General features: G+C 35.9%; 2 protein-coding genes, 1 non-coding gene and 2 pseudogenes across 13 annotated transcripts; 3 read left to right on the forward strand and 2 right to left on the reverse strand.

Moving 5' to 3' along the window:
- Window positions 1-22838: 22838 nt before the first annotated feature.
- Window positions 22839-26251, forward strand: LOC136201427 (uncharacterized; annotated as a pseudogene).
- Window positions 23198-23259, forward strand: LOC136201810 (small nucleolar RNA snoR101). Its single transcript, XR_010674148.1, has one exon. It is a non-coding gene; the product is annotated as a small nucleolar RNA snoR101 (small nucleolar RNA).
- Window positions 26252-34615: 8364 nt separating the features above from the next.
- On the forward strand, window positions 34616-41963 carry LOC136201220 (pentatricopeptide repeat-containing protein At2g01860-like). 7 transcript variants are annotated; one of them, XM_065991837.1, is made up of 5 exons: window positions 34616-36265; window positions 37472-37873; window positions 38916-39036; window positions 40410-41557; window positions 41628-41963. In XM_065991837.1, the coding sequence occupies exon 1, from the start codon at window positions 34726-34728 to the stop codon at window positions 36217-36219; it is 1494 nt and encodes a 497-aa protein (XP_065847909.1). In that variant the 5' UTR covers window positions 34616-34725; the 3' UTR covers window positions 36220-36265; window positions 37472-37873; window positions 38916-39036; window positions 40410-41557; window positions 41628-41963. The 7 variants fall into 7 exon arrangements, with proteins under 7 accessions (XP_065847909.1, XP_065847910.1, XP_065847911.1 ...); XM_065991838.1 differs by having other exon boundaries at window positions 40410-40869; window positions 41028-41963; XM_065991839.1 differs by having other exon boundaries at window positions 40410-40869; window positions 41048-41963.
- Window positions 36929-39019, reverse strand: LOC136201221 (uncharacterized; annotated as a pseudogene).
- Window positions 41964-43235: 1272 nt separating the features above from the next.
- Window positions 43236-47505, reverse strand: LOC136235413 (uncharacterized). Of its 5 annotated transcripts, none has more exons than XM_066025075.1 (6): window positions 47216-47505; window positions 46203-46306; window positions 45686-45869; window positions 43937-44143; window positions 43709-43864; window positions 43236-43582 (listed from the first exon to the last, which is right to left on the reverse strand). In XM_066025075.1, the coding sequence occupies exons 1-6, from the start codon at window positions 47216-47218 to the stop codon at window positions 43451-43453; spliced, it is 786 nt and encodes a 261-aa protein (XP_065881147.1). In that variant the 5' UTR covers window positions 47219-47505; the 3' UTR covers window positions 43236-43450. The 5 variants fall into 5 exon arrangements, with proteins under 5 accessions (XP_065881147.1, XP_065881145.1, XP_065881146.1 ...); XM_066025073.1 differs by having other exon boundaries at window positions 43673-43864; window positions 47216-47504; XM_066025074.1 differs by having other exon boundaries at window positions 43673-43864; window positions 47176-47504.
- Between the last annotated feature and the right edge of the window lie 17191 nt (window positions 47506-64696).

Below are 64696 nucleotides of genomic sequence, written 5' to 3' on the forward strand. Positions count from 1 at the left end.
AACTCAAGATTCATGTTAGGCATGAAATTGACTAAGTTTTAACACGATATTTATAAAAGAATAGGGGTGTTTTCTGTTATACTACGAGAATGAAGGGCTGATTAATGTTTTTTTACAGATAAGTAAAGATGAAGCCAAACAATCTGGAAACAGCTTGTTTTGCAACTGCCAAAGAGGAGTTGGAGCCTTTCTCTGATCCAGCGGTCAAACGCCGGAATCTGATGACGGACAGCGACAGGTCAAAAGTGGGCATGGCAGAGGCAGCAGGTGGAAAGATGTATCAGAGCGTACCTAAGTAGCAAGATGACAAGAAGTTTCGACCCTTGAGTGTTCAAGGGTCAAAAGGATCCATTATCATTTCTAGTTTGTTTAGATTTTTGGACAATTGACTTATTTCTGTAATATTTTGTAAAGGTACTTTCGGGTACCGATTTTGGCCCCAGTCTTTCCTTTAAATAGATATAGCAAAGGGAAGATTGGGAGAGGGCATATTTTTAGAACAGAAAGTCGCTGTCTAGGCGAAAGAAGAGAGCTCCACCAATGGAGTTTCTGAATGTTGAAAGAATTTCTGATTGCTCACTACTTAATATGAGTGAGTAATCCATTTTGAATGGGCACGGCCAGTCTGGGCCGGTAATGTAAGTCTCATAACTTTGCGGTGAATATATAGTGTTTTACCAATGATGTGTTGATGAGGGTTTATATTTCTACGCTTAGGCATTTATGCATGTGATAGAGGAATGATAGGACACTGCTTGCATCTTCACTGATATCTCTATCAATCTCGCAACCTCGAAGCAGACATGTTAGATGGTTGTGTCAAAGGTTTTCTTAACAGAAATGCGGCTTTGATCTTAATGCAAGAAAGAATGTTCCTTTAGGATGCTATTGGTACTAGTAAATCTTAGAAACTTAAGAACACACGAGAGTTGACTTAAGTGAGCATTAAAGCTGATACTTTGACTTCATTGGTATTGTCACTGATTCGTTGGGCTGTTTTAGGAGCTTGCACTACCTGTTCGGCTGTGCTTAGCCTGTTCTATCTTTTAACTGTCATCTATTTGTTATATCTTTAATAGAAGTAGCACTCTTTTGTCTTAACTGACCAACCTCAACAATCAACTTTGCTAAGAAGATACCTTTACACACACACTGTTCAGCAACGATTTTCTTATATTATTTTGGATCTCAATCCCTGTGGAGACGATACTTGACTTATCACTTTATTACTTGTATCTAGTACACTTGCTAGAGTCTCATTTTAGGACAACAATTCACAAATATCATAAATAAGCTCAAGAGGCTCGGGAAGAATTTCACCGAAGAGGAACAAGTGAAGAAAATCTTGAGAAGTCTACCCAAGAGCTGGCAAGCTAAGAAAACGGTTGTGGAGGAAGCCCAAGACTTGACCACGTATAAGTATGACGAGCTGATCGGATCTCTGCTGACTCATGAGATCTCTATGAAAAACTTCGAAGCAAAAGAAAAGTCAAAGGACAAGAAACAAAAATCACTTGTCATGAAAGCTGACTCAACCGAAGCTGACTCATCAGACGATGAGGAAATGACCATGTTTACAAGAAAAATGAAGAAGCTGTTTAGAAAGAACGATAAGAACAACAAGAGGTCATACAAAAGAAGCGACAGGTACAAAGTTGAGTCCAGTGACAGCAGATATAAAAAGGACAGCTCCAAGCCTGTCACATGCTTCGAGTGCCATCAAACTGGGCACATTAAGTCAAGCTGTCCCAACTTAAAGAAAGAAAAGAAGGGAAGCAAAAAGGCAATGGTGGCCACATGGAGTGACAACAATAAGTCAACATCATCTAAAGCTGATGCCACCAAGTCAGCAAATATATGCTTCATGGCCGATGATGCTGCTGACCACACTCAATCTGAGCAAGCTGACCTCTCAGAAGAATCTGAACAGGAGGAACACTCCAATGAGGTAACATCTTTACTCTTGCTTAGAAATGAAATGGTCAACGCCCTGAGTGATCTATATACACTAACTAAAAAGTGTAACAAGAAAATAAAAGCACTCAGCAGGCGGTGTGACGAGATTGAAGAGGTCAAACTGAGTGACCTCCGATATCTTCTCCAAGATAACTCAACTTTGCATGACAACATGAAAATCATGCACAAGTTTGTCTCGGAAGTTCAATCAGATTCAAAGAAACTGAGAAAGGATGTCACAACCCTATCGAACCAAACAAAATGTTCAGCTAAAAATAAATCCCACACTGAGTACTCAGGTATAGCTCAACGCAGACAGTTCACTCAGTGTGACTGTTGTGGGAAAAAAGGACACACAATAGATGTGTGTTGGTATAATAAGCGGATTGTCCAATGTGACTTTTGCGGAAAGAAAGGTCATACCACCAAGGTATACTGGCATGCTCAGCACAGCGGTGCTGACCAAAAACAAAGTCACCCTAAAAGGGTAACTCATTGTGACTTCTGTGGTAAACAAGGCCACACAATAAATATATGTCGTCACAAACTAAAACATGATATTGCACCTGTTTATGCTAACCAACGAGGACCCAAAAAGAATTGGGTACCTAAAGATGAATAGTTTAAAATGCAGGTGAGCCTGAGATGCATGGAGAAATCAAAACTGTGGTATATTGACAACGCATGCTCGAGGCACATGACTGGTGATGAAACTCAGTTCATCACACTTGAGCTTAAACTAGGTGGAAATGTAAGCTTTGGAGACAATAAAAAGGGTAAGATAGTAGGTTCAGGTACTATCGGAGGTAACCCCACTATTGAGTCAGCCTCCTTAGTTAAAAGTCTCAAATATAACCTATTGAGCGTAGCTCAGCTGTGTGACATCGATAGATGATAGGGGTCAAAAACCCCTATCTTTGGGTACGGTTTTAGGACGGGTTTTAGCGTTATTTTGTTAATAAGCGAGCAATTCTCTCATTTAAATGCTTTTGTGTGAGTTAGTTAGAAATTGGAAACGTTTTATTTAGTTTTCGTTGTTTAGGCTCGTTTTATGATCAATTTAGGCAAATACGGCCAAAATGGCATGCATATTATAATTCTGTTATCTTTTGAAGCTAATTGATCCGTCAAAAGTCGCACCAAACGAAGCGTTTGCTCAAATAAGCGATTGGCGGGTCAATTTAGCCATTGGACTAATGTCGTTTGGAGTTTATGTGCGTGTGCAGGTTAAAACATGATCAATTTCAGGCAAAAACCGTGTCTGGGGGACCCCCGGCAGTCGCTCGGCGAATTGAGCATCGGCGCGCAGCCCGGGCGCTGCTCGGCGAGCAGCCCAGGCACTGCCCAGGCACCGCCCATGCACTGCCCAGGCACCGCCCAGGCACTGCCCCGGCACTGTGCCTGCTCGCCGAGCAGGTTGTGCCTGCTCGTCGAGCAGGCCGCCAGGCACCTGCTCGGTGAGCAGGGGGCTGCTCGTCGCGAGTAGCCCTGCTCGCCGAGCAGCTCGCCCTGCTCGACGAGCAGACCTGCGGGAATTGGTCAAAAAGACCAATTTCGCCCCCACGATGCCACGATGGACCCCACGACTTCCTACATCAATAAGGACACGAATTAGGTCAAGAAAAGGGCCCGAGCCGCGTCTATAAATAGGATTTTTCCATTGTAATTTAGATATCTTTCGTTTTTGTAAATTATTTTAGCTCTCCCCTTGTAATTCCTCTCCATCTTCTCCATATCTTCTTCAACCTCCATTGAAGCTCCTTCAAAGCTCTTCCTTGAGGAATTATCAAGGTTCGTCCTTAAGATTAAGTCGCCGGCTGCAGAGTAAACAGGTTCCCTGAAAGGGATTTTTGTAACTCCTTTTATCTTTCCTTATTTGTACTCTTTGATACAGTTGCCGAACTTGACTTATTGTATCTTGTGACAATTAATCTCTGTCTTACGCTTTATTCAATTGGTTTAACTCATTCAAAAGCCCCAAAATCTAGTAGGCACATATTACGAGCTGAATCTGACCTAGTCAGAGCCTAGGAGATTGACGACCTCTTAGTTGATTAAGCGCCAATTTACTGAGCCTTAGACCTAGTTTCGGCCTTAGGGAATCACGCGCTAGGAACCTCAGGATGGTAAGTAGGGTTAATCGCCTTGAATACAAGTGACTCAGATTAGGTTTTTATTCAATAGACTTGATAACCTATCTTCATTATTATCGTTCATACCATATTCCTTCGGATAATTTCATTAATGAAAGATCAATTAGGAGTAGAGTAATTTAGTTAGGCGTAGAATAACTTAGTTAGAATTAGATAACTTAGTTAGAATTAGATAACTTAGCTAGGATTAGTACAAATCAACCTAGGAGTAGATTAATTAAAACAAACTAACTCAAAACCCCCTAAGCCTAGATAACATCCGAGATCGAGTAGCTCGGTACTTGTAGAAATAAATCCTGTGGACGATAACCTAGACTTAAACCAGAAATTTATTACTTGATAACGACGGGGTACACTTATCCCTTAGTGAGTTCTCATCTCGAGTTAGGTGAGGGCGCATCAGTAGACATGTTATATTTGATGCTACTCAATGTCGGATACTCGAGGGAAAAACAAATAACTTGATTTTAACTGCCCCTCGTGTTGACAATGTATATATGTTGAGTTTAGAAAAACAGTTTTCCAAAAACATATGCTTAGTATCTAAAGAGGATAACTCCTGGCTATGGCATAGGAGACTTGGTCATGTAAGCATGGACCTCCTTGCCAAATTAGCTAGAAAGCAACTAGTTGAAGGATTGCCCAAATTGAAATTTGAAAAAGATCAATTATGTAATGCTTGTCAGCAAGGTAAACAAACGAAAAAGTCTTTTCAAAGTAAAAACATTGTCTCAACCAAGAGACCATTGGAATTACTACATTTGGACCTTTTCGGACCTGTCCAGCCACTCAGCTTGGGCGGTAAGAAATTTTCCTTAGTCATTGTAGATGATTTCTCTCGGTATACTTGGATCATCTTGCTGAGTAGCAAGGATGAAACATTTGAGATGTTCACAACATTGATTAAAAAGCTTGAAAATGACAAAGACCTAAGAGTGGCTCATATTAGAAATGATAATGGCGGAGAATTCAAAAACCAATAGTTTGATGAATTCTGTGAAGTCAGTGGCATTGACCATAACTTCTCTGCTCCTAGGACGCCTCAACAAAATGGGGTTGTTGAAATGAAGAACAGAACAATAGTTGAAATTGCTAGGACAATGCTGAGTGAAAATAGGCTTCCAAAGTACTTCTGGGGTGAAGCTGTCCACATAGCATGTTATATATTGAATAAGGCTTTAGTTAGACCTATACTCAAGAAAACCCCTTATGAACTTTGGAAAGGACGGAAGCCCAACATTGGCTACTTTCGTGCCTTTGGGTGTAAATGTTTTATACTCAACACAAAAGATAACCTTGCTAAATTTGATGCTAAAGCTGACGAAGCGATCTTTTTAGGGTACTCAACTAACAGTAAAGCATATAGGGTGTATAATAAACGAACTCAAGTTGTAGAAGAGTCTGTCCACATCGAGTTCGATGAAACTGACCCTGCAGGAAAGACAACTCAGTTTGCTGAAGATGAACCAAGCACAGCTTCCGCTGATCAAAATGGTGTCTCTGAGTCATCAGTACAAGGGCTGACCAAAGGTAAGCACGAAACCGAAATTACCTTTACTGACCAAACTACTCCTGCAGATATTGTAGAAACACTTATTCCAGACAACTCAACATTACCCAAAGAAATCAAAATTTCAAGAGGACATTCAGAGAAGTCCATTCTTGATGCTGCTGACAAACAAGCTGATGACGAGAGATCAGCTTAGAAAGTATCTCAGCAATGTTGCATTCGTCTCAGTTCATGAGCCAAAGAGTTTCGCTGATGCCGAGCACGACGAACACTGGATCAATGCTATGCAATAAGAGCTTGATCAGTTCAAAAGAAATGAGGTATGGGATTTAGTACCAAAACCTAGGAACCAAAAGACCATATGAACTAAGTGGGTCTTTAGGAATAAACTAGATGAGCAAGGCAACGTAGTCAGAAATAAAGCCCGACTTGTAGCCTAGGCTATAGTCAGCAAGAGGGCATTGTCTACGGTGAAACCTTTGCACCCGTAGCTAGGTTAGAGGCTATACGTATTTTATGTGCTTATGCTAGTTACATGAATTTTAAACTATATCAAATGGATGTCAAGCGTGCATTTCTTAATGGCTTTATAAACGAAGAGGTATATGTTAGTCAGCCTCCAGGGTTTGAAGATCCAAAACTTCCAAACCACGTTTATAAACTCAAGAAGGCCCTATATGGCCTAAAGCAAGCTCCAAGAGCTTGGTATGAGAGGTTGACCAATTTCCTGCTGACCAGGAACTATGTTAGAGGCAAAGCTGACACAACCTTGTTCATTAAGAAAAAGGGTAAAAATACCATCCTCGCACAAATTTACGTAGATGATATAATCTTTGGTGCTACTGATGAATCTATGTGCAAAGAATTTAGTAAACAAATGCAAACTGAGTTCGAGATGTCTATGATGGGCGAACTCAACTTCTTCCTTGGACTTCAAATCAAGCAAGGGGAAAATGGCATCTTTATTAGTCAGTCTAAGTACGCCAAAGAAATGTTAAAGAAGTTCGATATGGAAGAATGTAAGCCCATATCAACCCTAATGGGTACTGATACTGTCCTTTGTGCTGACGAGAAAGGTAAGTCAGTAGACAACAAGTTATATCGAGGTATGATTGGCTCTCTACTCTATCTTACTGCTAGTAGACCTGATATTCAGTACTCAGTATGCTATTGCACTAGATATCAAGCTGACCCCAGAGAATCACACCTTATAGCTGTAAAAAGAATTTTTAGATATTTGCAGAGCTCAGTTAATGCAGGTTTGTGGTATCCAAACTCAAATGACTTCACACTTATTGGATACACTGATGCTGACTATGGATGGGACAAGCTAGAGCGTAAGAGCACTTCTGGAGGATGTCACTTCCTTGGAAGCTATCTAGTGTCTTGGTTCAGCAAGAAGCAGTCATCAGTTGCCCTGTCTATAACTGAAGCTGAGTACATTGCTGCTGGAAGCTGTGTGGCCCAAGTCCTATGGATTAAGCAACAACTTGAGGATTACGGAGTTAAAACAAAAACAATTGAAGTCAAATGTGATAACAAGAGCACTATTGACCTATATAAGAATCCAATCCAACACAGCAGGATGAAGCATGTCAGCATAAGGCATCACTTCATCAGAGATCATGTACTCAAAGGTGAGATCAAGCTGACCTACGTACCAACAGATGAACAGCTTGCGGATATCTTCACTAAGCCTTTGGCTCGTGAGCAATTCAGCATACTCAGGGAAGCTATTGGTATGTGTAATCCCATTCAATAAATTCTTGATCAATATTGACTGATTATACTATATGCCGAGTAGCTATTGCATGCTAAGTAACTTACTCAAACTGAGCTAATATGAATATCATAAAATCACTTTCTGCTGACTAGACATACATGTTAAGTGATTACTGCAGGCTGAGTTACTTTTGTATGAAAATTTCTTCTACGTAAAACTGAGCACTTAATATCTCAAACGTTTGGAATTCTAAATGCCGAGAAACATTCACTTGGACATTAAATAGCACACACGCATTAAATAGCCACCTAGGATGACGTAAGAGCAATAATTAGAAAACAACTGCGCCGAATGTGTCATAAATGCCAGATTATTATCGTTTGATCATCTCGAGGTAAAACGGCTACTCCAACATTCCAGATCAACTCGACCCTCTATAAATAGTGGACGAATTCCCACTCACATCTTTTTACACTTTGAAATCTCTGGCAAATTGATTTCTATCAAAGAATCCCTAATCTTCAAATACTCTCAAAGAATCCCTAAAAATCATGTCAGATTCCCAAAACATCTCCGGAGCTGGTTATGACGGCAATCACTCCGATGAAAACCCTCTATCTCCTGCTCAGCAGGAATACGTCGAGACTCCCACCAAGTCTCAAGGACAAGGTCAGCATGACCAAACTCCGAGCAGGAGCCCCCAAGCTGACCTCGCAACCTCTTCGAAGAAGAAGAAGAAGAAGAAGAAAGACAAGCAACCTAAGGAAAAGGAATTTTGTATGGTGTACGACAGTGTCAAGAACTATGAAGTACTTCGTTGCCGGTGGTTCTCCCCGAGTTTTATCACCGCTGAAAAGTCGTTCTGTGAATGGATCTTAAAACGGGTGGTCGGAATTATTCTCTCTCCGGTAAAGCTTACCCACGATTAGTAAGGGAATTCTATTCGAATCTGAAGGTGGATAGGGACAACGCTGGCCATCTAGTCACAAAGGTCACGGGTAAGGACATCACGGTAACTCCATCGTACCTTGCAACTTTACTAAAACTGCCCAACAAGGGTAAAGAATTTAGAACCTCAAACGTCAAACTTGACTACCGAGTTGAGTTCTGTAAACCAAAGGACCACAAGGGAGAAATATCCAGCATGTGCATGGGTCAAAATCAAAAGATGGCTCAATACATCTTGACCAACTTTATCTTTCCTAAAGTAAACGTAGCCTCATCTGCCTCCAACTTCGAGCAGAATTTTATCTGGCACATGCTGACCTACCAACCACTCAATATGCCTGTCTTTCTTGTCGGTGCATTCCAACGAAGTACTGGGAAACTCAGGTTGGGCTCCCTCATCACAAGAATTCTTGAAGACCATCAGGTGAGCACAGTCGGTGAAATTGAGTCATGGGGAACTGAGATTACAGCGGCACTGCTGTTCGGGTTAGCATACAACCAACCTCTCAAGTCTAAGAAAGGAAAAGGGGCTGTTGAAGAAAATGAGGAAGAAGTTGATGCTGAGGAAGGCGCACAAGCTATGCCGACCAAGATGGGAAAGAAAGCGGTGGTGAAACCCCATACTGACCGAACTCAGCAAGATAAAAAGCGGAAAGCTGACCAAGCCACGAAGGATGTCAACACGGTTCCAAAGAAAATTCGTTTTGTGTCAAGCGAACAGAAAGCTGCTACTGAGCAAGCTAAGTGATGCGCCCTCACCTAAGGTTAGATGAGAACTCACTAAGGGATAAGTGTACCCCGTCATTATCAAGTAATAAATTTCTGGTTTAAGTCCAGGTTATCGTCCACAGGATTTATTTCTGCAAGTACCGAGCTACTCGATCTCGGATGTTATCTAGGCTTAGGGCGTTTTGAGTTGGTTTGTTTAAACTAATCTACTCCTAGGTTGAATTATACTAATCCTAGCTAAGTTATCTAATTCTAACTAAGTTATCCTACGCCTAACTAAGTTACTCTACCCCTAATTGATCTTTCATTAATGAAATTATCCGAAGGAACATGGTATGAACGATAATAATGAAGATAGATTATCAAGTCTATTGAATAAAAACCTAATCTGAGTCACTTGTATTCAAGGCGATTAACCCTACTTACCCTCATGAGGTTCCTAGCGCGTGATTCCCTAAGGCCGAAACTAGGTCTAAGGCTCAGTAAATTGGCGCTTAATCAGCTAAGAGGTTGTCAATCTCCTAGGCTCTGACTAGGTCAGATTCAGCTCGCAATATGTGCCTACTAGATTTTGGGGCTTTTGAATGAGTTAAACCAATTGAATAAAGCATAAGACAAAGATTAAACAAATAATCATAGAACAAAACAAGAGCTAAATTATTATTAAAGGCGAAGATAATTGTCACAAGATACAATAAGTCAAGTTCGGCAACTGTATCAAAGAGTACAAACAAGGAAAGATAAAAGGAGATACAAAAATCCCTTTCAGGGAACCTGTTTACTCTGCAGCCGGCGACTTAATCTTAAGGACGGGCCTTGATAATTCCTCGAGGAAAAGCTTTGAAGGAGCTTCAATGGAGGTTGAAGAAGATATGGAGAAGATGGAGAGGAATTACAAGGGGAAAGCTAAAATAATCTACAAAAACGAAAGATATCTAATTTACATTGGAAAAACTCTATTTATAGACGCGGCTCGGGTCCTTTTCTTGACCTAATTCATGTCTTTATTGATGTAGGAAGTCGTGGGGTCCATCGTGGCATCGTGGGGGCAAAATTGGTCTTTTTGACCAATTCTCGCAGGTCTGCTCGTCGAGCAGGGCGAGCTGCTCGGCGAGCAGGGCTACTCGCGACGAGCAACCCCCTGCTCGCCAAGCAGGCCTCTGGTGGCCTGCTCGGCGAGCAGGCACAGTGCCTGGGCAGTGCCTGGGCTGCTCGCCGAGCAGCTCCCGGGCTGCGCGCCGATGCTCAATTCGCCGAGCGACTGCCGGGGGTCCCCGAGACACGATTTTTGCCTAAAATTGATCATGTTTTAACCTGCACACGCACATAAACTCCAAACAACATTAGTCCAATGGCTAAATTGACCCGCCAATCGCTTATTTGAGCAAACGCTTCGTTTGGTGCGACTTTTGACGGATCAATTAGCTTCAAAAGATAACGGAATTATAATATGCATGCCATTTTGGCCGTATTTGCCTAAATTGATCATAAAACTAGCCTAAACAACAAAAAGTAAATAAAACGTTTCCAATTTCTAACTAACTCACACAAAAGCATTTAAATGCGAGAATTGCTCGCTTATTAACAAAATAACGCTAAAACCCGTCCTAAAACCGTACCCAAAGATAGGGGTTTTTGACCCCTATCAAACCTCCTCGCACTTAAAACTTTACTTGTCCCCAAGTAAACTAAAAAAACTAAACCCGCAATCACAAGCAAGCTAGAAAACCTCCCGGTTTGACTAGGTGCTTGACACAATTTCGAGCATCTGTAATTACATGCATTCGGAAATACAAAGTAGAGACACGATATCAAAAAGCCGCATTTCAATTATCATAGGTCATAGTTTTAAGCAAAATGACACATGTTCAATTAAACGAGCTTGAGGGGATCGCTAAGTAAAACACCTCACCATAGGTAGTTCACTCATTTCACACAATTTTGGTGGCTAAAGTGTTTACTCTCGGCTTATGTTCTTACTTAGGATTACGTTGATTTTGCACGTTCATCTGCGTTCCTCTACTATGCTATATGATTCCGATGATATCAAAAACAGCCTCTAATCGGGGTTGTAATGTGGTTAGAGGGTTAAAGGTACAACAAGGGTTAATAGTTCTAGCGCTACAAAAACTAAGTTTAAATGGCTTTAGCAAATATGAAGTGACTGAGCTTTTTATTCATCCCTTATTATTTTCTTTTTGGGATGTTTTCTTGAGACGTTATGATTTTAAGAACTGAGGAATGAAGTTCTCCTTTTTGTTCGTCTCTTTTCTTTTCTTTTTTTTTCTCTTTTTTTTTTCTTTTTTTCTTTTTGGATAGTGATGCTCAATCACTTCTTAGCCTTTTGGCTTGCTACTATGATGCCATAAACAAACACAAAGCGCTAGAGGAAAACAAAAGCTCGATGTGAGCTTTGCAAAAACTTAGGGTTAAGTAACAAACCAATTGATGGCTTGCAAAAATTGGGTTAGAACGAAAGAAAAATCTATAAACTACAAAAATACAGGCTCAAAGGGGCTTCCTAGAGTGGATGAAAAAGAGAAAATAAGGTAAAGAAAAGGGTTAATTCTAGTGAGGCTGATTCATCGTTTATCATCTCAAATCATTGCATGTAGGTTCAACACATTATTAGGTGCAAAATCTGTAATCTTTCCACAAGTCAAAGCATTCACACAAAAATGTCAAGAAAAAGAGCTTTTTGATGTTCGCTCTTAGGCTCAAATTCAACTCACAATTCTTTGGGTTTCAATTTTGTGTTTACTAGTTTTCCCCAAACTCAAGTTCAACATCACATGCCTTCAATTCTTAAGTTATCTACCTAAGTAATGATTTTAGCATTTCTTCAAAAGTAGGGTCTAAATGCAAACTTTAGCTCATGCTTTTATAGATACAAGGATTGTGTCCTACACCTAAACTAGTTGTCATGCAATCTTAGATTCGGTTCTCAGCCCTCAAGGACAAATAACGAAGTTTAGATTCGAAGGAGGTTCACGGTTTTAGGTCCAGAACATGCAAAACATAAACAAAACCCAAAAACGCTAAACTAAACTAGACACGACGCAACAAAAATAAAAAATTTATACAATTTTTGTAAGTTTGTCTACCCCTCCTCCTCACACTAAAAATATGCAATAAGTTCCAACATTGCATCACAAACCATAAATTACAAGTGCAAAAAGTTAGGGTGGAGAAGAAAACTTACGGATTTTATCGCAATCGCCAAAAAATTGATGATTTGCGGTGCCATTTTTTTTTGTTTTTTTTTATTTTTTTATTTATTATTATTATTATTATTATTATTTTTCAGCTCCGTTCGGGATTTTAAAAAAAAATCCCGAACAGTTTGCTTATAGGAGCCGAGCAGCGGGCTGGGCGCAGTGCCCAGCTCGGCGAGCTGGGCCTCCTGGGCCAAAAAAATTTATTTTTTTTTAATTTTTATTTTAAACCTGAAAACTTAAAAATAAAAAAATAAAATAAAATAAAATAAAATAAAAGAAAACTAAACAACTAAAAAAATATTTATTTATATTTATTTTTTTTATTTATTTATTATTATTTTTTTAAAACGAACACTTTAAAAAAACGTAAAAGAAAACTAAAAAGGATAAACTAAAAGATCAATGTATAATCTAAATAAAATAAACCTGAAAAGTTTTATTAAAACTTGGGTTGCCTCCCAAGAAGCGCTACGTTATAGTCGGTGAGCTCGACATAGAATTTCCGCCTAGGTGTATGCTGACATTCGTGTTAGGAATTCAAATTCCTGAATAAATAATCCGTACCTGCAAAACGGATTATCAGTTTCAAGGAATTTTAATAAAAACAAAGGATCAAATTTAAATAAATTATGAAAAAGTTTAGTTTGCTCCCTTTTTGATTCTCTAGGTAGATCGAAGAGAATGAAATCTTCTAGACATGGAGCAAAACCGAACTCTTCTATTTTTGGATTCTTCTCTAGAGGCTCAATTTCAACTGATTCCTCAATTAATATTGAAACTTTTGGTTTCTCATAATTAGGGATCAGTTCTTCATTGTTAATGGAAAAAGATATTACCTTATCAACCTGACCTACCAAATTGGGTTCTTTAATTGATTCGTCCGCGGTTGAATCAACTAGGACCCCTTTTTGTATGCATAAATTTTTAATTGAGGCATACAAATCGTCAGTTTGATCTTCGTGAGTAGATAGAAAGTTAAACAAATGCGTAATAGACTCCTTATTTCCATTGTTTCTAGCCATTTTCTCAAAAAAGAAGAATCATTAGAAATAACAATAAAAATTAAAAACAAATATTCACAAAAAGAAAAGTATAAAGGATTATATATAAACAAGTATAAATGATTATAAACAAAGGATAATAACAAGGAATGCCTAAACTAACAAATCGACCTTTGGTTCGATATTGCAGAAGAAATAAATCCCCGGCAACGGCGCCAAAAACTTGATGCGCCCTCACCTAAGGTTAGATGAGAACTCACTAAGGGATAAGTGTACCCCGTCGTTATCAAGTAATAAATTTCTGGTTTAAGTCTAGGTTATCGTCCACAGGATTTATTTCTGCAAGTACCGATCTACTCGATCTCGGATGTTATCTAGGCTTAGGGGGTTTTGAGTTGGTTTGTTTAAACTAATCTACTCCTAGGTTGAATTATACTAATCCTAGCTAAGTTATCTAATTCTAACTAAGTTATCCTACGCCTAACTAAGTTACTCTACCCCTAATTGATCTTTCATTAATGAAATTATCCGAAGGAACATGGTATGAACGATAATAATGAAGATAGATTATCAAGTCTATTGAATAAAAACCTAATCTGAGTCACTTGTATTCAAGGCGATTAACCCTACTTACCCTCCTGAGGTTCCTAGCGCGTGATTCCCTAAGGCCGAAACTAGGTCTAAGGCTCAGTAAATTGGCGCTTAATCAGCTAAGAGGTTGTCAATCTCCTAGGCTCTGACTAGGTCAGATTCAGCTCGCAATATGTGCCTACTAGATTTTGGGGCTTTTGAATGAGTTAAACCAATTGAATAAAGCGTAAGACAAAGATTAAACAAATAATCATAGAACAAAACAAGAGCTAAATTATTATTAAAGGCGAAGATAATTGTCACAAGATACAATAAGTCAAGTTCGGCAACTGTATCAAAGAGTACAAACAAGGAAAGATAAAAGGAGATACAAAAATCCCTTTCAGGGAACCTGTTTACTCTGCAGCCGGCGACTTAATCTTAAGGACGGGCCTTGATAATTCCTCGAGGAAAAGCTTTGAAGGAGCTTCAATGGAGGTTGAAGAAGATATGGAGAAGATGGAGAGGAATTACAAGGGGAAAGCTAAAATAATCTACAAAAACGAAAGATATCTAATTTACATTGGAAAAACTCTATTTATAGACGCGGCTCGGGCCCTTTTCTTGACCTAATTCGTGTCCTTATTGATGTAGGAAGTCGTGGGGTCTATCGTGGCATCGTGGGGGCGAAATTGGTCTTTTTGACCAATTCCCGCAGGTTTGCTCGTCGAGCAGGGCGAGCTGCTCGGCGAGCAGGGCTACTCGCGACGAGCAGCCCCCTGCTCGGCGAGCAGGCGCCTGGCGGCCTGCTCGGCGAGCAGGCACAGTGCCTGGGCAGTGCCTGGGCTGCTCGCCGAGCAGCGCCCGGGCTGCGCGCCGATGCTCAATTCGTCGAGCGACTGCCGGGGGTCCCCGAGACACGATTTTTGCCTGAAATTGATCATGTTTTAACCGGCACACGCACATAAACTCCAAACAACATTAGTCCAATGGCTAAATTGACCCGCCAATCGCTTATTTGAGCAAACGCTTCGTTTGGTGCGACTTTTGACGGATCAATTAGCTTCAAAAGATAACGGAATTATAATATGCATGCCATTTTGGCCGTATTTGCCTAAATTGATCATAAAACGAGCCTAAACAACGAAAAGTAAATAAAACGTTTCCAATTTCTAACTAACTCACACAAAAGCATTTAAATGCGAGAATTGCTCGCTTATTAACAAAATAACGCTAAAACCCGTCCGAAAACCGTACCCAAAGATAGGGGTTTTTGACCCCTATCACTAAGTCAGCTGGAAAAAGGCCCGTTATGGCTGAAGAAGAAGAAACTGAGGAAACTCCTGAGACACCTCTAAGGAAGAAGAGAAGAACATCTGGTTTGAGTCCCATTGATGCTGCCCCTCTTGATGTCGTCATCTCCGATGATTCCCACTTCGTGAGAAGTCAAGAGGTTGACCTTGAGAAAACCCATGTTGACCAGGAAGATGACTTGGGAAATTTCGAAAGTCAGCTTGGTGCTGAGAAAACAGTGCGTGTTGATGATGTGCAAGCTAAGGATGTTGCTGCTGGGCAGACCAAGTCAGTTGATGCTGAGCCAATTGAACCACAAGCTGACCCAACTGTAAGAGTTCAAACTGTGAGAAGCCTTAATGATTCCCTAGAACTCAATTCTTCATCTGAGTCTCTTGACTCAATTGTTGCTGACCAATCACCTCCAATCAACAAGGTCAGTTCTGAAAAGCGTTTCAAACGCAAAGCTTACAAGTTCAACTCCTTAGACCTATTGGCTGATTCTCCACTTAGAGAACCAATTACTGATCTAACTGGACTTCAGTACGAATTCTTCTCCTCCGTCATCGAGCCAACTCTAGATCAATTCAGACACAAGCAAGCCTCTGTTACTCATACTGAGGAACACGCCAAGACTCCTGAAATCCAATCTCTGTCGAGCAAGAGCTCGAAGTTCAAGCTGCTCAAAAGGGTGAGCGAGCAAAGGAAAATCCTGTAAGTTCTGAAGTACCTCCTCCTACACCAACTCAATTTTAAACCAATGTTGAACAGTCAGTTCCTGGTGCTGACTTGAACAAAAGTATAGTTATTGATCATGCTGGCCCATCTGGTACCGGAAAGCATCCTACTCAAATACCGGCCGCTGAGCGAACTCCTGAGGCAACTTATGCCTACCTAAATGCTACCTAAGATTTGACTCCCTCTCATGCCGATGCTGCTGGGTTCGTTAATGTTGAGTCAACACAACTTTCTTCTGTCACTCAGCTCCTGAATGAGATCAAGGGTCTCAAAGATCTTATGAGTGTCATGACAACTGCTCAATCTCAACAACCCAAGCAAGAATCCATAGTAAAGCTGGCTGAATTGCAGTTAATGATGGTGAATCACATGGATTCCCTCCAAGGCCAAATAAATGCTCTGTCTGTAGTAAACACGAGATATGCTACTTCTGCTGAGGTTGACCACCACTTCACCAAGCTACACTCTGAGCCGACCGATACTCGTGCGCTAATTTCCTCCTCTTCCCAGTGTTCGATCGAGCAAATTAGCGAAGCTATCCGTCTACTCAACTTGAGTAAGGAAGAGATGGATACTGACTTAGTGAAAACAAATGAAATCCTGCAATACTCCCAAGCCACCTTCAAACATGTGCGCCATACGAATGCTTAACGTCAGTTCTACGATTCGGCCTTGCTCAAAATGTATCATCAAGCTTATACTAGGCTGACTGACACGCTGACCTGGATTGGGAAATCACAAGAATATATTCTCAGTATGCTTAGTGCATCTATTCGAGTCCCCGGATCCATTATAGACGATGGTGTTCCTGTGTTCGACGATCTCAAGGAAAGCACGAAACAGCTTAAGGCGTACTCAGTGAGATTAACTCGTGCTGCTCTCAACGACACTTTCATTCCTCCTCCGCCCGATGCTGGTAAAACGGGGGAGAAAGAACAAGCTGATGGAACTCAGCACAAATTAGGAGAAGCAGGAGAAGCATCTGGTAGTCAGCAGCAACAAAGAAACACCAATGGAAAAGGCAAAGTTAATCCTGCCCACCAAGCCCAAGTCAACAGGAAGAAATAGATTAGTTAATCTTAGAATTTGACTTGTAGTACTTGTCTGGCGTATTCTATCTGTTTGTTTGCTGACCAAACTATCTATTTTAAAAGCATCTTTTATTTCAAACTGACTTATCTACTCGTGATGCTTAATTGTTGTGCTATATGCTGAACTATCTTAAAAGAACAAACACACTAAAATTAAAAGGGAAAATGCTGAGAAAAATGCTCAACACACACTTACTTTGATACATGAATACATTTGCTCTAATACATGAATTCATATATATAATCTCTCTGATGCCTAAGCTGACCGCGTATCAAACGGAGTAGATACATGTTCCAAGTATTGACCTCTTCTGAAAGCTGACCTAGGCTCATCTGAATTAGATCTTGGAAGGTCTAGAATTGAACTTAGTCAGTACAAGCATGTTTAGATTTTTCTCAATTAAATCTTGGAAGGTTTAGAGTTAAATTGAATCAAATAGATGCAACCCTTACGGGGGAGTAATCTCAGAAGAACGAAAGACAATTCAATCATGGGGAATTTCAAAACTGAGTTCCATAACTAAATATTTTGCCAACATCAAAATAGGGGAGTTTGTTGAAACACCTTTCCAACATGATTTTGATTTGACAAAATTATTTAAGTTAATCCATGATTAAGACAATTAAATTTAAGTGCTTTGATTTAATTGTACTAATGCGTTTGTTCAATGTTAAGTATAAAAATATTTAAGAACAGGAATCAAATTAAGACAGAACGTAGTCAGCATGATAACATAGCACGGGCTGAGTAAAGAAGGACTCAGTACGAAAGAAGGAAAGTCTTCTTCAGGACCGAAGCTTACAGAACGAAGCTGACCATAGAAGCTGAGTGAAAAGCAACTCAGCATAAAAGAAGAAAAGTCTTCTTTGGAACTATATCTTGCAGAACGAAGCTGACCGTGGAAGCTAAGTGAAAGACAACTCAGTATCGGAATTGGCAACAATCAAAGACAACAGCTATCAAAGTCATGCTGAATGATCTTAAGGACAACACCAATGATCCGTTGCTATAAGACAAGATCCGACGGTGATCTGCACCAATTCAGAAGCTTTGGAATTATGCATGGATACAGTTTCGAGACGCATGGGTCAACTGTTTGTTAGCTAAAAGACGAAACCTGTACAAAAAGACAAACCTGTGAGAAGAAGACAAGCCTGGCGCCTGCCGGATTCAGACGACAGGATTGGCCTGCAAATCTGAAGCTGACCAGAACACGTCGCAAGAAAAAGCCGTTTGAATCCAACGGAAATTTCCGGATTCAAATCATTGTATCTTCAGATTTCAACTATAAAAGGACAAGTACACTTCTTGGATCCTTTACCGAAATACAAAAGAAAAAGAGCATACATACAAAGCACATCAAAACAAAAAAAAGATCTTACACCAAATTTCTATCTCTGTGTAAAAGCTAGTTTGATTTTGTAATCATCTAAAGTGTTCTTTGTCTGAAAAAGAACAAGTTTGTATCAATTGTAAAATTGAGAGAGTTGTGCTGAGTACTCGGTTTTAAGTACTCAGCGGTAGAGAAATCTAGGTGTTCGGTTATAGCACTTAGTAGGAGTTGAGTAGATGAATAGAGGAAGATACTCTTGCATATTCAACTGCCTTGTAAACGGTTTGTGCTCTACCTTTAAAGAGCTCAGTATTGGATTGAAAAAGCCCGGAGGGATTCTGGGGACTGGACGTAGGCGGAGAGGCCGAATCAGGATAAGTCGTGCTGAGTAATTTCTAACTCTCTCTCAATATATATTTGTATGTGTTGCTTGCTATATTTACTCAGTATATAAATTGTTTTAACTGACACTGAGTAAATCAAAGTGCTGAGTTGGAAGCTGACCACAAAAGTGCCATTTCCCAACTCGCTAGTAAAACAGCTCTAGTCAGTATCTGACTAAAGCCATCTTACGCCTCACTCGGCCGTGCTGACCAAAACTGAGTTGTGAAACTCAAAGAATTATATTAAGTCAGCATAATTAAAACGAAAAAATTATATTAGTTTCTAACCCCCCCTTGGAACTAATCACACGGGACCAATAATTTGTTCCAAATAAGCAAGTTGGGAGGGTTACTTGTTAAAAGTGTAAGTACGGGGGGTCAGTTGCAGTATTGGGCCAACTTGAGGGGGCTGAGAGGGTATTAAGCCTTTTGTTTATGTTTAATAACTTTGTATTTTATTTAGGTTTACTCTGTTTACGTGGACAAAATAAAAACCAAATATGTTTAATTTCAATAGTAATTGAACAACAAATCAGTTACCAAAACTAAAAAACGGGTAGACATTATATGTAGAAACATTCAATTCAAGATTAATACTGCAATTGATGAATAGCAATACAATGAGTTCGATGAGTATTAGCATTAACAACTATATTATTACTCCTCTTGTGATGCAATGAGTCATGTGAAAATAAAACGAATTTATACTCTTTTTTAAAGAATAGTGATACAACGGTCTTGTGAAAATAAAATGAGCAATAGCAACTATATTCTTACTCCTTTTGTGAGCAATATCAGTTATATTGTTACTCCTAAAGCAACTATAACGGTATTCATCTAGATGCAGTCAATATTCTTACTCCTTTTGTGAGCATTAACAACCAAATTTAAAGGTTTATTCTAAATATGTGAATACTAGTTAGACATACCAAATATTGGAAAAACTCCTTTAAAGTATACACACCTGTTTTTAGGACTTATAATCGCGGAATTGAATTAACTAAATCAAACTGAATGTTAATTAACAAAACCAAAATATAGAATCTGATATAGATGGAGCTAATCCAAATAACATTCCCAAATTATAATTTAAAAAGTTACAATCAAGCTAAATAACAACTAAAATTTTAAGATTTCAACTAAACTAAATTACTATATACTACTTCAATACCACAAAAATCCCAATAAAAATCAACACCAGACAACATATAATTAACAAAAAAAATTGACCATCTTCACATTACACATGCCATAAAGAGTTTCGAATTTGTTTTTTAGGACATTGTTCTCCTTCATTAAGCTTAACATATCATTCTTTGGCTCCATTAAATTTTCCTTTATTTCCACCATCTCCATTGTGCTTCTAGTTCCTCGGTTCCTCATCTCCAACATGCTATGACTTACAATTTCACTTGTGGCACTAGAAATTGTAGTAACACACACATTATCCCTACAACAGTAATATAACCTATTTGAAACTTTCAAACTCTTGGATATCTTGACTTCATAACATTTTCTACATGCACAATCATTGTTAACAAACTTCATAACATCCCTTGTGCTTATAGACATTTTGATTTTCAATCTTTAAGCCTCAATAAATCCAATATCACATAAACCCTAATTTGGAATAATTGTAAATTTTGAACCTTTAAACTGAAAAAGCACCAAATGGACATAGAAGTATAGAAGGATGTGGTCAAATAAGAGAGAGAAAGTCAAATTTACCAATAAAATTGGTGAATAGGAATTCAAATTTTTCTTCCATCCGTTTCAAGTCTGTATGGAGATGAAGAAGAGGGAGTCATACAAAGAAGAAGACGTGGGAGCCATGTGAAGAAGGAAGAAGAAAAATAGAAGAATAAATTCATAAAGGAACCATTGAGAATCTGATGGAAAGAAAAGAAGAAAGTGAAAGAATGAATAGAAGACTATAAATAAAAAGAAAAGAAGAAAGTGAAAGGAAGGAAGGAAGGAGAAGAATAGTATGATTGTATAATGTAAGGGTCGGCTACATGTACTTTAGGAAATTCTTATGAGTTTAAGTAAACTTTGATTAGATTTATGTTTAACTGATCGAGCTTCTCTAAAATTTTAATGAAAGGGATGTAATAGTTGAAGTTGAAAAACAGTAGGGATCTCATAATGTATTTTTTACCAATACAAGGACTAAATAGTGTGTTACATCATAATATAAGGACCAATAAATTATTTACCCTAAAAAATAATGAGAGGAAAGATGACGAGATTAACTATTAAAAGAGGAGCCTAAAGTCATAATATCTGGTCAAAGACCACAGTGATTTTTATGTTAAAAGTATGAAGTTCAAATGACTTTTATATTACGCTTTGAAGTTTATCAGCAATACCATCAAAATGAGTAAAATTCAATAGCCATGGATGTAATTTATCCAAAAGAACATTGAGAAGGAAATGATATCCTTATAATATAATATAACGACAATTTTTGTAAAATTTTAGAAAGTAAATTAAGTGGGATCCGTTTCAAGATAAAGTAAAACAAAAGAGAATGTTGCTTATTGTTGGACGCTTTCACGTCCAACTTCAACTGGGGTCGCCGACCCTATATGAGGTCGACGACCTCAATTCTATTTTACCCAAAATATTTAGAGCTCGAAAACTTGAGCCCTGGAATTACTTCCCCATGCGCATTTTGCTTCCCTATGATCCTTTAATGCACGTTAAACACATCGTATCCTATCGAGTCCTCTAAAAAGTCTCTAATATTCACTTGGTCTTCTTGAAAATGATTGAACAAATTTATATTCTCATTATATATTTTGATTTTTTATTAATTAAAAAAAATATATATCATAATTTACATCAATTCTTGAATTAGTAAAACCCAAAATTTTAAAGATAAAAACCAAATTTAACTCTAATATTTTAAAGGAAGTATAAATTTAGTCTTAACGTATGAAGTGATGTAAATTTAATCTTGATGTTCCAAGCAATATTAAATTTAACCACACGTTATCGAAAATTTGAAAAATTGGTTTAACTGGTATTTAACTGTCACTTCAGACATTCCAAATATCAACAATGTCAAAGATATTTAATGTAGTACTGATAAAATTACAAAAATTCTGTTAAAATGCTAAAAATTCAATTTGCTACATATAAGTTAATCATAATTTTTTTTTGGTCAAACTGTCTAAAATATTTACTTTGTTATTAATATAAAAAACCAACAAAAAATATACAAAACTGCTTCAATTTATCGATAAACTTATTTGGAAGGTCCGAAGTGACAATCAAAATAGTCTTTTCAAAATTTTGATGGCGCATGTGTAAAATTGATCTTGCTTGGAAATATCAGGATTAAATTTGCATCATTTCATACGTTAAAACTAAATATGCACTTCACTTTAAACGTTAGAGTTAAATTTGGTCGTTGTTCCTACATTTTAATATAATTTGGGATAAGATCCAAATTTACCCTTGGCGTTTTTGGGGAAGTGCAGATTTACCCTTAACCAGTGGCGGAACATAGGACCTCTCAAATAGAAGTAAGCATCCTTAACCATCTCATCTACCTTTAAACATTGAAATAATACTACATAGAGTCAATATCATTCTCTCCAAAATATTACCAGACACTATTACTAAAAAAAAATTTCTCAATTTTCCAGCGCCCTGCTGGGGCTCGAACCCCCCAACCCCCTGGTTCCGCCCCTGCCCTTAATGTATGAAATGATGCAATTTTACCCATAACGTGTCAAACAAGTTCAATTTTACCCTTACACAATAGAAACTTTGAACCGACTGATTTGACAGTTATTGACTATCACGTCGGATCTTCCAAACAAGTTTATCGATAAAATAAAACAGTTATGTGTATTTTTACAGGTTGTTTATACCTATTCGAATAACACAGTTTTATACAGTTTTTTTTTTTATGATTAACTTGTATCTGCCAAACTTAAGTATTATCATTTCCGCATGTTATTTGTAACTATGTAAATGACAGAATAAATAATTTAGACATAATTGATGTTTGTAAGACCTTATATGATAATTAAATAACGAGTTAAATAACAGTAAATCTGTCTGTCTGTAAATTTAGACCTTATCTAGTATAATTTCGAACATTTTCAAATTCCCAAATTGAATAGAAGGAATCTCAAAAACGATAAAACGGGCCGGCCCGTCCGCAAATGTAGGTGGATAGGTTAGATAGACTAATCCTCTGTTTGGGTTGTTCAACAAACACCTCTTCCTTTCCTTTCCTTCCCTTTCCTTTCCTTCCTTCCGTCTTTGGCTTCTGCTGCTACTGCTGCTTTCATATTCGGACGCCTCTTCTCGGCAGGTATTCTCTCTTACAATCTGCTTTTACTTTTGTTTGTTTTTAGTTTAATCTATTGAATTTCTTTTGCGGTCATGGATTTCAATTAGGGTTTTTGTTTTTAACTATTGATTTGGGCATCGAGGTCACTGAGATCAATCGATGTCCCCTAGCTGATTGAAATGTAGATACAGTTAGTGTATTTTTGTGCGTGTATTTTGGTGCAAAAGTCTGTGCATATGATGACTTACACTTGATCTCTGAACTTCAGGTAAGTTCACTTGTTGACATTATTGTTCTGATGCACCTGCTTTTGCACCTTTCTTTTTTCAGTTTCATTCTGTTTATGGGTGTGAGTATCAGATAATGTGAAAGGATCATGTAATTCATGGAGATAAACTAAGTGCCGTTTAGATTTTTGTAGCTCATTTTTTGCTGTTTTACTCTAACCAGTAGATATATGAGTGTTTGGTTAGGTTTGAGAAACAAATGTTGATAGCTTTTTTGGAAAGGAAAGTAAGCTAATATTCACTACAAACAACTAACAACAACAGTTAACACGAGCTTTAGAGCCAGTTTGTTTCAGTTGTTGCTGTCTATTGTTTGCTGTTGTTGTTGTTGGTAGCTGATAGATATTAGCTCATTTGCCTTCAAACAAAAGAAAGTGAGAGGTGCGAAGCTAAGGTGTTGATCAATTAGAAGAGCAAGGACCGGGGGCTTCCCTTTTTTTACTTCCCTTTTTTAAACTTTACACCGGGCTTTGTTGGATGTGAGATTGCCGTTTATTTGTATCAAGCTTTTGTGGGTCTCATTCAAGACTTACTCAAAGTATTGTTCAACAAAAAATAAGAGCTTTGGTTTCGGCCCATCGGGATAGAGATAGACAGAAATGCCTCGTGAGTCTGGCTTCTAGAGATGAGGCCTTTTGGCAAAGCCAAGTCAAATTTTTCCCCTGGCTGGCCGAGAAGATAGAGAGCATTTAGTTTTCTTAATCCAAGACCTGACCTTAAAGGAACTGATCTTTCTAGAAGATATTTCTGCAAGAGAATAGAGTTCCCTCCGAACAACTTCTCTTTCATTTCTTAATCCGAGGCTCCCCGACCTGGCAGTTTAAGCCTTGGTCCAGTCCTGCAGCCTCTTTTCGAGGGCTTCTTTCACTTGAGCTAATGCTTGCTATTTCAATCCTAATTAGACACTCTTATATCTCAAAAAGGGAACCAAACAGGCACTAAGTCCTCTGCAGCGTTCTATATTATTAGTAGCTTATTCAAATAACACCTTCTCCTTCCAAACTTACCCTTTATCTCTATCTCTCTTGAACAACTAGTTCTGAGGCCGGAATAACTTAAATTCACCATAAAAAAGGGCGGCCCGGTGCACTACGCGTCCCTGCTTAAGCGAGGGTCTGGGGAGGGGTCTCCCCTGCCAATTTTTTGGCAAGAGGCTGCTCCTAAGACTCGAACCCGTGACCTCTTAGTCACACGACAACGAATTTGTTTTCGATTGTTTCTCACATTTAACCTTCAAAATGTATCTTCATGGTTGTGGGGCTATGTTTTATCATTGTTTGAATTGGGAATTTTTGGATAATGGTTTTGCTAAATTGGTGGTCTTAAATGGATCTGTTTCTTCTGAGAGTCAGAAAGAGTTTACTGCAGTTGCACTAATGCCAGTAGCTGATTAGTCGAGATATCTTAACCTAACCCGAATTCTGGTGTGTCGAAGAGTAGCAAAATGAAATCTTCATGAACAGTTGAACACTGATTTTATGAGAAGAACGAAATATTTGTGCTGTTAAAACATCTGTTTGTCATCCAAATTTTTCAAAGCTGTATATTTAGAAAGATTCATAACAAGTCAATTTCGGAACATCATAGATAATTTCGCTAAAACTTCTATTGTCTGTATCGGAAAGTTGACATTTGTGACTTGATTAGTTTTGTTTATCTTATGTGTTAATTTGCAGCTGAAGGAAATGGTTAATAAACCAAAGAAGTCTAATGTTGCTAAGAGGGATGTTCTTAAATGGACCGAACGGATGGACGCCGCCTTCATCGATTCTCTTGTTAATCAGCAAATGCTAGGAAACCGAATTGATTATGTCTTCACAACAGCAGCATATGATAACATGTTAAGGGAAATGCGCGAAAAGGTCGGAATGCCATTTCAGAAGGATCACTTGAAGAATCGTTTGAAAAGCCTCAAGAATAATTTTAGGGATTGCTTTGTCCTCTTCAGCGGTGTTAGTGATTTTGCGTGGAGTCCGGAAACAAAAATGTTTAGTGCAAAGCCTGAAGCTTGGAAAGCATTTGTGAAGGTTTGTTGATTATTCTCTCAGCACGAATCTAACATCATAGTATCCATGCTCTTGCGAGACTGAAGTTTCGGGTTTCTTTTAATCTTATGTTAGGAAAAACCTGAGGCCAAAAAGTGGATGACTACTCAAATTGCTCATTATGATAAGCTGACAATACTTTTTGCTAACGATAGGAAAAAATCTACCGGCGACAATACTCCTAAGCAGAAAGCGAGTCAACTGGCTGCGCCTGGAAGTTACCGTTTCCTCGATGTTATTGACAAGCAGAATGAAATTACTCTGAATCTCGATCTGGAGGACTTAAACGAGATAAACGACGGTACAAGTCAACTAGCAACTCCTGTTGAAGCAAATTCTCAAGCAGTTTCTCAAGAACATTCTCAATCTGCTACGTCATCGAAAGGCAAAAAACGGAAAGCTATAAACGATGATGTATTCGAGAGACAGTTTAAAACCATAAGAGAAGCAATCAAAGATGTAGCTGAAGCAATTAGAGAGGGAAATGTCATTGCAGAGAGAGGACGCCCTCGAGTACGCTGAACATGAAGTTTTCGCAGAACTTGTGAAGATAGGAGTCGAAAGGCATTTGCGCTACAAGGCTTATACATTCCTTATCGCGAATGCAGGGAGAGCACGAGCGTTCTTTGGTTGCCCGTCTGAGGAGCGCAAGGAGTTTCTGCTGCAGATCATGTACAGCCCAGAAGAGTCCTGACAATTTTCGTTGCGGGTGGCTTGAGCGGAATAGATGTGTTCATACTTTGTGTAGTTGATTGGAGAGTTTTCGGTATAAAATTATTTGATTCGATAGACATTTCGTTACAGTTATGGCTTTGCCTCTAACTTGTACATAAATGGCGATGATTGATGAATCCAATGCCCAGTGCCACAGATTGTTGGGTGTTATATAATTTTTGTGTATCAGTTATGGCTTGTTTTTGTCAGAGATTAAATAGGTAACAGTTCGGGTGATCGTGTTATAATCGTGTGTTGTGTTATATATATGTTTTAAATGATTAAATATGATATAAATGCAAGAAAAAATGATTAGTCGGATTATCTCAATAAATCGTGTTTTCTTTAGATTTCTCCTTTAAACTCGGTACTAGATTATCCATTACGGCTACTATCTCAATAAGTATGATATTTTCGGGGTACAAACGGTCGTATTGAATATTTTCAGCTATAATTTTACTAGAATGGCTGTCATATAGGGGTGTTCAAACTTGGGTTGGATGAGTTATAGTATAATTTTAATCCAATCTATGTAAGGAACTTTTTTTTTTTTTTTAAATGGGTTGGGTTATAGTGGGTTTGATGGGTTATTGTATATTTACCATGAATTGTACACAGTGGCGAATCCAGGATTTGAGGGAGGGGGGGGGGGGGGGGGAGGGAGGGGGGCAAAATTCTACGTAAAAAAAATTTAGACAAAAAATGTAAAATTGTTCAATTTTTTATGACAAAAAATGCAAAATTGTTCAATTTTTGGTGATGAAAAATGCAAAATCGTTCAATTGTCATGCATTATTTTCATGATTTTTTTTTATAAAAAACGTAAATTATAATGTTTCCGACTCGTAATCATCCATTTCCGGGATTCTCGGGTTGTTACGCATCAAATATCCCTAACGTTTTGGGTCAGGTGTAATTTTACCCCTAACATCTAAAATGGTGCAATTTTACCCCTAATGTTTGTAGCCAAGAGCAATTTTATCCCTAACGTTGATAAATTAGATCAATTTCAGACACTATTATAAAATACAGTCATTTTATTCTTTATTTTGCACCAATTGCATATCAATTTTGTAATTTTGCACCAATTTTACTCCTAACGTTGATAAATTGGATCAATTTCAGACACTATTATTCATGACCAAGAAGACAGTTTGATGAATTATTTCTCAAATTGACCCAATTTATCAACGTTAGGGGTAAAATTGCTCTTGGCTTCCAACATTAGGGATAAAATTGTACCATTTTAGACGTTAGGGATAAAATTGCTCCTGACCCAAAACATTAGAGGTATTTTTGCACTTTAACCCTTATTTTTGGACTAATTTTTTTTAATCGGATGAGGGGGGGGGGGGGGGGGGGGGGAGGGCAAATGCCCCCTTTGACCCCCCTACATCCGCCCCTGATTGTACATAACAATTCAACTCTATTTTTTTTTTATTGTGCTGATTTTTTTTTTTTAATAATAATAAGTAAACCTCAAAATCATAGTTAAAGGTAGGGGTGTTCAACGGTCGGTTCGGTCTGAAAACCGAACCGAACCGAAGTAACCGAATACCACCTAAAATGAAAATCGAACCTAACCGAATAATATTAACAAATCAAACCAAACCGAATATTTTAGTTTGGTTCGGTTTGATCCTCGGTTTTATCAATTATTAAATAAATCGTTACTTATTTATTAATTTATTTACTTATTTATCCTATTATCCTACTAGCAATACAATACAGTACACTAATACAGAGATATATAAATTATAATTACTAAACCAAGCAAACTGATAGTTTATTAAAAAAAAAGTTCCAACAACACAACATTAAATATTACTAATGTTTACTATTTTATACTCCTATAATTTATAACCAAGTAAACTCGTAATAATGTAAAACATTAATAAAATTCCAGGGAACATTATCAATTATCTATAATTTGGTTTGGAATAGAACCAAACCGAAATAGTTTGGTTCGATTTGAACCGAACCGAATTACAATTTGGTTCAGTTCGGTTTATAAAAATTACTCTTATTTAGTTCGGTTTTATTTGGTTCGGTTTGGTTTTTGAACCGAACCAGACCATACTCACCCTAGATGATCTTGCCTTTTCGAACTATGAAAAGTAATTAAAATCAAAATTAATTAATAACAAACAAAAACAATGATGAAAAATAAAAAATAAATAATATGCGATAAATTACCTATCTCGAGGCTTAAATTAATTAATAACTCTGGAGACGGTGTCAATGGAGGCGTCGATTCCGACAGTGGCGTTCGACGAGCGAAGACGGTGGTCCGACCAGGAGGCTTTAAGGCGGCGGAGGAATTTGAATGGAAGATGTTGGACGGGTAGGGTTTGCGTAATGAAAGAAGAAGTTAATTGCATGGGTATTAGGTTTTTCACAAATAAATGCTATTTTTTTAAGTTGGGTTGGTGGGTTAATTGGGTGGGTTATTATAACCCAGCCCATGTAAATCAAATAATTTTTTTTTGTAACCCATCAAACCCATGGAACCCACATATAACCCATTTATACATGTTCTATGGGTTGGATGGGTGGTAATAACCCATCCATATTTGAACACCCCTACTGTCATAGACACTTAGAGCATCTCCAATAGAGGTGCCTAAAAGAGTGCCAAAACTTACTAAAATATAGTATTTTATTGTCTCTTTCATCCACATCATTTTTGGTAACTTTTACTTAAAAAATACTCCAATAGAGGTTGCTTGAAAAGTTGACACTATAATTCTACAAATTATTATTTTATTATAAATAAAATGTTCCAGATTTTATTATTTCTAGGAGAGTATATTAAAAAATAATTAAACAAGGTTGCCAAGAGGTTGCCAAAAATTGGCAACTTTCCTTGGCACCCACAATCACTCCAATAGTGGGCACCCTTTAAAAGTTGCCAAACTTGATGTCACATCAGCTGGCACTCTTTTGGGCACCCTCTATTGGAGATGCTCTTACAAATCATTCATGTGAAGATGATGTCATCTATTTTACTTGAACGTTCCATTTAACTCTTAAAAGCTAAGGGCGTTTGTTTACATATTTTTCACTTTATGTTTGCCTTAGGTGTTTGGTTAGACATTTCTAAAGCTGAAAAGTAGTTTTTTTTTTTTTACAAAAACATAGAATCTCTGCTGTTACTTAAAACAATTTTTTTTTTTTTTAAAAAGCAACCAGCAAACAGGAACATCAAGTAGCCAAACGGACTTTAAATCCGACTATTACGATTATATATTACTATAATAGTTTTAAGTAACATGATTTGAATAAGGGCTTGTTTGGTTCAGCTGTTAGCTAATAGCTGTTTGCAGTTGCAGTAAGCTGTTAGCTGTTAGCTGTTGCTGTTAGTTGTTTGTTATTAGCTGTTTAATTACTAGTGTTTGGTAAAATTATATTGAACTGTTGCTGTTCGGATTTAAAATGTCTAAAATGGACATGTTTTAAATTAATCAACGATGAAATTATAAAAGAGAAAATGTGAAAAATGCCCATAAAATTACATTTGGCTGCCAACATTAGGGGTATAATTGCACCATTTTAGACGTTAAAGAGTAAAATTGTTCCTAACTACAAATGTTAGGGATATTTTTGCACCTTATCCTATTATAAAATAAGAAATGTGTTACACAAATTAATAAAAATAATCTATATAAAAAATAAAAAAATTATTGAACGCAATAAAACCTTGTTCTTCCGGTAATTATGTTGTAGAAATATAAATAATGTTAAAGAATAAACATATTTTGTGGAAATAAGAAGGATAATTTTGTTAATAACATATAACTACAAACAGCTGTTTATGAAAAGCTCCAAATACGAGTTTTTCGTGAAACGCTCCAGAACGCTGCAGTTTCCAGAGAAAATGCTAAACGCTGCAGTTATATAAACCTAACCAAACGCTATATTTCCTGCAGTTTGGAGTGAAACGCTAAACGCTTATTCGAAAAGCTGAAACAAACACCCTCTAAGTATATATAGTAAAACTTTCATAAATTTTTTTTTGGTAGGAATAAAACTTTCATAAATTAATAATCTCTTTAAAATAATAATTTTTTTTGGTCCCGACTTGGACCAGTTCAAAAAATGATCAATTTTAATAAATTAATAACATAATAATTTTTTGGAACAATCCTTTATAAATACATTGTTTTATTATCTCTATAAATTAATATTTTATTAAATACATATGTCAATTATATATAGATATATACTTAGGATAATTTAACAAAATATGACTCTATAGTACTTTGTTTTTTCTTGAAATTTAAATTTAGTTGAATTTCATCTCTAACTATTCTCAGTGCATTCAAAAATTTGTCAAATAAAGAGTCGTTGATGCTATAATTGCTTCCTTTCTTGTGACTGGTTCCAAAGGTACCGAATCATCCATAGTTTCATCCCCAACTTCATCACTCTATAAATTAATAATTATTAGTTTATCGATTAATTAATACAGTAGAACCTCGATAAATGAATACCTTTGGGACCAAAAAAAAATATTCATTTGACGATTATTATTCATTCATCTAAATTTTTAGACTTTTTTTTTGTAATTATATCATTTTGTAAATATACCACAAGTGTCCTCAAGAGAAGCTTTTCAAGCTATTGTCACTATACAAAATTACATGGTGCAACATGATCAAAATATTCTAAAAGTGGTGCATGCTTTACACAAAATCAAGGATCAGATGCATTTTGGGGGAGGAAAGAAACAATCAACTTTGGAGGCATTTTTCGAAAAAATATGACTTATTAATGTGTTTGAAAATTAGTCATTGGATGAAATGTATTCATGATATATTATATAAATAAAAATATATTATTTGAAATATAGTGATTATTCATTTATATTTACATAGGGCCTATAAAGACTTCATTTGTATTTATTCGTTAATGCATTAAGCGAGGTTATTCGTTAAGCCCATTGGACCAAGTTGGGACCGAAGAAATTTATTCATTAGACGAGGTTATTCATTTATCGAACATTCATTTATCGAGGTTCTACTGTATCTCTATAAATTAATAAAATTTCATGGTCCCAACATTATTAATTTATAAAGGTTTTACTGTACATCAACAATTCTGGTGACAGTGGCCGAAAAACGTGTAGAGAGTGTTGGTTTCAGTTTTTTGGAACAATGTTTAATGTTTCCCTCCAACCCGTATAAAATATGATGTTTGATTAAGTTTATACAACAACAACTTTTAGAAACAATAGTGGTTTAGAGTTTTTCACGAAAAACTTATTTTTAAAACTGTTCATAAACAACTGTATGTATTTATTTGATGTTGATAAAATTATCCTTTTAATTTTCACAAAAACACATTTTTTTTATTATTATCGAAAAAATAAAATTTTACTTCATTCAATAAATAATTATTTTAACATCAATACCAACAAGTTAAAAGCTGAATCAAATGGTAAAATAAAAAAGGGATAAGGTATCAAAATTGGTCCGAGGTTTTTAAGGAAGTATCAATTTAGGCTCTACGTACAAAATAACACAAATATAAGCTTAACGTTTAAAAAAGAGTACCGATTTAGACATTGATAATGAAACGTGAGACGCCATTCATATTTTCCAGAAGCGTTAGACCTATTTTAGTACTTTATTTAAAAAAATTGTGTTATTTTATTGCGATAAAATCAGCTTTTGTAACCTTATTAATCATTACCCAACTGTATGTACATGATATTTCCGTGATTATTAAGGGCCCGTTTGTTTTACCTGCTGTTTCCTATTACGGGTTGTTATTTGAAAAGACTATTTTTCTAAAAAGCAGAGATCCCATGATTTTATAAAAAACTACTTTTCTGCTACAAAAGACAAGCACGGGACGTTTGATATTCTATTGGGATAGGGATAAAGGTTGGGATAGGGATAAGGATAAATGGTTGAGATAATGATAAAAATATGATAGTCGAGAATTATTATTCAATGTTTGGTACGTGAGATAGGGATGAGGATAAAATAATACATTTTACTATTTTAACCTTATTTAAACTACATAATATTAATTTGAGTAGACCTGGCAATTTTCGTGTTCGTGTCGTGTCAGGTTTTGGGTTCGTGTCAACACTTGAAACACGAACACGACACGAAAAATTTTCGTGTCACAAAATCAGAACACGAACACGGCCTGCTCTTGACACGGTAAACACGACACGACACGAATTTTTTACACAACCAATTAAATTGACACGACTTGACCTCCTAACACGACCTAACATGCTCAACAAGACCTATCTAACACGACTACACCTGGCAATTTCGTGTTCGTGTTGTATCAGGTTTCGAGTTTGTGTTATAAGGGTATATTTGTAATTAAATTTCGGGTCAGTTTCGTATTTTCGGGTTGACACGAACACGACACGAAAATTAACGTGTCATTTCGTGTCGTGTCATAAAACCCTAAACACTAACACTAAAAAAGCGTGTCGTGTTCGTGTCGTGTCATCGGGTCGTGTGTCGCTTTGCCGGGTCTAAATTTGAGGGATAAAATTGATTTTTCCATCCTATTAAAATCGTATGAGCTTATCACACCTCCTTATACCACCCCTCCTGGGTATAGGATTTGATGGATAAGAAGCTTATCCCTTATCCGTCACACTCTTCTATCTCCTTAACAAATACAGGATAACTTATCTCGTATTTTTTATCCCTATCCCAGCTCCTATATCCCTTCTAACAAATACCGGACAGAAAACTTCTAAAACTCTTTCAAGAGTGAAAAGGTAAATAGGAGGCCGAAAAAAGCAACCAAACACCTCGGATATTGTTGATAAGCTTTTCAGTTTCCCGCCATTCTTCACTTGTTGATGATTTACATATTCAAATTAAGTTGGAGTGGTGAAGAGGTTTAAGTCGGATCTGAAGTTGAGTTTTTTCTGAAGAAGTTCGTTGCCTGGAGAGATAGGAAGAGGTCCAAATTTCTGCTAAACCCTATCCAAAAATGGTTACAACTTGGAATTCTGATCTTCCATTATGCAGAAACTGATACGAATTCAGAATTCAGAGCTGGATCATCTTTGTTCTTAGATGCTTGATAGCTCCCATTTATATAGGGTTTTTAGGATTAATTTAGATTGTTTTAGTTTAGTCTTTAGTTAATTTAGATGTTAATTTGATAGTTTTTAGTTAAAATATGTATTTTCCTTTATTTATGGCATTTTCGGTATTTTCAGGGATTTTCAGGACTATTTGAGCATTTCTGAACCAGACCCAAGCCTTGTGGAGCAATTCCGGATTATTCAGGGACCGTCGGAGCACTTTTGGGACTCACCAGGGACCATTAGAGCATATTTCGAAAGCCCAGGGATCAAAATGGACAAAAACCAGAGTTCTGCCCCATTTTGGCACCTGTCTCGGCGAGACACAAAAGTGTCTCGGCGAGACAGGGCCTGTCTCGGCGAGACACTTCCTGTCTCGGCGAGACGAGGCGGGGAAAGGCGCAAAAACGCCTTTCCCTTGCTGGAATCTCGAAATTAAGCCCTGGAAGCCTCTTTTTATTGTACGAAATGTCCATTGTACCCCCGGAGATACTAGGGTTTCGCCCTATCTCTATAAATAGGGAGCTCCTTTCAGTTTTACGGGACGGATTCAATAGGGAGCCGCCGTAATGTAGAATTTTAGCTTTTTATTTCCTTGCTTTCTAGATTAGGTTTATTTTTAGTATTTATTTCTTTCAAGAACAATTGATGGGAGAAGCGCTAGATCTTCTATTGTGTAATTGAATCAGACAAACGGGTTCTAGATTTCTTCTCTCTTACCCTTTTATCTTTTACTTTTATAATCTATTGAAGCTCTTTTTCCATTATTCCTATTGTCCTTTCTCTATGATTGGTTTGTTTATGAACTAATCCCCATCCAATCTGGGATGGGGATGAGATTGATTATATGATTATGTATGATTAGGGATCTAGGGTTTATATGATTGCTATTGATTGATTGATTTATGCATGCTTAATGCCTTGAGACCGACAGGAGATAGGATTATAGATAGATATGAGACCGACAGGAGATTATCTAGTCTGAATTTGTATGAATTGACCTCGCTAGGACACTAGGAGTGCGGCTTCGTGCATGGGCTACGACTTTAGTCTTAATCACCATAGAACCTAATGCTTTGCATGACCTAGGTTATATTGCCTAACCAAGCTATTAACCAAATGCATGTAAATAGGTTATATGGATCTTGATCACGTTCATATTTCTTGTTAGGGTGATTACCGTCAAATAGATACCAAAAATATAAACCTGAACCCCCTAAAATCATACATAGGATTTAATCAAAGGATTCCTCATCCTAGATTGTACCTTCCATTAATTCACACTCTACCCTGTCAATTGCTCACCTTATTTTGTTATCTTTATTGCTTTCAATTAGTTAGTTAATTATCAAAAACCCAAACATTTATCCAACCCTTTAAACAATTAGATCATTCTAGGTAGATTTGCTAGTTATAATCAATAGTTTTTGTGGTTCGATCTCGTGCTTAGCACAATATTACTTGTTGCGATAGGATACACTTGTCCTATTAAATGCTATATATTTTACGAGCATCAATGCTATATATTTTACGAGCATCAATGCTCGTTTAGATATTGAATTGAAGAACAAGCGTGTTCGACAAAATATCTGTGAGACATTATGCGTTTGTTTATCTACAATTTTCCCCCATTTTAGTTTCTATTACTAAGGAAATGATTTTCAAATACTTGTCCATGAATCTACATCCAATTCTCCCATTGGAGAGCAAATTTTCTGTTCAGAAAAACAGAGGAACTTCGTATGCAAAAGTACACTGCAGAAAAAACCTACCCAAAAACCTTCGTTCTCCTCGGCGTTCCAAGCTTCCTCCTGACTTTGGTGTTAATTTGTTCCTCAAAAAGCCATCCACTCGTATTCATCCCTCGCAATTGGATTCGATTCTAGATGATGAAGAAGGGGAGAATGTAGAAGAAGACAAATTTGAAGCAAAACATGGTAAAAATGGTGAGATTGTTTGGGAATCCGATGAAATTGAAGCTATTTCGTCTCTTTTCCAAGGAAGGATACCTCAAAAACCGGGCAAATTGGACAGAGAAAGACCTCTCCCTCTTCCACTTCCTTACAAGGTAAGACCCTTGGGACTTCCTTCTCCTAAACAATTCGTGAAAGATGTTTCTCCATGGATATCATCTTCTCGAGCATCTATATGTAAGCAAGTATACAAAAACCCTAGGTTTTTGATTAGTTTAGCAAAGCAGATTAAATCCCTTAATCCAGATCAAGATGTCTCTTTGGTTCTAGATGATTGTGCTCGCTTCTTGCGTAAACGGTCTTTGTCGTTAACCATTAAAGAGTTGGGTCATATGGGTCTTCCTGAGCGAGCTTTGCAGACCTTCTGTTGGGCTCAGAAACAACCACACCTTTTCCCTGATGATCACATTTTGGCTTCCACTGTTGAAGTTCTGTCAAGGAATCAAGACTTGAAAATGCCACTGGATTTGCACAAGTTCACTTCTTTGGCGAGTCGGGGTGTGATTGAAGCAATGATTAGGGGCTTCATTAGAGGTGGAAGCTTAAGCCTAGCTTGGAAAATTCTCTTGGCTTCTCAGCACAACAGAAGAATGTTAGACCCCAGCATTTACACAAAGCTGATACTGGAGCTTGGAAAGAATCCGGATAAGCACACTCTTGTTGTAGAGCTGTTGGATCAACTTGGGGAAAGAGAAGAATTGAATTTAAACCATCAGGATTGCACTGCTGTAATGAAAGTTTGCATCAGGCTTCGAAAATTCGAGTTGGTGGAGAGTTTATTCATTTGGTTTAAACAATCTGGGCGTGAGCCAAATGTGGTTATGTATACTACTCTGATCCACAACCGTTATTGCGAAGAGAAGTATAGGGAAGCATTGGCTGTGGTTTGGGAAATGGAGGGTTCAAATTGTTTGTTTGATCTCACCGCTTATCGGGTTGTTATAAAGCTTTTTGTTGCCTTGAATGATCTCTCAAGGGCTGTGAGATATTTTGCAAAACTCAAAGAGGCAGGTTTCTCTCCAACATATGACATATATAAGGATTTGATTTCAATTTACATGGTTTCTGGGAGGCTGGCCAAGTGCAAGGAGATTGCCAAAGAAGCTGAGATGGCAGGATTCATTCTGGATGAACAAATGAGATCGCAGTTGTTGCTACTTGAAAGAGCAACATAGTCCGCTTTCTCGCACATGTAAATGCAACTATCCATATTCATGAACTGTAAGACTATTCATGTATCTTCATTTCAATAGAAAGTCTGATATTATTTTGAAATTAAGCTCTTTTTACTTTGTTTGAAGCTGGTAGATCAGATTGTTTGTTGTGAACACCTAGAGTAAACCTTTAACCATTAAATGTATGCATAAATTTAGAGATAAGGTACAAATTTAACCCTATGGTTATTGGTGGAGAACATATTTGGATTCCATGTATACAACCGTGCAATGTTTGCACTAACATTTTGTAGATGCTATTTCAGATTCCATTAATGGCATATCCAAAAGAAGTCAATTTCCATTAATTTGATTTCATGTTTGCACCATCTAAGAGCCCTATGGCTATTGTGGCCGAACAAAATTAGACTCCACCTATGAAACCATGCAAATTTAACACTAACGTTTGGTTCCACATGGACGACAGTGGAGTTTAGGTGGTGTAAATTTGGAACGAAATTAACAGTAAGGCTTCTATTGGATTTGCGATTAATCGTCTGAAATTGCTCCATATACAAAACGTTCATGCTGAATAACCATGGAATTTATTGGTTGTTGTACTGTGCGTGGATCTAAATCCATTCTCCCTGAATAACCAAGGAATTTTGTATTCTATCCCATAAATTTATTTGCAATAACTTTCTCATGAAATCAGTGGATTGAACATTGGTAAATTTAAAATAATGATATTAGAACTTCAATTAACATTTTGATCTGTCAACCTACATTGACAGAATACATCTATGGTACTAACATATGCTCTCATTGGCGGACAGAGGTTTCACCCTGGGACGGGGATGCTGCAATTGCACCCCCAAACAGACCCTCTTCCCTGGATCCGCCATTGTTAGCTCTCTCAATGAAATTTATTAAGTTTTTGAGATACAATAATTCACAGTCTGCTCCTTCCACTCATCATCTTCAATTCAAGATATGTTTCATAAAAGCTTACTTCTCCATTTGCTCTTACTGCCAACCCAATAATGCTTCTTGTACCGCAATTTCCCTGTAAAACCAGACAAACAATTAGAAACTTGATAAAGATGCCATTACTTTCGCATGTAATAGAACAAATCACATACCAGGGGAGTGTCTACTTGTACAAATATGGAGCTTAGGCTGTATTCCCAATCAAGAGAACAAATACCAGGCAACCTGCTTTTCTCAGCTTTAACTGTATCTCTCATTAGCTTCTTTATCATCTCTTTGATAGGTATTTCGCCGTCGCCATACTTATCAAGCTGATCCTTAAAATTCAGCTTCAAACGCTGTGCCTGAATGAAAGGACAAAAGATGAATACCGTTGTGCCTGTAATGGGTTTCCAGAGAAGAAAGAATTGTTCTGTAAATTGTAACCTTAGGCCAGGGAAAGTCGAGCTTTGCATTGGAAAGAACATGAATGCCAGGGGAAACCTCTTGAATGTCAATGGCTTCACCTTTTGGTCTGTTGGAGATGTATACCATGGTGTTGGATGAAATATCAGCCAATATCAAGTTAAATCCATTGTACTGATGAGCCTCTTTCACCAGTGTTCCTGCAAATTCTTTTGGACTCTTCGAACTCTATCATGTTGCAGAGAAAACAATAAGTCAATAACATAAAAATGGGATTAAGGTACAATTCTGCTCCTATTGTTTTTCTTTTAGAGTGTGCTATTTAGCTGTTCGAAGGGTTACGATATTGCTCTCAATGTGTAAACACAAAACCAGTATTACCATTTATATGTAGATAGTGGCAGACGGAGGGGAGTGCACGTTGTCTGTTGCACTCCCGGCCAGTGGAATCTGTCCTAGAAGGGCCTCAATATTGCTCTCAATATGTAAACACTATACCAATCATTACCATTTATATAAGGGAGGGGAGTGCACGGTCCGTTGTATTGGCATTTTGAAATATGAGAGGTTAATATCTTCTAGAAGTGAAATATGAGAGGTTAATATCTTCTAGAGGTTAATTTTTAAGGTAATATGAAAGAATTTATGCTTTCTGAATTTAGAGTTTTTTTCTGGGAATTACCTGCAAAATGGTTCACTGGAATCCACCCTAGGAGGGATGGTTCCAGGCGTCCCTCCCCTTGAAAAGAGTATGGGAATGCTGCAAAATCTGCAATTGCATTGCACCCCAGACCCTCTTCCCTTGCTCTGCCATTGTATGTTGAGAGGGATATATGTCCGCTCAGACTGTTAAGAGATGCTATTTACCTCCAAGAAATGAACAGGAAGTTCTCCTCTGCTTTTTGCCTCGGGAAGGCTATGGAGCTCCAAAACATTGGTAAGAGAAGCTACTCTGCCAGACCTTGAACAGGCCAACCATGTTCCTCCTGCTACACTATCTTTCCCTCCTAATATGTCACAGCCATCCCACCATGCCACTGCTTCTGATGGCCTGTACACAGCGGAGCCAGAACAAAATACTCGGGGGCTTAATAGACGAAATATGTTAAAAACTACAGAATGTTTTTCACTACCCATCAGCAACAAATATTTTCATCACAGATTCTATATAAAGTGATATTACAGACGGAATTGATACATTTAGCAATGAAATTCCATCGCTAATTCAAAGGAATTGTGCATGGATGCATTCTTTTTAAACCGTTTTTCAGAACCCATAATTGCAAAACTTGCCTGTTGTGATATTCATCTCTGTTTTGCAGGAGAAGCAAAGGATAGAGGGGGTGAGCCTGCCAAACAAATGCAGCTATGCACATTTTCTCAACACAAATCAATCTCTGGAAAATGTTACAAAGAAATGAACTTTGTTATAAAGAGAAAAAGGTTAGTGACATGACAACAACTGTTTTTGCAGGTCTTTCTCTTTAATGCTGCCTACTATATCTAGTAATTAATCTCAAAAGGGAATTTATTTAAAATAATCTGCTAATTTTTGCTAGAAAACTATCTGAACATTCAGTAGAAGTACAGCAAAACAATGGCTACTGACCTGATATAGGAAAGGTTGAAGCTTGATCTCTGTGGTTTTATAGCAAAATGGTCGGGTAAACTACAGTCATGGCCCTCTCACCTTAGGCTTTACTTATCTTCAAAACCGGACATAAAAATTCTAAACTCGCCTTTTACTAACATAAAAGACCTTAACCTTTAATCATTTCAATAGTAGGTAACCCTCTCTTGCAGAGCTGATGAAAATGATATTCTAAGAAAATTTAATACTTGAACCTTTTGATTTTTAGGTCGTTTATGTGTTGTTTGGTTAGGAGAGAGAAAGTTGTGAAAATGGTGATTTGGAAAATAAAAAACGGTGGTTACATGAGAATTTTTTTTCTAAACAACTTTAATTTTTTGAATTTTCTATTTTGAGGTCGTCATCCGTCATTTTGAAGTCGTTTTATTTTTATAAAAGGCTTTTATGTTAGAAAAAAGCAAAGTTTAGGGATTTTTTTTCATGTCCGATTTTGAATGTAAGGGCCATAAAGAAAGTAAGATCTAATTGAGGGGGCATGAGTATAATTTACCCCAACATGGTGGGCTATTGGGTTTGCTAAAAAGATTGTAAAGTTTCTAGATTTTATCCATAATCATTTCCAGTAGGTCCTTATAATTTAAGAACTTGAATATTGTAAATTTATGGTATGACTAAAATTTGCAAAATGAGATAAAGAAGAAAAAGATTATCTATCTTGTATGATTGATCATTTATTAAAGCTACAATTGTAGTATTTTTTTTAAAGCAGCTTTCCGAGTTTTCTCAGCTTTTAAGGAATGTTGTTTTGCATTTACCAAACACTGCTTTTAGCTGTGAAAATTGCTTTTATGGTCTGCAAAAGCAATGCCAAACGGGGCCTTAAAGTGACATATGCCCCTAAAGTGGTTACAATAATCCATTAGTCACTCTGAACTTGTTTAAAGTGTACACATTATAACTTGTTGAAATCTCTAGTTCATGAGACTAACAAGATATCCTTTCAGGGATCAATCGGTTTTTCTGGCCAATTTCAACGCCTCTTGATGTATTAAGCCATTATAAAACAATCAGATATTAGGCCTAGAGTTTGTGTTTAAGATCAATTTCAAGCATGTTTTTAATAATTATGGCTACCGGTTTTGATCACATGGACCTTAATGACCATGTAGTAAAAAAGGTAAAGTAAAAAAAAAAAATCTTGTGCTTTCATGTTTTGTTAAAACAGATACTTCTATCGGGATATTGAAGAACAAACTCACCAAGTGTTCGACAAATGAGATCACAGTTGTATACTACTCTGATCCATAGCCGTTATTGCGAAGAGAAGTATAGGGAAGCATTGGCTGTGGCTTGGGAAATGGAGGGTTCAAATTGTTTGTTTGATCTCACTGCTTATCGGGTTGTTATAAAGCTTTTCGTTGCCTTGAATGATCTCTCAAGGGCTGTGAGATATTTTGCAAAACTCAAAGAGGCAGGTTTCTCTCCAACATATGACATATATAAGGATTTGATTTCAATTTACATGGTTTCTGGGAGGCTGGCCAAGTGCAAGGAGATTGCCAAAGAAGCTGAGATGGCAGGATTCGTTCTGGACGAACAAATGAGATCACAGTTGTTGCTACTTGAAAGAGCAACATAGTCCGCTTTCTCGCATATCTAAATGCAACTATCCATATTCATGAACTGTAAGACTATTCATGTATCTTCATTTCAATAGAAAGTCTGATATTATTTTGAAATTAAGCTCTTTTTACTTTGTTTGAAGCTGGTAGATCAGATTGTTTGTTGTGAACACCTAGAGTAAACCTTTAACCATTAAAATCCTGTTATTATCTGGCTGAAGGGATTAGAATGAAGTTGCAGGATAGGACCTTATCTTCGAATCCAATGGTGGTTAACTGGTCATCGTTGTGGAAACTTGATGTCCCGTCTAAAATCCATCATTTTCTATGGGAACTTTTGAAAAACAAACTACCCTGTTATGTGAATTTACAAGGGCGTGGCGTTATGGTGGAAACGATTTGTCAGGGCTGCGGTTTTGCAAGAGAGGATACCGAGCATGCTCTACTAAAATGCCCCGATGTGAAGGACCTGTGGCGACAACTGCCCTTACCGTCACGGCTAGACAAGGTCCCTGTTGCTGATATGTGGTCTCTGTTTACATTTATTCTGAAAAATTGCAATGTGCAGGGACAACAGATGGCGGTAATTGCTTTGTGGTGGGTGTGGTATAGAAGGAACAATTTACTCTACAAAGGGAAAACCATACCAGTGCAGATTGTGTTGTCAAAGATTATGACTTTCCAGGCAGAATGGAGTGCTCGGGAAAGAGATAGTGTGGAGCTGCATAGAACGCATTTGGGACAGCAGCAGGTGAACACGAGATCTGGCGTGCGTTGGATTGCTCCACCACTTGGAACTTACAAGCTTAATTGTGATGCAGCCTGGAACTCAAGCACTGGACAGACGAGAATTGGAATAATTGCTCGAGATGGGGTCGGGCAGATTATGGTTTCTGCAGGTATACCAGTTACTGATTGCAGTTCCGCTGAAGAGGCTGAACTTATGGCAGTTCTTGAGTGTGCAAAGCTTGCCCGTGATTTTTTCCTTAGCCCTATCATCAAGGGACAGATTCCACAATCTAGTCTCTCCTTTATGTACTCTGATGTTATATTTGTGAGCCGTGCTTTCTCCTCATGTGTGTTCCAGTTTACTCCTCGGGAGGGAGATAGTGTGGCTCATGCTTTAGCTAGGTGGGCAAAAGATCTTGATTCTTCAATTATCCTTATGGAGGATTGTTCAGCTAGTATCTGGTCTTTAGTTTGTAATGACTGTGCGGGTTTATTTCTTTAATTATATTCTATCAGTTTTTTATTAAAAAAAAAAGGTACAAATTTAACCATATGGTTATTGGTGAAGAACATATTTGAATTCCATGTATACAACCGTGCAATGTTTGCAAGAACATTTTGTAGTTCAGATTCCATTAATGGCGTATCCAACAGAAGTCAATTTCCATTAATTTGATTTCATGTTTGCACCATCTAAGAGCCCTATGGCTATTGTGGCCGAACAAAATTAGACTCCACCTATTAAACCATGCAAATTTAACACTAACGTTTGGTTCCACATGGATGGCAGTGGAGTTTAGGTGGTGTAAATTTGGAGCGAAATTAACAGTAAGGCTTCTATTGGATTTGCGATTAATAGTCTGAAATTGCTCCATATACAAAACGTTCATGCTGAATAACCATGGAATTTATACGTTGTTGTACTGTATGTGGAGTCTAAATCCATTCTCCCTGAATAACCATGGAATTTTGTATTCTATCCCATAAATTTATTTGCAATAACTTTCTTATGGAATCAGTGGATTGAACTTTGGTAAATTTAAGAAAAAGTCACTGATGTTGATATTTCAGCATAGGTTTCTTTATTGATATAATATAATGATATTAGGACTTCAATTAACATTTTGATCTGTCAACATACATTGACAGAATACATCTACGGTACTAACATATGCTCTCATTGGCGGACAGAGGTTTCACCCTGGGACGAATATGCTGCAATCTATGAAGCACGGATACTTCAACATGCATGCGTGATACGTATCCAATACGTTTCGGATACGGAAACTCCCGGAAACTTCTAGGAAACATTTCGGGACCGTATCCGTAATATTCAAAAGTTGGATATCCATATCTGTCTGGGGAACCCGTTTCCCAGACAAAAAACGATTGCATTTCACTTCAGAAAAAACAGAGGTAAACAGAGCAATTATGGTGCAGCAATATTTGAAGGGAAAACGAGCAGAAATATCCAAAGGAGTATGTGGATCTTTATGTGCAGCAATAAATCTTAGGTAAGCCAAAAGACAGTGAGGAAAACTTTAGATGAACCGGAGCTAGAATCCCTACTTGTTTATCTTTTTTTCTCCGAATGTTTTTTTGACATCATTTATATTTCATGTATCTAATAGTTATGGTTAGATAAGAGTTTCATAATTTCTTTTATATGTATTTATTTAGTTATATTACAAAAATTCAAATATAAAAATATATTTTTAATATTTATAAATGTGCCCTAATATTTTTGATATTTACACGTTTCCCCCACATTTCCGTGTCCTATGTTTTATAGAAAAGACGTTTCCCGTGTCCGTGTCCGTGTCGGATACCGTACGGGCAACATAGGCTGCAATTGCACCCACAAACAGACCCTCTTCCCTGGATCCGCCATTGTTAGCTCTCTCAATGAAATTTATTAAGTTTTTGAGATACAATAATTCACAGTCTGCTCCTTCCACTCATTATCTTCAAGATATGTTTCATAAAAGCTTACTTCTCCATTTGCTCTTACTGCCAATCCAGTAATGCTTCTTGTACCATAACGTCCCTGTAAAACCAGGCAAACCAATTAGAAACTTGAGAAAGATGCCATTACTTCTGCATATAATAGCACAAATCACGTATCCAACATACATACCAGCGGGGTATCTACTTGTACAAATATGGAACTTACGCTGTATTCCCAATCACGAGAACGAATACCAGGCAACCTGTTTTTCTCAGCTTTAACTGTATCTCTCATTACCATCTTTACCATCTTTTTGACAGGTATTTCGCTGGCGCCATATTTATCAAGCTGATCCTTAAAATTCAGCTTCAAACGCTCTGCCTGAATGAAAGGACAAAAGATGAATACCGTACGGTTTTTCAGAGAAGAAAGAATTGTTCGGTAAATTGTAACCTTAGGCCAGGGAGAGTCGAGCTTTGCATTGGAAAGAACATGAATGCCAGGGGAAACCTCTTGAATGTCAATGGCTTCACCTTTTGGTCTGTTGGAGATGTATACCATGGTGTTGGATGAAATATCAGCCAATATCAAGTTGAATCCGTTGTACTGATGAGCCTCTTTCACCAGTGTTTCTGCAAATTCTTTTGGACTCTTCGAACTCTATCATGATGCAGAGAAAACAATGAAGTCAATAACATTAAAACCGGATTAAGGTACAATTCTGCTCCTAAAGTTTTTCTTTTAGAGGGTGCAATTTAGCTGTTAGAAGGGTTACGATATTGCTCTCAATATGTAAACACAAAACCAACATTACCATAGCGGCAGATGGAGGGGAGTGCAAGTGGTCTGTTGCACTCCCAGCCAGTGGAATCTACCCTAGAAGGGGTTGCGATGTTTCTCTTTTGGACGAGTAATTTAGCAGTTAGAAGGGTCTCAATATTTCCCTCAACATGTACAATCTTACACTATACCATTATTATCAATTATATGTCGAAAGTGGTGGAGGCCCAACCACTAGAATCCACTCTAGGTTGGGTGGTTTCAAGAGGTCCTCTGCCTAGGAAGATAGTCGGGGGTGCAATCTTTCTTTTTCTGAATAAGTAATTTAGCCGTTAGAAGGGGGCTCGATACTGCTCTCTATAACATGTAAACAATATACCAATATTAGCATTTATATGTCGATAGTGGTGGATGGAAGGGAGTGCACGTGGTCCGTTGCACTACCCGGTCACTGGAATCTATCCTAGAAGGGTGGTTCCATGCGGCTCTTCTCTCCGCCTGGATATAGGATCGGAGTTGTAATATTTCTTTTTTAACAGAGTAATTTAGCTGTTAGTTAGAAGGGCTCAATATTGCTCTCAACATGTACACTAAACCAATATTACCATTTATATGCAAGGGAGGGGAGCAATGACAATGACTATGAGGAGGATGATGACAATGACTACAATGATGATGATGATGGTGACAACGATGGTTGCACCTGCGCCTGTGGCTGCATTGGCGCCTACGACGATGCTGTGACTACGACAATGATGATGTCCAAGACTATGAATAAACAGGTAACTTGTTCATACATGGAGTCTAAATCTATGCTCCCTATAATTTATTCATTTTAGGGTTAAATTCTCTTTTTGGTTAAATTTTTTGGTCAAATTCTTGTGTTTTTCATTTGAAGCTTACTTGCTTGCTTTGTATTTTCTTTCCCTTATTTGCATATTGGATTAAATCAAAAAATCTTTTAACAACACAGATAATTATGATTAACTCTTTCTCTTTCTACAGAGTCTTGATGCACCCTAGGGTGGGGTGGTTCCAAGAGGCCCTCCGCCTGGGAAGATGGTCAGGGTGCAATATTTTTTTTTTTGAACAAGTAATTTATCCATTTGAAGGGACTCAATATTGCTCTCAAAATGTAAACAGTTATACCAATCAATCATTACCATTTATATGTCGAAAGTGGCAGAGGGAGGGGAGTGTACAGTCCATTGTACTCTCGGCCACTGGAATCCACCTTAGGAGGGATGGTTCCAGGCAGCCCTCCCCCTGAAAAGAGAGTCTGGGAATGATGCAAAGCTTGCCATTGCAATGCACCCCAAACCCTCTTCCCCGGCTCCGCCACTGTATGTCGAAAGGAATATGTGCAATCAGATTTTTAAGGGCTTATTTTTTTGCCCCAAACCAGACAGAAATTATCTTTACCTCCAAGAAAAGAACAGGAAGTTCTCCTCTGCTTTTTGCATCAGGAAGGCTATGGAGCTCCGAAACATTGGTAAGAAAAGCTACTCTGCCAGACCTTGAACAGGCCAGCCATGTTCCTCCTGCTACACTATCTTTCCCTCCTAATATGTCACTGCCATCCCACCATGCCACTACTTCTGTTGGCCTGTACACAGCGGAGCCAGAACAAAATACTCGGGGGCTTAATAGACGAAAATATGTTAAACACTACAGAATGTTTTTCACTGACCACCAGCAACAAATATTTTCATCATAGATTCTATATAGAGTGAAATTACCGATGGAATTTATACATTTAGCAATGAAATTCCATCACTAATTCTAATTACTTTCAACTGAGTCGGGCTCCGCGACCCCAGTCCCTCCACCCCTGCCTGTATATGCACATGCAACACAAGAACATAGCTTATTCAAAGGAATTGGGCATGGATAGATTCTTTTTAAACCGTTTTTCGGAACCCATAATTGCAAAACTTGCCTGTTGTGATATTCATCTCTGTTTTGCAGGAGAAGCAAAGGATAGAGAGGGTAAGCCTGCCAAACAAATGCAGCTATGCACATTTTCTCAACACAAATCAATCTCTGGAAAATGTTACAAAGAAATGAACTTTGTTATAAAGAGAAAAAGGTTAGTGACATGACATCAACTATTTTTGCAGGCCTTTCGCTTTAAGGCGGCCTAAAAAAAGGGCGGCCCGGTCGCACTACGCGTCCCCGCTGAGCGAGGGTCCGGGGAGGGGTCCCACCACAAGGGTGTCCTGGGGGCAAGCCTTCCCCTGCCAATTTATTTGGCAAGAGGCCGCTCCTAAGACTCGAACCCGTGACCTCTTGGACTGGCCTTTCGCTTTAAGGCGGCCTACTATATCTGATAATTATTCTCAAAAGGGAATTTATCAAATATTTTAAAAACTGGACCGGACATCAAACCGGCTTCGTAACTGGGTCAGAGTTCAATGGATTCAACCAGTTAACTCCGTTTGGTTAAACTAGACATCATAAATAATATATATATACAAATTAATTGGAGAAATTAAAACTAATACTCGAGTTCTTATATTAAGTACAAGATCTTCAATTCACATTTGGACACTGTATTGTGACTCCACGCAATAGTTAAAATAGTGGGACCTAGTAGGTCCAATGTTACACGTGTCAAAAATATGTATGTGAGGTCCTTCATTTGACCTCCTAATAAGTTGCCCAACAACACAGATATGAAAATAAAAAGAAAATTGCTTTCCATTGACAACCACTATAGGATGTTTTTCAATAAGTAGGAAATTATTCTTTTTGTAAGGATAAAATCTCATTAGCACAACAATAAAAGGAAGAACAAACAGAATCCTAATAAGGGCAACAACTCAGCACAACCCACAACCCAGCATAAACGATTTTCAGCAAAATTAAAATCAGAAAAACACATAAAAAATTTGTAGCAGAGGAAACATTACGCAGAGCCAGAACAGAAGCAGTCTTAGAAAAGAAAAACACCATGCAACAACAAAAAGGAAAGGATTGAAGGAAGAAAGAGATCGGGGAAGAGCCGCCACAATCGTCGGTGATGCCGGAGGAGGAAGAAAGAGATCGGGGAAGAGCAGCTACAATCGTCGGTGATGCAGGAGGAGGAAGAAAGAGCTCGTTGTCGACGATGTAGTAGATGCAATGATTCGTCGGATCTTGATGATTGGAAGTCGATTTGAAGATTTAGGGATTTAGGGAAATTTTTTTGAAACAAGGAAGAAAGAAACAGAGATCGAGAAATTGGGAATAATGAAACCCAAAAAATTTGAAACTGATTTAGATTTCTTTAGGGGTAAATTACACACATGCCACTGAACTTTACACATTTTAATATTATAGTCACTGAACTTTACATTTTTTTAACACTGGTAGACACTCAATTTTAACTAACTCCTCAAAATGACCGTTAACGATCTCAAAATGAAAATATTCAAGAATTAACGTTGTTCAGAACAACATTTACCATGGAACCATATTTTTTATTTTTCAAAATCACATTTTTTAGAGTTTTCTCTCTCTAAAAATTTACTTTCCCTCTCTTAATCAAATAACACCTAAATAACCTCAAAACGAAATTTTTCAAGAATTAAAGCCTTAGAATATTATAACTCTTCGAATTTTTTATTTTGAGGCCGTCAACGGTCATTTTGAGTTGTTGAATGACCACCGATGTTAAAAAGTGTAAAGTTCGGTGACCATACTGTTAAAAATTGAAGTTCAGTGGTCATAATATTAAAATGGTAAAGTTCAGTGGCCATGTGTATAATTTACCCATTTCTTTAGTTAAATCAGTTTTTGCAAGAAAACCGGGTTCAGTCCGGGTCACCGGGTTAATACTGGTTTGCCGGTCTGACCCGAGTCACATGGGGTCAATGGATTTGACTCCAAATATGTATAACCAGACCGGATATCTGGCTGGTTTCCGGTCGAACTAGTTCAACCGGCCAGTCCGGTTTTCAAAACCATGGAATTTATCTAATTTTGGCTAGAAAACTATCTGAAAATTCAGTAAAAGTACAGCAAAACAATGGCTACTTACCTGATATAGGAAAGGTTGAAGCTTTATCTCTTACCTTCAAAATCGGACATAAAAATTCTAAAATCGCCTTTTACTAACATAAAAGCCCTTAACCTTTAATCACTTCAATAGTAGGTAACCCCTCGCTTGTGGAGCTGATAGAAATGATACTCTAAGCAAATTTAATGCTTTAGCCTTTTGATTTTTAGGTGTTTACGTGTTATTTGATTAGGAGAAACAATGAAATTTTGTTCTAAACAACTTCAATTCTTTGACTTCCATTATGAGATCGTTTTATTTTTATAAAACACTTCTACATTAGAAAAAAGGCAAACTTAGGTGATTTTTATGTCCGATTTTGAATATAAGGGCCATAAAAAAGTAAGACCTAAATTGAGGGGGCGCAGGAGTATAATTTAGGGTCAAATACATGAATATTATAATTAAGTATAAAATTACAAGTAAGTCATATCACCAAACTTAATTCTTAATATGTCATTATTTTCTATATATTATGATTTTACACCATAATTTAAAAATTCTAGACTCCAATTCATAAATTATAAACTCTAAAAAATATATTCTAGACCTCTAATTTATAAATTCTAATCCTTAAAATATATTAAAAGTACTGATTTTAATAATTTGATATAATCTAAAATTATAACTTGATATAGTTGTAAATTGATTATAAAAGATGAATTTCTGTGTAATTTTCCCTATAATTTACCCAACAACATGGTGGGCTATTGGGTTTGCTGAAAAGATTGTAAAGTTTCTAGATTTTATCCATAATCATTTCTAGTAGGTCCTTATAATTTAAGGACTTCAATATTGTAAATTTATGGTATGACTAAAATTTGCAAAATGAGATAAAGAAGAAAAAGATTATCTTATATGATTGATCATTTATTAAAGCTACAATTGTAGCATTTTTTGAAAGCAGTTTTCCGAGTTTTCTCAGCTTTTAAGGAAAACTGTTATATTTACCAAACGTTGTTTTTAGCGAAAAACTGTTTTTATAGTCTGCGAAAGCAATGCCAAGCGGGGCCTTAAAATGGCATATGCCCCTTGAAGTGGTTACAATAATGCATTAGTTATTCTGAACTTATCTAAAGTGATACATATTATAACTTATCGAAATCTCTAGTTTAAGAGACTAACAAAATACCCTTTTGGGGGTCAATCGGTTTTTCTGGTCAAGTTCAACGCCCTTTGATGTATTTAAGCCATTTTTAAAGTAAAAAACAATAAGATATTAGGCTTAAAGTTTATATTTAACATCAATTTGATGCATGTTTTTAATAATTATAGCTACATTGTAACTTAATTTAACTAAAATCTAATTTAAAAAATGACAGTCTAATTAGAAAAGGATAAAGTAAAAAAAAAAACCGTGCTTTCATGTTTTGTCAAATACGTACATGTGGATTTTTTTTTGTCCAAACGAGGACTGAGGTTCTTTTTTTGCGATCAGGAGATCACTGAGGTTTTTTCGCTTTGCTAAAAACAATTATCTCAAAATTTAAATGAGTGTTGATCATCTCAAAATTGAAAAATTCAAAGACCTGATGATATTCTAAGCAACTTTAATCCTTCAACTTTTTAATTCTGAGGTCATTTAAGAGTTGTTTGGTAAACTGAGAAAATGAATGTTTAGAGAGAAAGTTCTGAAAATGATGATTTTGGAAAATAAAAAATTTGGATTTATAGTAAATATGATACCAAACAATTTTAATTCTTGGAATTCTCCATTTTGAGATCGTTGACATTCATTTTTATAGTATGAAACTAAAATATTATCGGTTTTAACAAAACGAAAACCTCAATTTCTGTGAGGACAAATGGTGAAAATGGTGATTTGGAAAATAAAATAAGGGATAGTTACATGAGAAATTTTGTTCTAAATAACTTTAATTTTTTGAATTTTCTATTTTGAGATAGTAATTGGTCATTTTGAAATCGTTTTATTTTTATAAAAGACTTTTATGTTTTAAAAAAAACAAAGTTTAGGGATTTTTTATTGGGTAAATTACACCCATGGCCACTGAACTTTACCTACTTTCACATTATGGCCACTGAACTTCATTTCTTCCCGGTATGGCCACTGAACTTTACACTTTTTAACACCGGTGGCCACTTAACATCTCATAATGACCGTTGACGGCTAAAAATAAAAAATCCAAAGCTTTAATGATATTCTAAGGAACTTTAATTCTTGAAAATTTTCGTTTTGAGGTCATTTGAGTGTTGTTTGGTTAGGAGAGAGAAAGTGAATTTTTAGAGAGAGAAAGCTCCAAAAAATGTGATTTTCAAAAATAAAAAACGTGGTTTCATGATAAATGTCATTCTGAACAATTTTAATTTTTGAATATTTTCATTTTGAGGTCGTTAATGGTTATTTTGAGAAGTTAATTAAAATTGAGTGGCCACCGATATTGAAAAGTGTAAAGTTCTAAATTGAAGGGGCAGGAGTATAATTTACCCCAACATGGTGGGCTATTGGGTTTGCTAAAAAGATTGTAAAGTTTCTAGATTTTATCCATAATCATTTCTAGTAGGTCCTTGTAATTTAAGAACTTGAATATTGTACATTTATGGTATGACTACAATTTGCAAAATGAGATAAATAAGAAAAAGATTATCTATCTTGTATGATTGATCATTTATTAAAGCTACAATTGTAGTATTTTTTTTAAAGCAGTTTTCCGAGTTTTCTCAGCTTTTAAGAAATATTGTCTTGCATTTACCAAATACTGCTTTTAGCTGTGAAAATTGCTTTTACAGTTTGTGGAAAGCAACGGCAAACGGGCCTTAAAGTGGCATATGCCCCCCGTGAAGTGGTTACAATAATCCATTAGTCACCCTGAACTTGCCTAAAGTGATACATATTATAACTTGTCGAAATCTCTAGTTCAGGAGAATAACAAAATACTCTTTTGAGGGTCAATCGGTTTTTCCAGCCAAGTTCAACACCCCTTGATGTACTAAGCCATTTTAAAGTATAAAACAATCAGATATTAGGCCTAAAGTTTATATTTAAGATCAATTTCATGCATGTTTTTAATAATTATAGCTACAATGTAATTTATAAAGTAAAAATAAAAAATATGTGCTTTCACGTTTTGTTAGTGGAACGTTTTGCCAAACGGAGACTGAGTTTTTCTTTTTCAGCGACCAGGAGATTACTGAATTTTTTTTCTTTGTTAAACAATGATTTTAAAATTAAAATGAGCATTGACGCTCTCAAAATTGAAAAATTCAAAGATTTTATAATATTCTAAGCAACTTTAATTCTTCAATTTTTTAGTTTTGAGGTCATTTAGGTGTTGAACAGAGAAAACGAATGTTTAGAGAGAGAGTTTTGAAAATGATGATTTTAGAAAATAAAAAATTGGGTTTTCATAGTAAATGTGATACTAAACAATTTTAATTTTTGGAATTTTTCATTTTGAGATCGTTAACGGTAATTTTTACAGTATCAAACTAAAAGATTCTCGTTTCTAGCAAAACAAAAACCTCAGTTTTTGTTAGCAGGTATTGGGCTGACGTCCAAATTCATATAGAGAAAGATACCCAATACATATAATTTGATAATTACTATGACCGACCATTTTAAATAGTCGATGAACCTAAAATATAAGAGATTAGTTTTAATATTTTGAGGATGATTCTGATGATAACACTCACAAGTAGGGATAGAAACGGGTAAAGTACCCGCAGGTAGTGCCAATCCTAAATCCTTATCCTTTTATTTTTTAATTACCCTTATCCATTCCATTATCCTAACGCCTAATAAATTCGCTAAACGTCTAATAAAAGAAATTCAACAATTGTCCAAATCTTTTAACAAAACAATACAAAAAAAAAAAAAGCACTTCAAAAAGATAAGAAAGATCTTATTTAGGATTCTTAATAGATTTAAATTATTTAAAGGGTAAATTTTAAAAAAAATCCATGTGGTTTCACTTTTTTTTACAGAAAAAGGACTGTGGTTTCTTTTTTTCAAATACAGGACTGTGGTTTATTCCGTTACACTATTTACGGATTTGGTGAAGATGCCATTTATTTGCTGACGTGGCTGAAGGACGAATATGAGTTTTTAAAAAAATTGGGGTAAATTTAAAAAAAAAACCATGTGTTTCACTTTTTTACAGAAAAAAGATTGTGGTTTTTTTTCTTTTCAAATACAGGACTATGGTTTATTCTGTTACACTATTTACGAATTTGGTGAAAATGTCGTTTATTTGCTGACGTGGCTGAAGGACAAATATGAGTTTTTAAAAAAATTGACCAATGGATTTTTTATAACTATTTTGGGTCTACAATATTAACCAATGGATTTTTTTATAACTATTTTGTGACTACAATATTGACTATAAAATCTCACATTAGCGCAAATATCACATGGTTGTTCAAGGCCTTTTATAGTCAGTTTTTTTAAAAACTCATATTTGCCCTTCAGTCATGTTAGCAAATAAACGTCATCTTCACCAAATCCGTAAATAGTGTAATGGAAAAAATCACAGTCTTGTATTTGAAAAGAAAAAAACCAGTCATTTTTCTGCAAAAAAAAGTGAAACCACAGGTCTTTTTTTTTAATTTACCCCAATTTTTTTTAAAACCCATATTTGTCCTTCAGTCACGTCAGCAAATAAACGACATCTTCACCAAATCCGTAAATAGTGTAACAGAATAAACCACAGTCTTGTATTTAAAAAGAAAAAAAAACCACAGTTCTTTTTCTGTAAAAAAAAAAAGTGAAACCACGTAGTTTTTTTTTACCCTTATTTAAATCATTATTGATATTATGGTTGCAGTAGGCTCACAAGTCATACGGTCCTGTATGAGTTATCCGATCAAGGACTAGGAAAAGTGTAGGTACTTTTATGATGTCTTAAATCCATATATTATTCAATTTGACGATCAAATATATTAAAGACAAACACACACATATATATAAAGCAGAAGATAAATCCTTTATGGTGTGGAGTCTTCTATCTAACTGTATGGGGGTCTTCTTTAGAAACGAAACGTTCCATGGAAACTTTCTGATAGATCTGAGGGGCTTAATTTAGACACGTGATGGCTGATCTGAAGGTTTCTAAAGTGCTACGTGTCTGATTTGTTTAAGTGAAGTCTATAATATTGAATTGTTTCGTACACTAATTGATATTTTAACTTCTTTAAAAATATTACAGGGGCATATTTAGTGTTTATCTTTTTATTATTTAAATTATTTAAATAATTATTGATAATGTGGTTGAAGTAGGGTCTTACAAGTCATCAATGTAATTTTATTTTAATTTCAATAAAAATTTAAGGCTTAATACATGATTTGGCTCTTGAACTTGTCCAAAAAAATTTGATTGGCCCCTTAAACTTTTAAAGTGTCTCGATGGCCCATTCAACTTGCATAAAATGTTCAGTTAGCCCCCTAAACTTTCATAAAATGTAATCAATTGATTACTCGGTCGCAAAAAAGTAAGTTAAATGTGGAAGATGTATTCCACGCATCTTAGAATGTTATTGCATAATTCAAAAATAGATTAAAAAGGAAGTTATTGCTTGTTCAACTATACAACTTCTCTTCTCTAATTTAAGAACCGTATACCCCGATTTCGATCATTTTACTTTTTTTTAAGACTCGTGCAATACATCTTCCGTATTTAATTTACTTTTTTACAACCGAGTGATCAATTGATTACATTTTGCGAAAGTTCAGGGGGCTAACTGAATATTTTATGCAAGTTGAGAGGGCTATTGGAACACTTTGCAAGTTCAGGGAGCCAATCAAGTTTTTTGAACAAGTTCTGGGGGCAAATGATGTATTAAGCCTTTAACGAAGGTTAAAGTATTTATTTATCTATACATTTTTTTCATATTAAAGTAAAATTGAAATCAAATTCAATATGCCAAATAAAATTGAAATTAAATTTATAAAAATAACATAACACAAACTAAAATAAATACATAACACAAGTTAAATGCATAACACAAATTATCAAGAACTATAATTAGCACTAATATATTGGCACATTTTAAGATCTATCAAAGCGATTTCGTTCATAGTCGATGTATCTTTGGTGAGGGTTGCAAAATTCATAGAGCCAAGTATCTTCCTACTGCTTAGCTATACGATTAAATTAAAAAAAAAAAGATGCTTGCTTTCCGCTTTGTCCGCTTAAAAATATTCCATCGGTGTGTTGGTATTTTTTTTTTTACCTTTCACGCTTTTTTATCCGCCTTCTAACCCATTGGACATTCTTCGATCGCTCCTTCGAAGTGTATGCAGTTGTGGTAGAATTTTTTGTTCTCTTTGAAGAACCTTGAGCCTTGTTTTTATCTGAAAATTCATGTCACTTAGGTTGGCCTATTAGGATTTCCGAACAGTGAATATAAGAAAATTTACTATTTAATCTCTAAGTGCGTGGTTCATTACTTAGTAATTACTTGTGCTTTGTCATGGCCGCTCGAATAGCTTTAGAAAGCAGAGAAAACCTTACTAAATTTGTACCAATGACATGAAGCCGTTTGGTGATTCACCTCAAGACCTTCCTTCATCCACATATTATAGTAACTTTCAATCTTTTTCTAATTGCTTTATCAGACCCCACAATTGGATCAAATTTGTGGTTCTTACCAACCAACAGTGGTATAAATGCACATCACATACATTATTCCACTTCATTTTCGATGCTTTTTTTTATTGTTTGCATTTCGTTCTTGAACTTCATGACCTTTGAACTCGGCAACAGATTTGGTACTTGGAGATCCGTCTAGCATGATGGAAGACCCACAAACTATCTCTTCTCATATTTTCAAGAACCATATACAGTTCTTGAGGATAGAAGGTACGAGGATAGTAGTCTGGCATCATTAGACGATTACTCGGTGCAATCATAGGAGGAAAGTAACCATCAGGTTTATAGTACATCAGAGGATTCAAGACATTTGATATATGAGGATCATAAAATAGATATCCATTTTTGTCTGGAATTTTCTAACATTTTTTCATTTTTATTCCGTATACGAACGAGTCATAAATATTTCATTTTAAGAACATCTTATTAAGTGAAAGCACGTCTTTTTCTGAAATCAATTTACAACATGTCTTTTTCTGAAATCAATTTACGAATCTTCATGAAACGTCAAAGTTATGTTCGGAACGTGAACGGTTAGGATTAAAAGGTGTGAAGTCGGTTTGATAAGAATTTTGCCAAGCGTGTTTTATTTCAAAAACATAAAATCAAATTAGTTTGGATCTGAATCGTCACTTACCGATTTTTGTAAGTTTTACGCATTATAAGAATCTAACAAGATATTAGCGGGTTAAAAGTTTATTAAATAAAATTTAATTCAAACTTTTGAATGTTTGTCAATTAAAAAATGTCAAATAATTAGAAATATTACTATGTCCTCTTATATAATTTAATGTCACAAATAACATAGATAGTAAGATTACATGTAACACACAAACAAGATAAATAATCGATACTAACTTGATTAGTTTATTACTATTTTACTAAATCATGAAATTGCATATAAGGAGCGAGATGACTTGTAAGATCTTATCGCAACCACATCATCAATAATAATTTAAATAATTTAGTGTCGTTAAGAATCCTAAACAAGTTCTTTCTCGTCTTTCTGGAGTAATTTTTGATGGTGTTGTTTTATTAATATTTTTAGACAATTGCTCGATTTTTTTTAATTAGGCGTTCAACGAATTTAGCGGTTCACTCATTTGCAAAAGTTGTCTATTCTGAGTCTATTCAAGATGAGTGAGTATGTCCACTGCTTTCCATTATCAATATGTTCTCCTTTTCAATTTGTTTTAATAAAAGTTGGTTCTTTCAGAAAATAGGATAAGCACTAAAATATGCTCGGAAACAATTCAATATTAGACCTCACATTTATATCCGAGATTAACTTCATGCATACTGTTAATAATCGTAGTAGTTACACCGTTACTCGGTCTAACAAAAAACTAACTTCAAATAGCATTTGAGATTGACATACTAAGTTCTAAATTTGTTGATGAAATTTTTTCTTGATATGTTAATAGTATACAAATATATATATTATGATGAATAATAAAAGAATAAGATGAGGACCCTAAATAGTTACAGAAGATTCAAATGGAAGATTCGTAATAATGGGAATAAATATTTCGCATTTCAAACCTTCTAGGAATTTTCTTTTGCTATTATTGCGGAAGAAGAAGCTTTCGAGTGTAGCAGGGAAAGTTCTTTGGTCGAAGTCATTCAAGTCGGAGATTGGAAAACAACGAAATGATGGTAAAAGTTGAATCATAGTGAGCGGTCGGCTTGTGTAGAACCCCAGTTGGTGTTCGAGTGAAAGCGAAGATCTCCTCGTAGAAAGCCAACACGATCAACGAGGACGTTAATCATCTAAGTGGAGGAGAATGTCATGGGGGGAGAGTTTGGCCATAGGCAAACTCTACCCCAGACATGGACAAAGACATCCCAAGCGGCGGGCCAAACATTGGCGAGAGCTGTGGCAAGGTTTCGAGGAAGATTGGGCAGGAATGGTCGCGAGTGGTGAATGAGACATATCAATATCCAGTGGTTATGGGCTTCAAGTCGGCGTAGGAAACACTATAGGGGGGACATGGTTCACATGGCGTCGGATCTCCACCAATCCCTGAGCCAGTTGTTGGCACTGGTTTAAGCGATCCACCCTAGTCTACTAAAGAGTCGGACATTCGGTCTTTGGTAAGTGTTATAGTCGTAATTTATAGCATTTTTAGTGTTTAATTACTAGTTATTTTGTACAATTTTAATAAATTTTAATAATGGTTTTTGTTTATTTTTTTTCATTTTATGTATCTAATCCACTTTGTGTGTTTTTAGGCACTTTCGCAAGGTTTTCAGCACAAATAACCAAGTCCGGGCTTAAGGCGACAACTCGAGAGTAAAAGGGACCAGAAAAAAGGAGTTTTAGTGACACCCAACATGCACCTCGCCGCAGATGGGTTCTGTAAGATAAAAGTCCAATTGTTCACACTAGGACAGATTTGACACATTTTCGTATTTTTAACTTATCTCCCTCATACGGGCTCAGATTCAAAATGCGTCGAAAAGCTAAGAGAAAGATGTACAAATGACTAATAATAATCATTTCCAAATTCGAAGTGTACCAGGCTCAGAAAGTTATCCAAAGTTGATGAACATGTTGAAGCCTATGATTCATTTCCCACCTTTACCAATTTCAACTCCTAAATTGTCAAAGTCTTCCACCACCCTTTTTTAAAGGCTGAATTCAGAAGATTAGGGAGTGGGAGTCCATAAGGAGACTTGGTCTTTAGAATTATGTGTGCCATTTTACTATAAAAAGGAGACATTGGGAGCCATTTGAAGACACACCAAGCTTAGGCTTAATTCCTCCCTCTATAATGTTATTTTGCTGATTTTTCTCTTCAAAAATCAGTTGTTTGTGTTGTTGTAATTGTTGTTATTGTTCTTAAAGTGTTGTTTGTACAAAAGTTCATCCAATAAAAGTAAGTTTTAAGTTACCGAAGAAGTTCGTTCGACAATCGTCTTTACGGTTTCTTCTAAACTTCAATATCTTTTATTACTATGAACTTCATTATCTATCTTTCTAAGGTGTGTTTTGATCTAATTATGGACTAAACCCCCTTTAACTAAGGCTAAAAGCGGATCTTAACCTTAATTATGTGGTAATTACGTTTAATCTATTTAAGCTATGTTTATCCTTTTTTTAGAACTAACTTATGATTCTTAATGCTTGTAGGTGATGGGCCCAATTCCTACTTGAATATAATTAATCTTTTATATTGACTGTGATTAAATTGATTAATCAAAATTCATAAGTTGGACCTAATGACCATTTAGTGTGGCTTATTGGTTTTCCAAGGATTTTCATAAATCTTATTACAAATCTTAGATTTATTACTTGAGCCGGACCAAGGGAAAGTAATAAATCGAAGGTTTGGAACTAAAAAAACTTAATGTTTCTTTGGATTAATTACTTGAGCCGGACTAAGGGAAAATAATTAATCGAAAGTTTAGAACTAATTACTCGAGCGGTTTTTCTTGAATCTTAAGTAATCACTTTAGCCGGATCAAGGTAAAGTAGGTTAAAAAGGTTTAGATTAATAAAACTTAATGCTTCTCAAGATTAATTACTTGAGCCGACCAAGGGAAAGTAATTAATCGAGAGTTTAGAGCCAATCTCGAGAATCTATTAGTTAATAAGAAAAATTGTCATCTTAAAAAGGATAAAACAATTTAAAAGGGGTTAAGTGTTATTACCAAACAAAGAGGTTAAGTGAAGCTAGAAGCCTTAGTTTCTTTCATTATAAGTATTCTCTCATCTAATTTTGTACAATTTTCATCTTACTTTTTAATTAAATCTTAATTTGGTTGTCTAACAAACTCTACATTTTGATTGTTTAAATAATAGATAGTAAGCAAAAAGATTAGTACTTATAATCACCATCCTCGTGGGAACGATACTCTACTTTCATTTTATTACTTGATACACGACTAAGGTACACTTGCATTCACATGCACGTACACGTAAAACGTGCATCAGTAAGGGAGGTGGATGTTTCCATAGAGTGGAATCCTATTGACACTTTAAACTCCCAAATTAGCTCATAGTACGAGTCCTTATATATATTTTTTACCGTTAAATTGAATATAAATTTAATATGTTCACATCTGATATGGGCCTTTGGTTCAAGCCTATATCTAGGTTCAGATTCAACTAAAGGCCCATATCAACATGTACATTTCAAGTGAGAAATATATTAATTTAAGAGATAGAAAAAAATAAGAAAGGAAAGGTAAAAAAACAAAATATTAAAGAAAAATATTAGTTGGAATAAGTAAATAATACACAAATAACATGTTAGTGTCACATGTCACTTTAAATTAATTTTTTTAGTTAGACTGTCATTTTAAGTTAGATTTAGTTAGATTAAGTTACACTATAGTTATTTCTAAAAAAAATTACACTAGATATAATCACTAAGGATGACAATAGGTAGGGTACCCGAAGGTAGTATCAATCTCAATATCAAATCCTTACCCATTTATTTTTTAATTATTCGTACCCGTCTCATTACCCTAACGAGTATATTTTTTGCATTCCATACTCGTCCCATTACCCTAACAGGTATACTTTTTGCATTTCATACTCGTCCCATTTAATTCACGTGTACCCGCGAGTATCTTATCCGTTAAGAATCAATAAATAAAACAAAAAATATTACAAATTTAACAAAGTATAAATTTAATAAATCACCAATCTAAAAATTGAACAAATTGAACCTCAATCAATAAGAATAAAGTAGCTTAGTGGTATCACTCAATGGTTGACGAACAAAAGGTCGATGTTGAAATCTCATATCTTACATCTAAAAAACAATAATATTTTTTAATATATAAAAAGGTTATGTCGAGTAACGGGTACCGGATACCCTGGGGGTATTCCCATACCCGTCCCATTACCCTAACGGATAATGGTTTTGATTTCATACCCATCTCATACCCTTTTATACAGGGTACGAGTTGTGCCATTAGGGTCGGATAGTGCCAGGTACCCGTTGCCACCCCTAATAGTCACTAATCAAAACCTAGACCGTTTGGACCGTTTAGGCCCCGTCTAGACGCTTGAAACGTTGATGAATCTTCTATCAGGTTTTATTTCGACCTGAGCACCTCTCTTCCAGAAATCACTTTTCTGTTAACCCCTTCTTTCTATTCGAAAGTCCTTCCGAAATCCTTGTTCTTTCTTTGTTCCAATTTCTTTCCGGGAAAATCGAGAATCTGCTCCGCTTTTTTTCTGTTTTTTTAACCCCGTTTAGGCGCTCGAAATCGAGAATCTGCTTTGATGCCGTCTAAGCGATAATGAACAAAAATATTTTTTATTGTGAATTTATTTTTTGCTTTATTATAATTACTTTTGAGTTATTTGAATGATATTGTTGTTGAAATATTGATGTTTGTAAATTTTTAAAGATATTCGTTACAAATATACGTGTTTTTCTATATTAAATAATTTTTATATTATTATTTTTAGATAGTATAATGCATATTTTAATTGAATTTATATAACGATTTGTTCATTAACAGGTAAAAAATACAAAAATACAAATCTGATTTCCACCGATTAGCGCCTAACGTTTAATTATTAACAACATGCATGAAACTTGTCTTAGATATAAACTTCAAGTCTAATATGTGATTGTTTTATATTTTAAAAATGGGTTAATACATTAAAACCAGTAATTTTAAGGGTTATTGAATTAGGGGATTCAACTAGTAATTCACATCACTCTCTAAAAAAAAAAAAGCAATTCACATTATTATAAAAAATAATAATAATTCAAATTATTAACTTCTCTTATTGTTTTCTATAATTAAAATTTTATTTTGATTTTAGTTATATTTTCATATTTAAAGAAATGGTGATAAATATCATAATTTTTGACAAGAAAACATTAATGTGCCATACTAATAAACTTTATTAGGGGATAAGGTTGTAAAAGACGCTAGCCGCTGGTCAGGCGGACATGGATCTTGGAGATTAATAGGGAATTAATCATATTTGTATTTTTTATTTTTTATTACATAAATACAATTAAAATATAAATTATATTATGTAAAAATAATAATATAAAATATTTAGGATAGAAAAACATATATATTTTAATATTATTTAAATTAATGTCTTTAAAAAAATAAAAAATTAGTTAACAAAATAACATTAATAACAAAATGTGTCATAAAAATAAAATTAACATTTTTAAATACATTTGATAGTTTAAGGTGTTTTTTTTAGTTTTTTTGTTATTTAATATTTTATTTAAGTTAAACAAATTTAAGGGCCAATTTTTTAAAAGGGCCGCATGGAGTCGCCTAGACCCGTCTAAGACCGCCTGGGCGGTCAAAAATCGGTCAACCAATTTATACCACCTGACTTGAGGAAATCGGGACAGTGTACTAAAAATGACCGCCTTGGCCGATTTTTAGAACACTGATTAGAGGTGACAATTATGTATACAAACAGATAATATAATAAATCAAACTCGGGTTCTTGGTAGGTCTGGGGGTGCTAACCTGGTTGGGATGCACGTCATCCATCTTCATTTAAAAAAATATATGAACCCAAAATTCAGTGGATTTTTAGCTTATTAAAGGGATAAGGTGCACAAATACCCCTATCGTTTATAGGTAGGAGCAATTTTACTCTTAACGTATAAAATGGTGCAATTTTACCCCTAACGTTGGCAGCAAAGAACAATTTTACCTCTAACGTTGGCAAGTTGAGTCAATTTTAGACAATATTATAAAACAAATATATATTTTGTTCCTTATTCTGCACCAATTGCACGTAACTTGATTCTAAAAAAAGATTTCATATTTTTTTATGATCTAATAATAGAATTGGAGATTAAATTTTTAAATTCAGCGAAATATTTGATTTTTTTATCCAACTCGTACAAAGTACAATATATTTTTTAATTTTTTTTAAAAACATTCACGTTCAATCATATGTTTGTGATCTGTTACTAATTGGTGATAAAATGACGCATATGTAAAGTGTAGATGAAAAGATTCATGATCGAGAAGACAATTTGATGAATAATTTCTCTAATTGACCAAACTTGTCAACGTTAGGGGGTAAAATTGCTCTTGGCTGCCAACGTTAAGGGTAAAATTGTACCATTTTAAACGTTATGGGTAAAATTGCTCCTAGATGTATACGTTAAAGGTATTTTTGCACCTTATCCCTTTATTAAATAGGTAATAAATTATTTCTTAGTTGATGCGAAAATGACATATAAATTTTTGGATTCAATGAAGGCCGAGCTGCTAACTCGAAATAATACAGATATTAAAATTATTTATTATATCTTTTAGTGTTTTTACACATCACCTTAATTAATAAATATAATAAAATTTCAATTATCACATGCTGTTAGCGATATTTTGTGAATATACTAAATTCAACATTGTCACATGCGGTTTGGGTGTGAGCATGTCATCGAATTTAATTCGCAATTAAATGATTGGTTATTGTTGTAATAAATATGTACAATAACTTGAAATGTAATCGAAATGATTGGCGAGGGACACAAAGATTAAAAAAGTCCCTCTTAGGTACATAGATCCGCTATAACAGCTTAGCTAATTAATGATGAGATTTGCAAAAAATGTAGTAAATGAAATGTAATTGCAAGAAGATTACAAACGTTTGAAAAACGAAAGCAAATGATAAAACCAAAGCTATTTCTATTCACAATCATAATAATTATAACGATCCAGTCCGGAGAGGGTGGCGCCGGGGTAGAAAGCCTGAGCAAGGAGCGGCCCTAAGGGATGGTGATGGGGGCAGGAACGAACTGAATCCCACATCGGAAGTGGAGAGGGAGTGATTGGAGCTTATTAGTAAGATGATAATCCAATACACGTAGACGCGTTTTAAAGCCATGAGGCCCAAGGTGTTAGATTTGGACCAGAGCGGACAATATCTACATGGTATTGGGCCAGAGTGCTACAATTGGTATCACGTACGATGTGTGGTTCGGGGACGAACCAGACGGAAGCTGGTGGGCCTGTAATGACCCGATCCGGAGAGGGTGGCACTGGGGTAGAAAGCCTGAGTAATGAGCGGGTCCTAAGGGATGGCGATGGGGGCAGGAATGAACTGAATCCCACATCGAAAGTGGAGAGGGAGTCATTGGGGCTTATTAGTAAGATGATAATCCAATACATACAGACGCGTTTTAAAGTCGTGAGGCCCAATGTGTTGGAACAAGGTGTTACAATAATTAACTCAATTATATAAAACAAAATTGAAATAACGCAAGTATAAATTCAATTGACAGAACTGTAATGACAATAATTGTAAAGGCGGAAATATCAAATGTAATTAAATTGACAAACTTGTAGCCAAATGAATGGCTAAGTATACGTGATCGAATCTAATCTTGAAGTGTAATTCATGAGCTAATGAACGAGTTGATCGGACGGTTGGTGACGATTGATTTGTAAGGCTTCGGAATTGATTTGACTGCTTTGTAGAAAGGCTTAAAAAATGATCCTAGTTTATGCTAGCTAAAATGATCAAATGACTTGGAATGATGTTGAGAAGGTAAATATCGAGTTTGTGTGACTCAGAGTTGATCGTAATGTATGATAGGATTAGTTAAAACCAGTTCGAGTAATTAGTTTTATTAATTAATTCTGATCAAATTTTTTGTGAAAATAATATTTTTAATGCTGGAAACAAGTTGTTGTAAATGGGTTTTCGGTTACCGATTGAGGTGAAATGAAAGACAAAAGTGAAATTCAAGATGTTAGGAACAATTTGTGAGAAGGAATTTGAGACAGAAAACGACTTTAAGGGGTCAAAAAGGCTAAAGCAAAGTTGCTGGACAGATTGCTTGATAATCTGAATTGTAAAAAAACGCTTGATTTTAGAAGTATACGATATGACTCGGATTCGAGACCTAACTTAAGCGATTTAAGACTCTTAACCACTCAATTCAATCTTAATTGGTTCTGCATGTGTTTAATCTTCTGAAATTCATTAAAATTTGAATACGATTTCATTCACGGACCCCGAATATTCCTTGGAATCCTTGAGATGTCTACTATTCAAATCAATCGGAAAAATGACGTTTAGTATTTCAGAAAATTCGTTGAAGTGGAAGTGGTACATGCTGAAAAATAGAAAACTATAAAACTAAGGTGCCGTTTGGTTCGCGGAATAGAATGGAATGGAATAGAATGATTATTCCAAAGGAATAGAATAGCAAAGAATGAAATAGAAATTCTTAGGAATTACTATTCTTATGTTTGGTTGGTGGAATAAGGTAGAATGGAATAGATAATTTTTTTTATTAAAAAGACAATATTATCCTCAAATGTAATTTCTTATTTATTTTAAAATTTTAATTTTTTACTATAAATTGTTTAAATATTTAATATATATTATTTTAAAAAATATATAAAAAATAGAAAAATGGGAAACACGAAAGAAGAAAAAAATACGAAAAATACATTAAAAACGAAAAAACAATAAGAACATGAAAACGGAAAAATTGTAAAAACACGAAAAAAGAGAGGTAAAAAAACAAAATGTAAAAGCGCAAAAAAAAAACATTAAAAACACAAAAACAAAAGAAAAAAATGAGATAAAAGTGGAAAAGGGTGAAAACGCGAAAACATATAAATGTGTTAACACAAAAAAAACACACACACGCAAAATATGAAAAAACACAAAAAAATGTGCAAACCGTAAAAAAACACAAAAACATGAAAAAAGTGGAAAACACGAAAATGTGAAAAAATCGAAAAACACGAAAACATGAAAAAGTGTTAAAAACACGAAAAATGCGTTTGTAACGTTTTTTTATGTTTTTCCGTGTTTCC

This window comes from Euphorbia lathyris, chromosome 7 (genome assembly GCF_963576675.1).
Source record: "Euphorbia lathyris chromosome 7, ddEupLath1.1, whole genome shotgun sequence".
NCBI lineage: Eukaryota > Viridiplantae > Streptophyta > Magnoliopsida > Malpighiales > Euphorbiaceae > Euphorbia > Euphorbia lathyris.

Bases quoted from the DNA above. Each gene is read 5' to 3' on its own strand.
- LOC136201220 (XM_065991835.1), top strand. From the start codon at position 34,726: ATGATTTTCAAATACTTGTCCATGAATCTACATCCAATTCTCCCATTG.
- LOC136235413 (XM_066025073.1), bottom strand. The intron at 44,144-45,685 runs GTAAAGATAATT...GCATCATGATAG, and splicing joins TTCCTGTTCTTTTCTTGGAG to AGTTCGAAGAGTCCAAAAGA. The intron at 43,583-43,672 runs GTATGTATGTTG...CTGGTTTTACAG, and splicing joins TACAAGTAGATACCCCGCTG to GGACGTTATGGTACAAGAAG.